Source organism: Elaeis guineensis, chromosome 5 (assembly GCF_000442705.2).
Source record: "Elaeis guineensis isolate ETL-2024a chromosome 5, EG11, whole genome shotgun sequence".
In the NCBI taxonomy this organism is placed as follows: domain Eukaryota; kingdom Viridiplantae; phylum Streptophyta; class Magnoliopsida; order Arecales; family Arecaceae; genus Elaeis; species Elaeis guineensis.
This window is the reverse complement of record NC_025997.2, coordinates 42,997,708-43,069,796: the sequence shown is the minus strand read 5'-3', so window position 1 is coordinate 43,069,796 and position 72,089 is coordinate 42,997,708. Positions and strand designations below refer to the sequence as shown.

The 72,089-nt window shown below is 36.0% G+C and overlaps 1 protein-coding gene across 3 annotated transcripts; it reads right to left on the bottom strand.

Annotated features, from left to right (window-relative positions):
- Window positions 1-12,474: 12,474 nt before the first annotated feature.
- Window positions 12,475-69,427, bottom strand: LOC105034387 (protein CHROMATIN REMODELING 5). 3 transcript variants are annotated; one of them, XM_010909529.4, is made up of 31 exons: window positions 69,036-69,427; window positions 67,575-68,261; window positions 67,376-67,443; window positions 62,173-62,607; window positions 60,980-61,204; window positions 60,742-60,825; window positions 58,633-58,692; window positions 58,424-58,527; window positions 55,942-55,993; window positions 51,714-51,777; window positions 49,980-50,073; window positions 49,777-49,864; window positions 49,554-49,688; window positions 44,524-44,715; window positions 44,331-44,398; window positions 32,655-32,748; window positions 32,428-32,552; window positions 32,275-32,338; window positions 30,891-31,103; window positions 29,214-29,456; window positions 28,898-29,008; window positions 28,722-28,811; window positions 28,420-28,602; window positions 28,221-28,301; window positions 27,337-27,576; window positions 19,456-19,611; window positions 19,160-19,337; window positions 18,873-19,054; window positions 15,634-15,984; window positions 15,452-15,542; window positions 12,475-13,194 (listed from the first exon to the last, which is right to left on the bottom strand). In XM_010909529.4, the coding sequence occupies exons 2-31, from the start codon at window positions 68,215-68,217 to the stop codon at window positions 12,686-12,688; spliced, it is 5,223 nt and encodes a 1,740-aa protein (XP_010907831.1). In that variant the 5' UTR covers window positions 68,218-68,261; window positions 69,036-69,427; the 3' UTR covers window positions 12,475-12,685. The 3 variants fall into 3 exon arrangements, with proteins under 3 accessions (XP_010907831.1, XP_019702545.1, XP_073114020.1); XM_019846986.3 differs by having other exon boundaries at window positions 60,980-61,213; window positions 67,575-68,203; XM_073257919.1 differs by lacking the exon at window positions 19,456-19,611 and having other exon boundaries at window positions 60,980-61,213.
- Window positions 69,428-72,089: the final 2,662 nt, after the last annotated feature.

Genomic DNA, 72,089 nt, shown 5'->3' with positions numbered 1-72,089 from the left:
ACCTATAAATAGGAGGTCCGAAAATAAGTCTTGGGAGCAGAAAAATTGAATGGAAAGTTAGAAAAAAAATAAAAAAAAATATTAGAGCTTTATAGACCCAAGGAGAAGAAGAAGAAAAATCGATTCGCTCTACGAAGTACGAAGGAAGAAGGAGAGGTCATCAACCATCTTTTCGACGAGGCTGAGCTAATCAATTTCAGATCCTTGTTATAATTTTTTTTTATTTTATTATTCTTTTTAAATTCTCTGTACTTGAATTTTCATTTCAATTAGTGCAAAATTTATTTTCTTGCACTTTAAATTCCTGTCTTTTATTTTTTATAATTAGATGCTAGGATCTAATTAGTAGATCTTAATACTAATTTATTTTATATTTTTTAAATTTTTATTATTTATTTTTATTACAAATAGATGCTAGGATCTAGTTAGTAGATCTTAGTACTGGATTTATTTTTTATACTTTTAATTTTTATTTTTTGACTTAAATTGCTTTCTTTAAAAAAAAAATTTTACAAAATCAAAGATTTCAAATCAAAATCTTACCTTCTCTATGGATTCGGCCCAACTCACTACTTTCTACATATTTTTAATTTTTATTGAAGTCTGAATTAGATTGATAATCACAGTGTCCTAACGACAACATCGCGAGCATATCAGTTGGAACTCGACATGGTTATCTGCAGAGAGAATAGTTTCTAGTTAGATGTTTGTACTTATAAAACTGTTTGTTCTAAAGATTTTAAAAATAAACAAAGGATCCCACTATTTCTTCGAATCTCTCACACTCAGGTGGAGAAATAGAAATCTATACGCGATTGGTTTCAAGTGGGCACTACGGTCCCATTAATCTATACACACCTCACCTAACAGTTATTGGTGAGTACAAACTAATGAGTAGACAATACTTTGTCTATTGCTTCACTAAGTAAGATGCAGTAAGCTTGATCTTTAAGTCCTGTGGCCTCACCTAACAATTATTGATACATTTCTTAGTTAAGTTAGACCCATCGTTCACCAGCGAGCGTAAAGCCGTCATTGAAATCCTCACCTAACAGTTATTGGGCCCAACCCCATCTCTACCCCAAGATATCAAATGTTAATAGATTATACCTTCCTGATGCAATCGAACCACTGTGACCAGTCAAGAACGATCAACACCAGGAAGGCATCTGCATCTCTACAACGATGAAAGACCTCTAGACTAAATATTTAGTAAGGATATTTAGATTTAGGTCTCTTCTAAACAATAGATTTGACATCCGACTAATTAAATTCAGGTCAGCACATCAACATGTCTAACTAGCTTAGTCGGCATGGATGAACTTGAGTCAATAAGTAACCTAGCATGAAACTGAATTTTCCAAGATGGCCAAGTAAGTTAAGATCAGTGGGGGTCCCCCGTTGTTTTTCTTAGACACTAATCAAAATTGATCAGGTCAAATAATGAAATTAATTAAATAACCATCATCTAAATACTTGCCTTAGACACCAAATTGGTCGATTAGAATTGATCAAGTTAACCTCTTGAAAGGAGCTCGAATCACTGAGCCAAATTCGATCTTGAGTCAATCAACTCATATCAAAATACGAATCGATGCAACCAACTACAACTAAACTCAATTTTGAGCTCTTTTGACCTAATCATAATCAACTATTGATTAGGTTCAATCAACTGTTCAAAATCGATAATAGGTTCTAGTATGATCTAATCAATTTGATCCTAATTATAGTTTGATCACTAGACCTAATTTGTTCAATACATACCCATATGTAATAACATAATTTCAGATCTAAAATTAATTTTTAGATTATATCTCATTACATGCATTAATGGCTTATGATCTTAAAACTGTTTCAAATCTAAACCTAATGTCATATACCATATATATGTAGTTTCATATCTAAATTAAAACATGTATCACATGTACATCAAATTTTAGATCTAAAACTAAAATTACACATTTCAAATACATATAAAATTATATATAAAGTAATGATTAAAATATTTTAAAAATATTTTTTTTAAAAATCGATTCACATCAAACTAGGACAATCTTTTCAATATAAGGGGTAAACCCTATATCAGGACAACCTTGTAGCAGTTTGATATGAACTTTTAATCATTCTAATTTCAGATCTAAATATGAAATAAGACATATCACATATACTAATTTTTAGATCTAAAAAATTAATTTAATTACTTTAAAAATAATTTTCAAAATCGATCAATCTTATGCTAGGACAACTTTTACAATATATGGGATAAACCCTATATCAGGATAACCTTATATCAGTACAAAATTAATTTTAAATCATCAAAACTTTTAGATCTAAGATAAAAATTAGATCATATGTGTCTTTAAAAACCAGTGGCTCTAATATCACTGTTAGAAAGTCGGGTAGGATATATGTGTAAATTTCAAAAATCTTTACAATCGTAGCGAAAAAATAATTGGGTTAAACTCTTTAACCCCACATGCATTAGATCTTATCTAATCCTACTAAAGCTCAGAAGTAAAGACATACATATAATCAAAAAATAAAATAAGTATGAGATCAAATCTCAATACCTTAACACGGATAAAAATTCACCACTACCGATGATCTCAGGTTCGAAGGTCCTCAAGCCGCACACGTATCCGACCTCTACAAGTATCCACCGAGATCAATCTCGAATCCTTCTTCTCGTGGTAGATCTTTCTTCTTCAAGTAGAATCTCAGCCCTTTAGAACCTTGACAACTCTTTGATCTTGACTATGGAATCAACTCTTTGATCTGCAGCCTTTTCTCTTCGTTCCTCACTGTAGAAGAACAACTCCTCAACTCCTGACGTGTAGAAAGGTAGGACGCCCAATCTTTGGGCTTGGGAAAGAGAAGAGAGAGAAGATATGGCATGGAGAAGGGAGAGAGGGAGAGAGATCTGGTTTTTAATCAATAAAAACTACTTCTAAAACCCTAGGACATCTTTTCTTTATATAGGCCCTTTCTTGATCCAAATCAGGAATCCAATTAACTTAAAAAGGCACATCTTATCTCATAAGGATTTCTATCTTTTTAATCTAATTTTTTTCATTAAAATCAAACTTAATTGGTTGGATATCAGCCTCTTTTGGTAAGCACATGGGATGCCTCAGTCAAATAAGGCAATCTGAGTGGGCGCCCATGCATTATAAGGTAGGTGGTTGGGGCGCTAACCCTTGGCGCCCCATTCTAAGGTTTTCATTCAAGAGAGGGGGTGTGGCCCCTCTCTCTCTCCTTCCATGCCATGCACACCCCCTCTCTCTCTCCTTCCATGCCATGCCACAAGAGGGGGCGGGCCCCTTTTGCATTATCCAGGGGTTGGCACCCCTTGATCCTGCCAAAAATGGAGGAAGGCGCCGCCCATCTTTCCAATAATTTTACACACATATTAGGAGATAATGAGAAGATAATGAAGAGATAATAAGGAGATAATTTAGCCAACTCATTTTTAATCTAATCCTCTTGGGCTTACAATTAGGTGCCCAATTAAACCCAAATAGATTTAAGTTAGGTTCAAGGCAATGGACTTGATCCAATCGAAGTTTCAAGAAGAATTAGGTTTAACCATGTGCTAGCATGGCTCTCTTAAACCCAATAGAATTTCAATAAATCCTAACCCAATTAGAACTTCATAAGTCTAATTAGCAAATTCAAGATTAAATCTCTTAATATATGACTCCATGGATTTCATTCTATCTGGTAGTAAGATATATTGTGATTTCTATCACAATATCATCGAAACTCTTTTCGATGGATTGAAATATTTTTAATTCTACTCTTCGAAGGTCATCAATCATCAAGACGATGCTCAATAAGTCTCACAATCTACTAATGATATCTAGCAATATGTAGTGACAATCCAGTAGAATGAAAGTATGAATTTCTAGGTACAGTTATCGTATGATTCGATCCTTCTATCGTGAGTCTCAACTTGATGGAGGTCATGGAGAACTCGTCAGACTCCATTATCAGTCATATACTAAATTGGCTCGACTCAAGTTCTTTTGTGAATCCTGTGAAAATTCTTTTCCAGTATTCACACTTGCCTTGGCCAAAGATTTTCTGAACTCAGTCTCGCGAATCGCATAGGACTTCTCCTTTTCTACCAAGGTCGATAGATTTCATCTAGATGTATTCTACTCCAAACAGCAAATCTGAACCTACTGAAGCCAACATACACAACAAGGATCCGAATGACTAGGGACCAAGAAAATATGCAGTCAAACTTAGTAGCCTCACTGTGAATAACCAATGACACCGCAGGTCAAAGGACCACTCACACCACTACAGCATCGAGAAGACCACTGACGAGTGAGTAGACATCCATATAGTTTCTCATGTTAGTCACGCGTAGTGCAAGTTATTCTCTAATAACCACCCACACTCTCACCTCAATGTCCTTATATTGTAGAACCGAGACTCATCTGTCCATAAGGGAGGTGAACTGTGCACGAATCTCGAATAGATTGATCACTGTCCTCCATGATGATCCTTTGATCGGAAGTATTTAGAAATTAACCACTAATTAATATATGTCTTAAATTCTCAATACTTTGAAAATATACAAAAAATCATCTTTGTTAATTTTTAGGACAAATCATGAACACATAAACATGATTGGAATGAAAAAATCCTTTATTGATAATAATAAGTTACAAGTACAAGTTTAATCCCTAAAATTATAAAATGCGTCAGCCAACAATTGACTTCGAGGGCACAAATCTAACATTGGATATGTCTTGCTAGCTCCACTAGTCTTAGGAGAAGCTCCATCATTTTTTAACCAATTGATCTTTTGAGGTAACAAATAAATAATATCCTGTATTTTATCTTAATTTGCAAATATCTTTCTGCATCTCTAATTGCTGTCCCATCGACTTTATATTTTTCAATATATTGCTATGTCTCCCACTGACCTTTCAATTTAGGACAAAACTCGCCGTCCATGCCTATATGACAAACTATTAGGAGTTAAATGACTCATGCAGATTTGTTAGATTATTTTAGAATGGGATGGAATGTGATGTAGATTCAAAAAAGTCTAATGATCAAAATATCGAACCCCTAATTTTAATCTCATTTCTTTCCCTAACCCTTCTCCTTAAGATAACCATACAATCCTCATTGGTAATCACTCGATGACCCTCTGGCCACCACTGCCGTAGCCCCCCTCCACCCAAGTCCTCCTCTCCTACTCTCTCTTCATCCTTTTTCCCTCTCTATTTTTTTCCTCCTCCCTCTCCTCTCTCTTTTCTCCCTCTTTTCAGAACTTGGGTGAAATTCTTCAAGTCACAAATATATAAGAAAAGTTGCTTGACACGAAATCTAGAAAACTTCTTGGAATTGCTTCCTTTTCATCACAAGCTGATGCATGATATATGGATGGTTGTGATGGCACCATATGGCTCTCCAATTCATTCTCGGAGCCAGTGAGGATCCAGATCTATAAAACCTATCATTTGTAACTTCCAAAAACCCAATTTTACCTAAGCACTAATATTACTATATTAGTCCTCTTCTAATTTTCCAAGTATCAAACTAACATTGGTCCTGAGTAGCGAAGTGATAATGTATATAGAAATCCCACAAGAAAAGTTGCATAATGATTATGGAATTTTCCAATCGAGTCATTAACTAAGTCATTTACAGTGCAAAATCTAGGAACTTGATATTACTTTAGCATTTTTCTTTCAATTTTTCATCCCATTTATTAAGCAAAACTAGAAATGCTTTCATGCCCATCACTTTTTTCTTTTCAATTTGTCATCCCAAATGACAACAGCACATATATCACGATCACTCAAAAAAAAGTTAACTATTTTGAATAAATTTATTATTTTAGCCTTATCATGCTACGGCCATGTTGACTGTGGAACAGAGTGGGGAAACGACTAGCGTCATAGTATTTCTGTTAGCCTTGAGGTCTACTCGTTTGCCTAAACATCATCCTATGTCGTATCTCCCATAGTAACTTCTTAATTCTTTCTCATGTATGCATACTAATTTTTGAGTTTGAATTCTTGTCAGATCCTAAAATAAATTGTAGTCCAATTCCCACTGATAAAAAAAACAGCAATATAGGGGAACTTCTAGAAAGAGAGGGAAAAGGGGAGAAGGCAGAGGGAGGAGGGGGAAAGATAGGGGAAGGGAAAAGAAGATGAAGAGAGAGGAAGACAAGCGTGGCTGGTTGCATTGTGGTGTTAAGGAGGAGGGTTGGGGAAGGAAATAGGGTTAATATTAAGGCTTAGGATATTTTAATCATTAGATTTTTTTGAGTTCATATCGTATTTCATTCTATATATATATAACAATATTCTGTGAATGAGCGTTGAAGTATTACCAACTCAGCTCCTCAAATGAATTTGATTGTGCCATCTGCACAAAAAAGTATTGAAAACCTTCACCGATTTAAGGAAGCCTCCTACGAAACGTTGCGACCTGAGCCTCCGCGGCTCCACACGAGCCCGGCGAACCCCAGCCACTATCCAAGCTTCCCTATTCGGCCGATCCAAGCTGACGATCGCGCGAGCACTAGTGACCGCCTGCGGCCAGGGCCGAAGAGGGGAGGTGACGGGGGTTGGTGGTGCCAAAGCCGGGAGAGAGGAGGGGAGGGGAGGGGAGGGGAGGAGGGTTGGTGGCGTCGGAGCCGGGGGAGGAGAAGGGCGGTCGTCGGGGCTCACGCGGAGCCACAGGGGCTCGGGTTCACTGGGGCCGGAGGAGGGAACAAGAGGGGACGGCAATGGGATGGGGCCACGGAGGGGAGGGGAGGGGGGTTGGTGGCATCGGAGCCAGGGGAGGGGAGGGGAGGGTGTTTGATGGTCATGCGGAGTCAGGTGCGGCACGGACGACGGTGGGATAGGGTCGGGTTGGTGGCACCGGAGCTTGAGGAGGGGAGGGGTAATTGCCGGTGCTCGTATAGAGCCGCAAGGGCTCGGGTTCACCTGGACCGAGGGAGGAAACAGGAGGGGACGGTGATGGGGCGGGGCCGCAGAGGGGAGAGGAGGGGGGTTGGTGGTGCCGGAGCCGAGGGACGCGGCGGGAGCCGGGGGGAGACGGCAGGAGAAAGGGAAGGAGAAAAAAAAAAAAAAAATATTTGAGGGGAGGAAAAGAGAAAAAATATTATTATTTTATTACTAATAATAATTTAAAATATTATTTTTCTAGGGTATTAATTTTAAAAAAAATATTTGGAGAGGGGGAGGAAAAAAGAAAAATGTAAAAAATATTATTATTTTATTATTAATAATAATTTGAAGCAGAAGAAAAATATTAATTTTAAAATAATAATAAAAATATTATTTTTTTAAATATTATTTTAAAAATACTATTAATAATAATACCATATTATTTTTAAAAAATTTATTTCAAAAAATTAATAATAAAATATTATTTAAAAAAATATTATTTTTTAAATAATAATAAATATATTATTTTTAAAATATTAATTTATTATTAATAATAATTTGAATAATAATAAGAACACAGCAATATCAAAAAAATTATTTTTATGAATCTGGCAAAGACGACGATGGGGCGGGGTCACGATGGGGGAGGCATGGATGGTCGTGACTCGAGTCTCATGCTTTGGGGGCGAAGGCAGCGGTAGGAAAGAAAAAGAAGAAAAAAAGAAAAAAAATATATATTTGGAGAGAGGGAGGAAAAAAGAAAAAAATATATTATTATTTTATTATTATTAATAATTTGAAGTAAAAATATTAATTTTAAAATAATAAAAAAATATTATTTTTTAAATATTATTTTAAAAAATAATATTTTTATTATTAATTTAAAAATACTATTTGTATAATAATATATTATTTTAAAAAATTAATGATAAAATATTATTTTAAAAAATATTATTTTTTAAAATATACTCTATGGAGGAGCATTGGGGTGTTGCCAACTTAGCTCCTCAAATGAATTTGGTTGTGCCACCTGGACAGAAAATTATTGAAAACCTCCATCAATTTAAAGAAGCCCCCTACGAAATGTCGTGATCCAAGCCCCCGCGGCTCTGCACGAGCACCGACGAACCCCCAGCCACTATCCAAGCTTCCCTATTCGGTCGCTTGCGACTGCACGAGCACTGACGACCACCCGTGGCCGGGGCTGGGGAGGGGAGGTGAGGGGGGTTGGTGGTGCCGGAGCCAGGGGAGGGGAGGGGGATTGGTGGCATTGAAGCCAAGGGAGGAGAGGGGCGGTCGTCGATGCTCGCGTTGAGCCACAGGGGCTCGAGTTCGTCAGGGCCGAGGGAGGGAACAGGAGGAAACAGTGACGGGGCGAAGCCGTAGAGGGGAGGGGAGGGGGGTTGGTGGCATTGGAGCTAAAGGAGGAGAGGGGAGGGAGTTTGGTGGTCGCACGGAGCCAGATGCGGTGCGGACGGTGGGTGCGATGCTGACGGTGGTGGGGTGGGGTCAAGTTGGTGGCACCGGAGCTAGGGAGAGGAGGGGCAGTTGTCGATGCTCGCACGGCTCGGATTCGTCGGGGTCGAGGGAGAAAACAGAGGGGACAGCAATAGGGCGGGGCTGCAAAGGGGACGGGAGGGGGTTGGTGGTGCCGAAGCCGAGGGATGCGGTGGGGCGAGGGGTTGGGGGTAGACAACAGGAGGAAGGGAAGGGAAGGGGGAAAAAGAAAAAAAAAAGAAAGAAAAAAAATATTTGAGGAGGAGGAAAAAAGAAAAAAATATTATTATTTTATTACTAATAATAATTTAAAATATTTTTTAGGGTATTAATTTTTAAAAAAATATATTTGGGGAGGGGAGGAAAAAAGAAAAAAATAAAAAATATATTATTATTTTATTATTAATAATAATTTAAACCATAAGAAAATATTAATTTTAAAATAATAATTTTTAAATATTATTTTAGAAATACTATTAATAATAATAACATATTATTTTTATAGAATTTATTTCAAAAAATTAATAATAAAATAATATTTTAAAAATATTTTTTTAAATAATAATAAATATATTATTTTTAAAATATTAATTTATTATTATTAATAATTTTAATAATAACAAGAACATGACAATATCAGAAAATTTATTTTTGTGTATCCGGTATAGATGGCAGTGTGGCGAGGCCGTGGCGGTGGCCTCACGGATAGCCATGACCTAGGTCTCACGCCATGGGGGCAAAGGCGACGGGAGGAAGGGAAAAGAAGAAAAAAAAGAAAAAAAAATATTTGGAGAGGAGGAGAAAAAAAAATATATTATTATTTTATTATTAATAATAATTTGAAGTAAGAAAAATTAATTTTAAAATAATTATAAAAATATTATTTTTTTCAAAATATTATTTTATAAATAATATTTTTATTATTAATTTAAAAATACTATTTGTATAATAACATATTATTTTTAAAAAATTAATTTTAAAAAATTAATAATAAAATATTTTTTAAAAAATATTATTTTTAAAATAATAATAAAAATATTTTTTAATTATTAATTTATTATTAATAATAATTTGAATAATAATAAGAACACAGCAATATCTAAAAAATAGGATAATAACATCTGAAAAATTATTTTCGTACATCCGACCTCATGCAACGCGCAGTTCTCCAGCTAGTTTTAAAATAATCTAATAAATCTATATCAGTTACCTAACTCAAAGTAGCTTGCCACTAAGCATTGAAGGCAAGCTCTACCCTAAATTAGAAGAATAGTGGGAGATATTAGAATAAATTAAAAATTGTAGAGTTGATATGACAATTGAAGATGTAAGAAGATATTTGTAAATCGGATAAAATATAGGATATTATTTACTTTTTATCCCAACAATTTTGCTAGTAGGAACACAGTGAAGTGAGACTAGTGAGGTAGAAAGCTGCAAGTCGATGATGCTGTTCATAAGCTTCCCTTGAGACAAGCAGTGGTTTATCGGAGTATCAGGAATAGAAAAAAATGCAAATAAGAAAGTTGCTTAAATGCACAATAATTTAAAGATTTTTATGAAACTGAAACAAATGGATAACTAATGAATTACCTAAAAGAGTCGGCACTCCTGTGCTCTTTTATTATCAGTTGGAGTTAACATTAATTATCCACAAGAGTTGCTTAACGCCCAAAGTGGAGTCATCATAGGATTTTTAGGTTCTATCGTGAACTAAAAACTTAGCATACCAATTGAACTGGGATCAGGAGTAAAAAGATTAGCGTATTGCCTGGAGTCTATAGCGTGTAGGGAAAAACAAGGAACTGAAAAACTACTTGACGTTGGTATCAGAAACTAACTACTTACCTCGGGAAGCTTAAGGTACAAGCGAAGAATCAACAATAGATATTGGATTTAACAGAATTTACATAAAATTAACAGTATACAGGAGGAAAACTCCTGAAACAGCTCCACATTTATAAATTAGTGTTAAAAATAAGGTACACTGAGATAAAACTTACAAAATTTAGCACTTGTTAAGTACCCACAAAACTAGAAACAGGAAGGAAAAAGTCGCAAACTCAATTCCAAAGCATAAGACTGCAAAGCTGAAAGCTTCTGCAAGACAGAAATTGGTTGAATCCAATGATCAAAAGCTTGTTCACATCCGCTACCCTTTTTTTATTTTTTTTGAAAAAAAGTGCATGCTCACATAGATTGTGACACCGACTCATTCAATCGCTAAGCTGCCAGCGACGTCAAACGAAATGCAGAATTTAGCTCCAGGATGTTGCTCAAAAAGATCCGATATCTAGCCAACATGGAAAAGTTCAGTGATTGCAGGGTGCTAATGAACTAAGGATACGTTTGGCTAGGAGGAGTTGGACTATAAAATAAAAAATAAAAATAAGCAACTCCCACTGCCATTTAGTCAGAGAGAGTCTTATTTTCATTCCCATTCCAATTCTAGGAAATGAGAATATTCTAATCCTCCAAAACTCAATTCCGGCTCCCCCTCAATGTTCAAAACCAAAGATTTACCTAAAACACTTATCTTCTAAATATACATCTCTGTATAATTGATTTTGTAAAAGATTAACTTGAACAATCATCCAATTCCGACCAGACCGATTCCGGTCACGAATCAAACACATCTAAAGAATATGGTCATTCTTCTTGCACCAAGCTCATTTAAGAACTAATCTGCACATGGTAAGGTAACAACAATGGTTTGAAATGCCACCCACGAGATAACACCTAGGCAGGTTCCCTGCATTATTGGCCAAAAGCTTTGTTGGTACAATTGTCTTCATCATCTCGTTTCCCGCAAAAAAAGAAAAAAAAAAAAAAAAAAAAAACGCTTCCAACGCAACTTGGAAAGAGTTTACAAGGTACAAGACTTCTCCTCACCTTCGAGGCATAGGTTAAGCCAAAGAGATAACAGCACATTTATACATTTATTATAGACAATTATTAAAATAGAATAGTTTAAATCAACCAAAGCCTGGCCTTCAACTTAATCTTGATCACACATATACAACTTCTGCCTTTAACTGATCTCCTTCTACGCTTGAAATTTTCTAGTTTGATATTATTAATTCTCTTTCCTCCCAAAAAAAAAAAAAGATTCTCCAAAATCCATACATCATCTCGTTCTTACTACATTCACAATGCAAAATTGCACAATGATGACATTCTCTGCCCTTTAGAAAAAAAAGGCTGAGCTTCAGACCAAGCCTGCACAGGATACTGCCTAAAATGATAGAAAACATGGTGGCGTCCTTCCTCCCCAGCCAACATAGCACCCCACCTGAAATTGAATGGAAAACATGATTAGACCTATGATCCAGGCAAGATCAAGCCACAGAATGATTCCTCTTAGCATCACATGTCATTCCAACGACTGTCATCCAAAATATAGAAAGAAAATGAAAGTAAGAAATATAACTCTTTCATGTTTGAGTATATGGTGACTTGGTGATTAAAACTTGATCTCCTTTGGCACGATATGCATTATTGGCTGAACCAAAGATTGGTATCAATTCTGTGACAGCAAGAAGTTCATGAGCTACTATAGTTCTTTGCAGAAAAACCATGCCACCGCTGCAGCATTCTAGAATTGAACAATGAAGTACAAGACGCACCTAGAATCTTTCCATGCAAGAATAAATGATAATTCAAAATGTGATTTCGTGGCATATCAGTTTGACGAACAGATCAGTCTCAATTCTCCAAAAATATGAACTTGTAAAACAAAAAGTCAAACAGCTATACAACTTTATCAAAGTATATCATTGCAGTGCCAACATTGGCATGAAGAACCAAGAATCAACTAAATTTTTAATTTATAGGATTTGTTCAGCATATTCCAATGTGAAAAGGGTTGGTACATGTATCGATGCAAATTTGTTCATGTGAAGCAACACTCTTGAATACTTCAACTAAAACCTTCTGCTGTTGTATAGATTACCGAACTCACCCTGCCAAAACTTTTGCAGATCCTTCCTCTTCAACTCTTGAAAGCGGATTTTGGCTTTAGCAAGAAGAACCTAGGCATGGATCTCTCATATGGTCACCATTTTGTGACACAAAACTTTCTCCACATGGAACAGCAGCTTCAGACCGGTCCTCAATATCATAAAATGGGATCGGCAAACCCTTATTTCCTCGAGAAAAAAATTTGAGTAAATTTAACTGCAGGGTAGCAGCCACCTGGTGAAAGCAGCTTCGCCTTCTCATACAACAAAATATCATCATCATGGTGATGGACTGTTAGAGAATTAGAGTTCTGACATGTGACCCTCTCCTGGAGGAAAGCGGCCAGGATGTGCTCTACTGGGTCTTGCATTGCCAAATCGCCTCATCTCTACTGGGCCCCAACCAAGAATCCCTGCAGAATTACTTGGTTCAGGTATGCGGTTCCCATTACTTATGATGGGCTGTTGATAAGGGGGCTGGGATTGGAACTGATTGTCGATGTCGATGTCTGTTCTTCTCCGACGTTTCCATGCTTCTGTCTTTCCTGAGGTGTGATTCCTATGAAATGCTTCTGAAGGTTGGGATGGAAACTGGTAAGGTCTCGGCCTTTTCCGCAAGTCATTGCTGAATGGAGGGCACTGATTTGTATCACTGTCTCTATCAGCAGGGCCTGGGACAGAACTGTTGAGATGGGAGGGTCCTACACCCACTTCAGCTTGCTCCTCTTTAAGTTTCGAATATATCTCATATAGCCTTTCACCAGTCAGATTTGAATAGGCGGACACATAATTCCACAATCTCATTGTCATTCCTGTAATGAAAATAATTATAAGATAAACATTTCCTTCTATATGGCTGAAAATATTAAGCAACATAAGATTGCTCAGAAAGGAACTCCTACATAGCTGAAAGAGAACTAGTATATTCTAATGAATACCATGTCATACAGGGGCATTGGAGCAAAGTCATTTAAAGTGCAAATATACATGATATGCATAAAAAATAACAACTTAGAATGTTATATAATGAAAATCTACTAAAGTAGGTAGCATATAAAGTTATAAACCACTAGTTATAGCAACAGCCAAAGATATAGGGCAGCTCAGTGCACTAGGCTCCCACCATTGCTAGGTTTGGAGAGGGTTAGATATATGCAGCCTTACCTGCCATGCAGAGAAACAGCCACAGATAACTATCTATATGAAAAATTGTGCTCTCATCCCAGTTAAAGCATGAAGCACGGAAGGTGAAATGATTTTCATATTATCCCAGAGGCATGCTTTGTCGCAAGGAAAATTAACTGGAAAACATTTTTTTTATTTGAAAATATACTTCTTCCATTTGTTTCATCAGAAAATTAACAGATTTGAAAAGCGTATAACAAGTCTGCTACAGAACTGTTCCTTTATCATGGAAAAGCCTCAATTTTCTTTTCTTTTTCCATGGATTTCCTTGCAATCAAACATACCCCAAGGAAATATTATCTTTCCAATTTGCAGTGAGCAAAACAATAAGCCTACCAAGACAGCCTAGCAGCTAGGGGTGGCAAAAGCTGAGACAACCCTCCAACCCACCAAAAACACACTTGAAATAAATAGGTTCATTCGGCAATTTTTAAATTTGGTTAGAAGTGAATCAACCTGAAATGAACCCATCTAGCAATGGGTGGTTTCAGGTTTAGCTTCCGAACCTAAGTCAAAATATATCAGAAAGATATCAGATTTTTGAAATGCAGCAAAGATAGCAATATATAGGGGTTGCTCCATCTGACCTAGGTGTCTGGTTTCAAAATATGGAAAAAGCCTTTCCACATAAAGGGTTAAAAATGCAAAAGCCTAACCCTCATGCACAAGGAAGCACATTTTAGCAAAGATAGCAACATCACTTGCATGAAAATACACTAGCCATGATAGCAACTAAGGAGGTATTGGCCAACAAAACAAGTTCATTCTTATGGCCTACTGAATTCTTATTATTACATTTCTATTAGTTCAAAGTTGATTAGCTTTTGATTGTAATATATCTTAAACTTCTAAACCTTTTAAGCTGATGATGATAACTTGCAAGTTAAATACAATATTTTCTTTTTTGTTTGTGATATTTGCATTCTATATTTTGCTTTCCCTTTTAGTTATATATAATTGATGGATGAAACTTTAAATGGGTTTTTTTGGGGGAAAGGGGGAGGGGTCTCGGTTTATACAAAAGAAATTGGTTGGGTATGAGTTCACAGTTTTTTGAAACCAAATATAAATGGGTTGGGTTCAGGTTGGGAGGTTTTTTGACCTGAACTAGCTTCGACCTAACCCAAACCAACCCATTGCCACCCCAACCAGCAGCATAATGGAATTGTTTAACATGTTAATTCATCAATGTCACATTTAATTGCATCTTGGAAGGGAAGTTCATCATATGTAACTATATTTTTTAAAGGTAGGAAGCATGCATGCATGCATACATACATACATACATATATGTATATTACATATATATATATATATATATGTATACACATACCTCTCTCTATAGACACACACACACACACACACACACATACATATATGTATGTATGTATACACATATCTCTCTCTATAGACACACACACACACACATATATATACACATATATAGATACACACACACACATATATATACACATATATATATATATACACATATATAGATACAGACACACACACACACACATATATATATATACATATATAGATACAGACACACACACCCACACACACATACACACACACACACATATACACACACACATATATATATATATATACATATATAGATACACACACACACACACACACACACACACACACACATACATACATATATATACACATATATATATATATACATATATAGATACATACATACACACACATACATACATACATATATATACACATATATATATATATACATATATAGATACATACATATATGCATACATACATAGATGAGCATGCATACGTATGTATGTATGTATGTATGTATTACTGCTTTATATAAAAGCCAACAAAGATTGAAAGGAAGAAACTTACGGGATTGTTTATATGATACTTCATGTTGTTGAACAATCTTGTCAATCTTTCTTCCAATAAGTTGGAGGTATTTTCTAATTCTAGCAAGAACCTGACGAAAGTACATAATGGAAACAATGATTAATAAGAGCAAGATAAAAGCCCTATTACAAAACATGACTAAACAAAATAATCGGACCAACCTTTTCCTTTGGAAGATCTAAACTGGTAGTCTGCAACCTTTGTAGACGTTTCAATGTTTGCTCTTCCTCGTCCATGACATCTGCACACCATTCCATCCACTTTTCCTCCTTAAACTGCTGATACCTTTCTTGCTCAGACTCTGATATTTCACCTTCTTCTTTGACCCGGGGTTCTGCTTTCTGACGTCTCTGAATATGGTCTTTGTTTGATCTAGGGTTCACTTTAGGCAATTTTGAGTTTGCATCTCTTGATCGACTATTAAATGTTCTTGATACATTTTCTACTTCAGCATTAGCAATCTTACGAGATCCCTTAACTTTAGAGCCCTTTCCATTAACACTAGCAAACTCCTAGAAAGAGAGGACATAATACTAAGTGAAGTCACAACCCACACAAGAAATAAGCACTCCGAACACATGGATACATTTTTATGAAACATGCAAAAGTAGATACACATGCGATACACACAAAGTGACTCAACAACTGACTGGAATTTATTATAGTATGTACGTGTAATACTAATTGAACACATTATTGCCCCCAAGATAACAGCTCATACATTTGACAGTCTCATTTTAATATGTAGGCATGTGGATTTTTCCATTGTGCTTTGACTTTTTATTTATCAATCAAGAAGTATGGACTGGTCTTCTAGCCACTCAGATGTAAGAACAGTATCAAAACAGATCAACAACCAAGAATGACAAGGCTCATGTCCATGAAATAGGCTGAAACATTTTTACTCGTGCAGTGATGTGCATACCTAATCTGTTCTGTCTGAAACTATGAGCCCATCACAGGCAGATATAGAATGGCAATGCGAGAATCTAAAACTGTGTGGAGATAAAAAACTACTGGAGCTGGATTAAGGAAAACAAGTTATCAAGATCAAGTTCCTAGGTTCGAGGATTCAAGGAAGCTCCTAGTCAAACCAACTCAGAGTAGTACAAGAATGTTATTACTTTTGTCACTTGAGTATGAACTTGGCTCTATAAATCCTTATTTGCTCAGCCGTCCTCAGAATTTCCATCTATGTTACAATTGGTTCCCCTCCTATATCCTTCGAGTAACCCTTTCTTACCATACCCCCTCAGATCTTTATCTATATATGCCCATACCATCTCAATCAATTATCCACAACTTACAACTCCTGTAATGGAGTTCTTACTCCACGCTTTCTAGCATTACCATGATCATCCCAACATTCTCATTTCTACTATGATCACTTGTTTCCTAAACCTTCATTATCGTCCAATATTCTAAGCATGCAATACTACAGGCCTTATTGGCATTACATAAAATTTTCCATTATGTTGCTACAATATGCATCAAATAACCAGCTCTAATTCTATTGGTGTCTCCTATGTTTTAGATCCAAAAAATATCAAAATTGATTACAGCATGTCTTGACCATCAATCTAGACTCACCTCATTCTTCTACCATGTTCACTAAAACTGCAATCTCCATATTCTCTTTTAACACAATGCCTAATGAAATTCAAAGAATGAACCAATGTTACAAATTGTAGCAGACCAAAATGTCTTGGCTTTGGCCTAGGCCGACCAAAAACTAAATATTGACCTGGCAATTGCAGCCATTCTTGATTAATTAATTATGGCTGGCTCCGGCAAATTCCAAGGCTCTAGAATATCTGCAACTAGCTGAAACTGGCCAATGGGGTCAAATTTGATGCACAATTTATTTTTACTAGATTTTCTGGATAAATTTTCTTCCTTCTAAATAACTTTGGTGATAAATATGGTTGGTAAAATGCAATTTCCCAAAACTCAACTCTCACTGTATTGTTCTTAAGAAGATCTGTAAACATACTGGTTTGGGGATTTCTATTTTTCAATAGCAAATTTTTAACCATTTTATATCTTGCTCATGCCTATAGAATTTATGAATCAGAGAAAAGTTTGAAAAAGCAAACTGGGACTATCCTTCTTTTCATGAAAATAGAATAAAAAAACATGGGTTTTTTGCACATTTTTTTAACATGTATCAAAGCAAATATCTTGTTACATTTCATACAAAATTTGAGAATCAAATCAATGCACAAAATTGGAAAGCCATATTTGCATGTTTACTAATGAAAAATGTAGCAAATATTATGATCCCTTAAATTTGAGAAAGGATACATAGAAATATATATATATACATGCAAGGTTCTCACCTTCTAATATATTGTACTCAAACAATACAAAAATCAAGTTGAACAAGAACTCTTGAAATTAATAAAAAAAAAAAAACTCTTTTTCTTAATAAAAGTACTTTTGTAACACTTAAAAGAAAGAAAAGTATTTCTTGAAAACATTAGTTCTTTGGTGATATCATTTAAAAAGTGCTTTGATCAGAAGTCAAAAAAGTGCTTTTAGGAAAAGCTGGAAAAACTAACTTCTAGCTTCTTCTGTGAGATGCTCCTTCCAAACAAGGTAAGCCCATGCATAAAGGTAGTTTTGCAAATATATCAAACACTACTTTTTATTTAAAAAGACAAATGAACTGATCTAGCTTTTTGAAAAGCCCTTAATGCATCTAATCCAGACACTAGTTAAAGGTCCACAAACATAGTATATGAATGGTCAAGTTCCCACCAAATTTTTACTAAGCCATTTCACATTTTCCTCTCCAACTTTCAACCTACTTGGATATGTTCTGGGCCATGTAACAAGCAATTATTATGCTTTGAATAGTTAGCAAACCACTATTGACAGATGAACTAGGGGCCTAATGGTTATTTCCAACTTAAGGAAATCTGAGACTAAGCAAACAAAATTACTCATAACAAATCTGTGCATTATCTGCAATTTATTAGTTTATAATATTATCGGACAACAATTATGGAAACTTGAAACAAGATGGAAGATGTTCAACAGTTCATCAGCAAAAATGCAGTAAATTATGTCATAACAACTTATGTTGGTGACATTTCAGAATTATAGAAAGCCATCAAATCATCCCTTTTGATAGGTCATACGATCATATAAGCAAATAATTGTACAACCCCTACAAGTAACATGCATGATATATAACTGCATCATCATGATACAGATAAAAAGTTATGCAGAGACATTTCTACCAATGAAACTCATAATATGACGAATCAAGCAAACAACTAGCACAATTATCTAAAGGTGAATAAAGAATAAATGAAGAATATACAGCACCATTGCTTAAATGCTGGGCATGTCCATATAAAAGATTATAGTCAAGCTAGAGTTAAGAAAGGCATACCTTTGCTAGAAGAGCACTAGCACGATTATCTAAGTTAGGAGCACGGGGTAAAAAAGTTTCCCGTTCCCCAAGAGTTACGGGAGCAATTTTCCTTGTAAGACCCAACCTAGGGTCCAACCTTATCTTTTCCCAATTTCCATATCCATGATAGTGTATTCCAAGAAGCAACCTTGCATCATCAACTGATGAAATTTTGAACAGAAACATAACAGTTAATCAGTACAAGATGAATAACAATCAGGATCTTACCTGAATAACAAAGCATATAATTGGGAGTCGAGATTTACCTGAATTCCAACCACAGCTTTTAGACCACTGTGGGCTTTTATGTTGTGTTATCAAACGAAATTGAGAAACCGGATCCTGGTATCGTCCGATGCGTTTTGCTAGAAGCTGAAGCTCTTCCACACGATCTAATACTTCGTATGCCTTTACAGGTACGCCAAAAAAATCCAACAGAGTTCCCTACATATAACACCAGACAAGCAAAGTAAATAAACTGGAAATGCAACCAATTATTTATCTCATTTTCACATTAGAGAAAAAAATCATCATCACATCATTGACATATCATGAGATAAACCTTCACATCCATATTTCCTCCTCTAACTGCTTCTTGACAACCACCAATCAACAATTCAAATAGCTCAATCTGTGCCTCAGGAGGAGCTGTTTCAATTATACCACCAACCTCAGCCACGATTAAGTCAATTTGGCTTGAGTTTCCAAACCTCTTGACCTATAAGAAAAGAACTTAAGAATAAGGAAGTCAAAACTAAAAAAAACCCTATATACATTAAAAGAAAATGAAGACATGGTCACTATGCATTCTCTAATCACCAAAACAGTTAGATGCTGGGAGATATTGGTTGGTTTAAATACCAAATCAGATGGGGCATCAGTTGAATGGTTCAACTTAGAAGTTGCTCAAAGCATCAACAATGACCTTATACTCTAGCTTATTTGCCTCACAACCAAATCATGGAACATAAACTAATAAAAATGTGAATATTTTCATAAAAATATACAACAAAAGCTGCAGTGGAAAAATCACAGTTGAAAATATGCATTCAAAAGAGTAGCAAAGTGATTAGAGAGGATTGTTAACCAAATAAAATTTGGCATATGTAAGACCATAATCATACTGTATTTTGCAGAAACTTACCTAGGTGATGGACATAATCAGATCAAATAGTAATAGCAATAGGAGGAAATAAATCAGGAACAAATGAATCACATAGAATCAAGAGATAATACAAGTTTAATAAGGTAGATGAAGCATCCATGAAACTCATGGTTGTCCAAACATTGACACTAACAGCAAGCATCCCTTAATATTAAGAAATTAATGGGTGTTTGGTATGGGGTGATCCACCCAAAATCAAGGACGATATAGGTGAAGGTGATGAAATCACCACGTTTGATTGTACCATGACAATCCTATGTGGCAGTGATTTCAAATCACCTCCACTCCTCAAATCACTCCCCAACCCAATGATAGAATATCCATTCTCGAGGTCGGAAATCCAAAACCACCCCCAAGCAGTGATCTTGGGCTGAAATATAAGGACAAAAATATCCCTTAATCTAGTAAAAAAATTGTATATCAATATACCGCTAATATATTATATCAATATTCTATATATGATATTATATTATATTGGATATGATATATTATATTTATGACATATATTACATTATAATACATTATTAATCATATTATGATTCAATGATAATTGAAAATTAGAGTAAAAATATCTTATTGTATTTTATATTTATATAAAAAATATTTAATATATTACTTCTATTTGCCTTATTTTTCTAATCAAAATAAGTATTCGAATTAATAACTAACTAGCTTATAACCCCCATGCGATGCATGGGATGAAATTTTTTTAAAATAATATTTGATTTTATTTATCTATTTTATTTTATCTATTTAGATATATATTTTAAAAATATCATCTAATTCTTGCACGTCAAGAAGGATATATATTTTCTTAAAAAAATTAAAGTAAAATAATTTTGTATATCTTCTTCTAATAATTGATAACTAAATCTTTTTTTGCAGATTGAAGCAAAGGAAAAACGGATACATGCGTCCAACCCACGGCTCGCAACAGATAAATGTATTAAATAGAAGCTCTACCAACGCAGAAGCCTCCATATACATATATATATATATATATATATATATATATAGACACACACACATATGTGTGTGTATATATATATATACATATGTGTATACACACACACACACACATATACATATATACATTCATATGTATGTATATATGTATATATGTATAGATGTATACATATATATATATGTATGTATATATACAAATACGTACATACATACATATGTATGTATGTACGTATATGTATATATACATACACACACATATATGTATATATGTACATATATACACACATATACATAGATACATATATATGTATGTATATATACATATACATACATATATATGTATATATGTATATGTATATATACATATCTACATACATATATATGTATATATGTATATGTATATATGCATGTATGTATGTATGTATATATGCATATGTAGATATGTATGTATGTGTGTGTGTGTATGTATATGTAGATATGTATGTACACGTATGTAGATATGTATTATCTATCTATCTATCTATCTATATATATACGTATGTAGATATGTATGTATGTATCTATCTATCTATCTATATATATATGTAGATATGTATGTACGTGTATGTATGTATGTATATGTAGATATGTATGTACACGTATGTATCTATCTATCTATCTATCTATCTATATATATATATATATATATATTAAATATCATAATACATATCAGATTGCCTGTAAACAATTATTTGATCTAATCCAATGTGATGTTTGATATAATTCACATATAGTCAATCACTGAATCAAGCTCAAATTGATCTTGAATAAAGCTTGAACCAAATCCAATTCAAGATTTGATAAAAACTCCATTGATTACTAAAGCCAAACAAAACAGAATCTGAATTTAACCAATTTGAATTTAATTTTTTACTTTGCCTCTAACCAGATAGCAAAAATAAAGCCCTTGTAAAATCTTTAATGATATACCAAAAAGTAAAATCCAACAATATTTTGTAGAAATATTTTTCTTAATAATCTAGAATATTTCTGTCCTGATGCTATTGGATGACCCTATGGTGTGTAATATAACATGTCCATTTTATCAAAGAAAAAAGGATGACTCTCCATGTACTTACAAGCATTTCGGATGCTCACACCTTCTGGGCAGTTCTTTGCAAATATGCGACTTGACTTGTAATACTTAAGCTCAGTTCGATCTTTGTTAAGATAAACCCAATCCGGAAGTTCCTTCCTTGCATATGTTTCACTGCGCCTTGATGCATGTGAAGCTCTTGTTTCTCCAAAATCTGTATCTTTTCCCTGGCATTCTGATCAAACAAAGCACCAGAACTTTCTCCCAAAAAAAAACAAAGCAATAGAACTCAATGTCTCCTTCGATGATGCGGAGGGTATTAATTTCCTGGCAGCAATTCCAACACACTTGCTTCCCCTGAGAAGTAAACTCTTGTAGGTTATGAACGGCGGTGAGAGTGACAGGGAGAAGGGGAGAGCGCTTCAAGCTTGGACCTTGAGATAGGAGTGAGACCTGGACGTTCTTCGACGGATGGTTCTCGGTGAAACACAAGTCTTTGGCAAAGCTCAAGACAAGGAGAGAGATCAAGAACGCCACGGAAACCGTAGATCGGCAACGGAGCTCCATGGCCAGATGAATATTGGAAAAAAATGCTTCAACTCTCACATGGAGAAATCCGATCCTAGCTTCGATTTAAGATATATCTCATCGAGGTTTCTTCGCAAGAAAACAATTGAAATCTAGGGTTAGAGATTTTTATATCCTTTCGTCTCCTCCAAGTCGGAGGAGAGAGCATCCAACACTCTAGCCCAGCTCCTTCACCATCCTCAGGTACTCTCCTTCCCCATGGAAATCGAACGATCCAGTTCCTTGAGGCGGAGGTCGCCAGAGACGATGAAGACAACGTAGGTTCGAGCCTAGAAAAAAGAGAGGCAAGGGGTGAAGGAGGCGAGGGCGTGATCTGGGAAGGTGAACGGTATCGGAGGAGCAGTCGCGGTAGGGGGGAGGTGAGTGGCCCTCTCTCTCTCCATCGCTCCAGGAGAAGCGCGAAAGCAAGACCAGAGCTTTTTTTTTTAATTTCTCCATGTAGCTCTCCCTTTTTCTAAATCTCAACGTGTCACACGAAGGCTTCTCTACTGAGAGGCCTCCATTTTAATATATATATATATATTAAATATATAAGAATAAATAAAAATATTAATTCTATAATAATAATTAATATATTTTTATAGGATTAATATAAGACTAATAAAAATATTTTTGCATAATCTATTAATTATTAATATATTAATAAATATAGTACTATTTTATTTATAATATATTATATATGATTAATAAATATATTTTTATGAAATATATTATGGATAGTTTTGGTATTATATAATCAGTGATCTTGGATTTTTATAGAATACCAAACAAATTACTTATGGATATCCGAGGATCTTTAATCATTGGACCATGGCCTACCAAATGCAATGATCTTAGATCACTGATGATCAAATCACTACAGGATTCAGATCATCAATGACCTTAGATCATCGAGGTAGTTAAGGATGGCAATCAAGTCAGATCGGGTATAATCGGATCAGGTCAGATACGAATTGAGTCAAAAAAACTCTGAACTAGAATCTGGCCTGTTTATTAAATAAATCAGGTTTTAAAATCCGAACCTGACCTATTTAATAAACAAGCTACCTGATCCGACCTGTTTACAATCCGTTTATAAACCAGTTAAAAAAAAGAGAGCCCAACCCATTTATGACCTCTTTTCTAAAAAAAAGCAAAGAGAAAAAAATTAAAAAACCTCTCCGATCTCTGCCCTCGCCGCATCTCCGTCTGACCAACCTCTCTACCCTCGCTGCACTCTCAGCCACCTCTTCACCAACCCCTGCTCTCGCTGCCTCCAGCTCCATCTGACTAGAGCTCTCGACCACCTCTAGTTCCACCCTTGACTGCACTCTCGACCATCTCCGCCCCATCGAGATCTCTCAGTCGCCTCCGGCTCCGCCCTTGATCAAGCTCTCGAGAGTGGAGTTTGAGCCTTGAGGGCGATAAGAGAAGAGGAGAGGACTCTGGACCTCCATCGCCCCTAGGCTCTAGACCTCCGATCAATGCCCACCGCCTCCTTTGCCTCCGAATTGTGAGGGTAGACGATCTCCATTGCCTCCAGACTGCGAGGGCTCAAACGATCTCTATCACCCAGCCCTATGGTCAAGCTTCATTGCCTCGACATTGTCTCCAGAACAGCAACGACACAAAGAAGGAAAAGGAGGGGAAGAGAAAACCCTAACCACAGTCCATGATGGGATATGGGATGGGTGGGACCGAGGGAATTGGGAAAAAAGTGCGGTGCGCGACATAGGCCGAGTGGGAGCGAGGAGTTTTAATCAGCCCATTACTCAATCTATTTAAACAGCCCTAGCATACTAGCTAATCTGGTCCAAACCAAAAAATATACGAGTTAGACGGATTAAGTGGGTTGGACACCTGAAATTTGAACGCGACCCAAATAATAAATAGATTAAATAGATCGACCTGTTTACAACCTGAACCTATTTAGCCCAAATCCAAATATGTTTATGGTGGATCGAGTTGGATTGGCAGGTCAGGTCATATTTTGCCACCCCTAGTGGTGATCTCATTTGGATCACTAAATACTACCTTAGGGACGTATAGCAACACAGTCAGACTCTTGGTGAAACAACAGACAAAAGCCTTAAGGCATTAAACCAAAACTTCATGACTTCCACTAGTATTGAAAGAAATTGTTATATTTGGGACAACTGTAGGAAAGAATATATAATATGAAGATATTATTGCTGCATCTAGACTCAATATCTGCATCCTAATTCCATAAGGATTTAAATTTACATATATAATTAAAATTGTCATGAAGCTAACAATGACTAATAATAACTTCTTGCAAGATAGTACATAACACCTAACAGCAATAACTGTAACAATCCTAACAAATTAACATTGTCAGCAATATTTGCAGCCAAGGTTTGCCCTAGTAGCATCCAATCTCCCCATAACCCAATCTAGCCACCAACTAAATCTGTGCCACACCTATGCAGATGCAGTTGGATAATGCTAAGCAGGCAATCTATTCAACCCATATACAACCTGGCCCAATATACAGCCGTGCATAGAAAGTGTAGTGTGGCCAGAGGACCACATCCGCATATATGACTGCATCCACTGCTATTCAAAACACTGAAACAGTTAGCAATCATTCGTATGGTTTCAAACCCTAGTGGGACATCTCATAGGATACAAGACAGTACCAACCAAAGTACCATGACAGGACCGTCTTGCCATCATTCCACTGTAACAATCGGTGCATCATGGGATATCCCGAGTCCCAAGTGTCGAGAGGGGATGAGATGATAGCACATCCTGTTCCACGGGAAAATTGGGACAGCCCTATTCTATAGAATTTAAAACCCTGATCATTGCTAATATGAATTCACCAAAAACAATGATCTCCTAGTACAATATTATATAGAAATAAACCATGTAAACAAATTCACACTGTCAACCAAAACTGAATGGAAACAAATGATATTGCCTAGATACTGGTTATCAGTGATTTATGATGTTGGTGTTGAAGACTGGAACAAGGTGTTCGGTTATCCAAAACTACACCAAAAAAAAAAAAAAAAGAATCCATAGACATCTACAAGCTTTTGTCCCCTGCACATATCATCCAAAGTTTGACTTACCACATATTTGCTTCATTAAATGTACAAATTGCAAGCATGCATCAAAAAATCTGACATGAATTTCTTATAGTCATGCCTCTCAAAATTCACCAGCCATATCTGAATGTTAGAATTGCCATTTCACTTATACCCCATCCAAAAATCTCCAATGTCATGTTGTGCCAAAGAGGTATGCAAATTCTTAGGTCAATGGAGGGGCAATTTTGCACTTTCCCAACTCAGAATAGACTTTAGCCTTGCTAAGTTCTGTCAAGAGAGAAGCAATAAATAGAACATGATGGTAGGGCTATCTAGTATATGCAAAACAGATTAAAAAACGGAATATATTTAAATTTTGTAACTTTAGGAGGGCAAGTATGCAATAAGCCCAAGGATTCAAGAGTTGTTACTAGCTTCCATCTTGGTCCAGTCCCAAGTCACCACGGTACCGCGATGCATCCCAACACTCAAGACAAGCTGGCATCCCAACAAACAGCTTTTTTTTATTTTATATTATTTAATTTTTTGTTGGTTTCAAAGAATTTTAAGATCTTTGTAGACTCTTAAATATTATTTTTGAGCCTCTGATATAGGCAGGCTAATCCCAACCGTACAACAAATCATAATTTCATGCCAAACAGGAAAATATTGGCATGATTTTCCCTTGTTTTCTAGAATTTTAGCTAAATAAGTGGAGAAAAGCGAAAGGGTGACAGCATCAGCAGATGCATGATAATACTAATATAGAGGAGGCCAGATCTATCATATCCTCTCATTTTCTCTCATCTCTATTCCTCTCTCCCTTTTCCTCTCTAAGCTCTCTTCCATGACAGAACACACAAGAAAAGAAAACCAACAACAGCTCTCTTTTCTGCAAGGGACCTGGCAGTCCCAGGTGCTACCGGGTGACCCAGCTAGCGAACCAGCCAGTCTCAACCAATGCCAAGCAAGACAGCCAGGACGACCCACTTCTTGAGCAAACAGGTGTCCTGCAGGCATACCAAAAAAAGTTCTCTGGGGAATGATGTGACACTAACAGAACAAATGGGTATTGCCAGGACAAAAATCCTTGAGCAAACCTCAAACTGGTGTGTAGGCATATTTCTGAGTGTGTGAGTAGGGGGAAGGGAGTTGCAAAAGAGAGAGGAGAGGGATGGAGTGGAAGACAATGGCAATGAAGAAAAGATGGGAGTTTAAATCAGTGAAAGAAGAGTGCAGATCACCAAGGATAAATGTCAGAACACTAAAGGACCACTGAGCAGACGGGATGATTGAGTAGAGATCAAGAGATGAGGGGACTGGGAAGCAGGGTAGTGGTGCAATGGAAGATGAGGGAATTGGGAAGGGTGAATTATGAATAGAAGCGAAGTACTTAATATCTTAATGTATATGTCAAGATACATACATGTAAAAATATCGACATTATGTCAGACATAATTGCAGTGTACGTTACCACATACAGAACATAGATATCAAAAACTCACTGCAAATATTCATAGTGACATTATTTGAAATGATCTAGCAAGTTCTAATCTGAGTATAAAAGATTTTCAGAGAAAAATTAAAGATTTCTAAAAGAAAGTGATACTTTACCACTCGGACAAAATGCGAAGCATCTTTCTTCGATAAATTTCCAAAGGACCACTCCCTTGCTAGAGCTGTTGCCCCCTCAATCATTGGCAATGAATAGACTGAAGCATCTGCAGCTTTGGTTGAACGTTTCTGAGCTTTTTCTCGAGGCTCAAGGGCCCTCTTTTTTCGCTTTGTTTTCTCAGCTTGGTCATTTTCAGCATAGCTCCTCGTATTCCTTGCAGCACGTGGTGCTAATCCTTCCTGCAACATACACAACATAAAAATGATACGAATAAGTTCAATTCCTCCTAGAGCATAGGAAGCAAAAGAAATAGTTTAACAATGATCACCCCAAGATCAGTTTACTAACTAATCAATTCAAAGTAAACCAAGGTTTTACATCCTGATGAGAAAGGGGGCATCCCAGCCATCCCGCCCCACTCCCACAAGAAAATGGGACCAGGACAAGGTCAGAACTCTACAACACATCCATGCAACGAGAGAAGAAGAAAGAGGAAAGAAAGAAAGATGAAGAAAAGGAAAAAGTGATAGTAAAGAAGAGGAAAAATGAAACAAAGTAAGAGAAGAAAAGGAAAGGAAGAAAAGAAAGAGAAAGAGAAAGAAGAAGAAAAAGAAAAAAAGAAAGAAATGAAGGGACAAAAAAGAAAGAGGAAAGGAAGGTAGGAAAAAAAGAAAAAAAGAAACAAAGGAAAGAAGAAAAGAAGATAGATCGAGGATATCTACCGGGAAGTATGATCGAGACCGCTGTGAAGACAGAATAGGATGAGACATCAAGGCATCCCATTTCATAGAGAGACCGGGACACCTCAATCCCACCGGATTTAAAACTTTGATGTAAACAACTACTAGATATACAATATGTAAGTTAAGACACAAGTCCATACATCAGCTTGTTCCACAGCTTCTGGTTGTATCAACCGACTCCAAAATGTTGCATCATCTTCAGCACTGCAGAAATTGGCAACCTGTAAAGCAACAAACAAGCCAAAAATAGAATATAAGCAAATAATTGTGTCATGTTTAACGATAGGCTTGAAAAAGAAGAAGTTTTGAAAGCTCTAAATTTTCATATTAACTTCTTGCCTTGAAAGCACTGAGCAATTCATTTCCTGACTCCCCATCAGCCCCCTTAGATTCAACTTTCTCAGCTCTCTCAAGAATTTCATCAATATCCATACTTTCAAGTCGTTTTTTGCTCTCTTCATCATTTTTGTCTTCCTTAAACAATTCCTCTGCTCCAAACCTCAATATTGCAGAAAGTTCATTCTACAACAAACAAAGTGCATGGACAAAAATTTTGATCAATTCCCAATTAATACATTTGTATGCGTGCATATCCAAGATCTGTCAAACTATTTAAGTGCACAGACATTATTGCAACTCACCTTGTCAAACATAGAACTGCCTTTCTTCGTCTCTTTCTTCTCAAGTCTGCCCTCTGCATTTAGCTTCTGAATAACCAGGTGATCTAAAACCTGAAATGAAAAGAACAAATTAAGAAGCTCACATACATCATTTTGTGCAAACTTACTACTGAAAAAAAATAATAAAACAATATTACCATCTTTTTCTTAGCACGCTCCAAGATATCCTCCTCCACGCTTTTGCTAGTAACAAATCGGTAGATGTTGACCACTTCTTGTTGTCCTATCCTATGCGCTCTACTCATTGCCTACAAACAACCAATCAAAAATCAACTAAAAGGACTACATTGTGTCAATATGCTGCATACATATCTCAAGAACATCATCAAACTAGTAGTTAATTGGCTGGGTAAAAATCTGCCTATGTGAAATCAATAAAAATGTTAATAACCGGGAGCGGGGGGAAGGGAATGTATTCAACTAAACAAATAGTAACACTACCAAACTTCAAACCTGCAAATCATTTTGAGGATTCCAGTCTGAGTCAAATATTATAACAGTATCTGCAGTAGCAAGGTTAATGCCCAGCCCACCAGCACGTGTTGAAAGAAGGAAACAGAAATCATCACTTCCAGGTGCATTAAAATGCTCCATGGCCTGCTGGCGCAGATCAGCCCTTGTACTGCCATCAAGCCTCTGAAATTGGAATCCTCTAAGGGATAAATACTCTGCAAGTATGTCCAACATCCTAACCATCTGCATGCCAGGCAGGACAAATATAATTACATACATTTTTTAACTCTTCAAAAATAGAAATATACCTATTATGCATCAAATGCATTATAGTTGACTACAAGAAAATGCTATCATGCTAAATTCTGGTCGTATTTCTATGCTAGGCAAGCAGCCTCCTAACTTAACAAAGAGCCTCACAGGAATGTTATCCAATTTGTTTTTATAATGTTCATGACAAGAGTCAGTGCAATGACAATATTCTGACAACTTTGTAAGTTTGTTCTTCATACTTCTGTAATGTGGCAAAAAGTACTAAAATACAACAATATAAATCAGAGGACAAAATGAACTTAATGGTATTTAGATTGATCTTTCCATTTTCATATCAAAATCACAAACATTCTGACAAGTATTACTTGAAAGAAGTGACTTCCCATAATATCCTACATTCTTTTAGCTTTATATCCAATATAGTGCAATATAAGCTTACGGGCCATTACCTTCTAAATAAACTTCTTAATGTGTACAGATCAAAGCAGTGAGAGGGTTATGAAGTGTGCAATGCAGAATCATCCAAATTTTCCCATTCCCAGAAAGACAACTTATCCAGGAGGAAACAAGAGGAAAATAATGCATACAACCCACAAAATGCTCTAACCACCTGAAAAGGCCCCCTTGATCTTCACCAAACTCCAGACATGGCACCATTTAGGTGCATTGTTCAATATTCCCTCTCTTTCTCTCTCTCTCTCTCGGCAACTCCAAACTTGCTATAACTAGAAGATCAAACTACACAACTTCGACTATCTTTCCTCAAGGCTCTCAACATCAACAATAAGTAGCATGTTTTACTCAAAAAAAAAAAAAAAAACTGCATACTCAAATTTTTCAGGTACATTTTTGAAGCATCCATAGAATGCTAGGACTCGCATCAAAGTTACTGATGAAATTATGTATGGCCATTTATTTTATTGCCAAAAGTTTAATAATGGGCAGTCTTTACAACTATGCAAAACTTTGTGTACCCAATTCAATCCTTGGACAATACACAACCACCAGGGCATCACCAATAGAGAGCCCAAACAATAATGAACTTGGACTTTCTAAGTACTTATCATCAGATTTGTAGAAGGATACAGTAGTAATGAATCAAAGCGCAGGTGCAATTATTGCAAAATTATTTGAAACTAGTGAGTGCCATCAGGATCGAGGCAGCCCCATAATGGCTACAACACGCTTTGGATTCCTTTGGTGGATAATAATTGTAAAATCAGCCTTCCAGCACCAATGTTGCAGAAAATACTAAACACAAGTTAATATGTAAGGCAAATTTGTTTTAACAGACAAATTAGAATAAAGAAAAGCATATAATTCCCTGAGTCCTTGGCACATTTACAAAACAAGTTGCATGAATACAAAATGCTCTTGAACACATAGTACAGGCAACAGACCAACCTGAGAGAAAATTAAAACACGGTGATTTGTCTCCCGCAGCCTAATAAGTAGTTTGTCAAGGATTACTAGCTTTCCGCTGCTCAAAACTATGCGCTCAATTTTATTACTATCACTAGTGCTGTTGTCACCACCATATCCATAATCCGCACTTTCAAACAAGAAAGGATGATTGCAGCATTTCTTCAACTCAACAACAATATTCAAGAGTGAAACCTGCATGATTTGAAAAAATGGAAGTACCAAATCAACATTTTACCTATTATAACATTAAATACACGCTACATGTTACAGTTAGTTATACATGACAGATATATATATATACACTACTGAAAGATTTGGTAAGCTAGAAAAAGTAGAAATACTAGATTCATTTACATGCACTCATTATTGTTTTTGCTCTATTACCTACAAAGGTGTCCATGCCTATCAGAGCCAAACACATGCTTGCACCCAATAAAGAAGCTTCCAGATTTTTTTTTTTCTTTTTTTGAGGTTCTCATAATTTTTAAATCTTAATTTTAAAGCAAAGAATACTTGAATTCTGCTCAACAATAATCAAAGTATCTGATTCCCTCCTAGATGTTTAGTGATTAACCCACCAGTTCAGTTATAACAAGTTTAAGAAACATAAAACATGCTTAGGGAATGTTAGGACCCAGTCAAAGAGTAGACAACATTAACGGCTGATGCAACCATCCTGTTGATAAAACATACTTTAAACTGTAAGCTTTTCCTCAATCAGTGAGATATCTCTCAGATTATATATGATCTATCTCAGGACAATTATCTGTAAAAGAATTCTTAGCGCTCAATAGTCAAAATAGACCAAAGAAAACATAAAGTACACCTATTACCATAATAATCGATTTGAGGTTTGAAATTATTTAATAAGAATTTGAGCATATGACAGATTGAAAAGTGAACAAACAGAGAATCAGATTGAAAACTTACGAGAAGGTTATAAAATATATATATATATATATCCTCTAAAGCATTTGCAAAAAATCATGACTTGCTCGAGCACCAGAAATTCATAGAAATGTGCCATTTTCATCAGTAAAAAATTGGAAAAAGTATTTGATAGAAAGAGTTCAGAATATTTGAAGAACTTTCTACTAGGCAGATGACTTTGTTTCAATGTGTATGGCATGTTAAAATTAATAATAGCATTGCACCCTGCTATTTCAAATTTGTAGAATGTAAGTATTCAATACCAATATCCACAGTCATCCCAGCATCTTACCAGCATGCAAGCAAAATATGTTTCAGTTGTCAAAATGTATCAATCTTGCATCTAAGTTGAAGAAAATACTCAATCATATAAACAACAGACATCTGGCTTCAGCACTCCAAAATAAACATCTCAGTATATGAAATCACATACCTGATTCCCACGAACCCCTTTATTCAAATTGTGGAAATTACGCTCCAAAATCCACTTGTAATACCTGGGACAATATGAACACAAACATAAGTTTACACACCCAGAGATGACAATGAAATTTACAACAAATCATAATTTGAAGAAAGGGCTTACTGTCTCTGAAGAGGAGACATTTCTACCCTAAGAATGCGCTCAATTTTTGGGGGCAAGGACTTCTCAACATCTTTTATGATTCTTCGGAGAATGTGTGGCCTCAATTCCTTATGAAGATTAGCAAGCTAAAAGCAACAAAAATGAAACTTCAGCATGTGAAGTCCTGCTCCATTCACATAAACATAAATCACAACTGAAAATGCAAGGTGACTAATCAAATGATGTACCTCAATTTCATTGAAAGAACTTAAATTCTTGTATTTCTCAACAAAATCATCCTTATTATTAAACTTTACAGGATCAAGAAAATGTAGGAGGGCCCTGTCACCAATAAGAACAAAAACTAAATTAACAATTTTAAGGTGCAAATGAAAAATGAATGATAATGCTCCAAAAGATAAGATAGGACAAACGGAAAACCAACAAAACGACGTTATAAAGCATAAAAACAATGACCTAATATTATACAACTTTCAATTCTAAAAAAAATAATCAAGATACCATCCCTCTGACCATCTTAATATATACTCAAAAAATCACAAAATAATCTCTATTGCTTAGTGAAATCCATAAAGGTTTTCCCAAGGTTCGCCGACCAGCGGTACGGATCGGTACGGTTCCGTACCAGATCAGACCGGAGCGAATCGACACAAAGGAAGCGAACGGGGAGGAGGAAAAGAGAGAGAAATAAAGAGAGAGGGTGAAAAGAAAGGAGGGAGGGGAATCCGTCGGAGACGCTGTTGGACAACCTTCGACTGACCGTCTTGGCCGCCAGAAGCGCACTCTACACGTGCGACACCGCAGGTCCCTGTTTCATGGCTTTTTTTTAAAAAAAAAGCCCGAAATACTTGAAGCCAGCAAACCATTTGCCGACTTCATTGTTTTGGCCTTTTTTTTAAAAAAAATCAAAAGTGAAGCCAACAAACCGATTCATCGTCGTTTTTAAAAAAAATGATGAACAGGAGCTGCCGCCCCTGCTCCGCGGCCCGGCTCCGCCTGTGCAGTTTTCGCCGCCTGGTGGCCATGACAACCACCCGATAAACATTGACGGCCCCTCCACCTGCTGCACATGCTCCAATACGTCGCTCCCCCCTGAGCTCTCTCTCTCTCTCTCGCTCGCTCGCTCTTGTAAAAGCCCTATCAGGCAATAATTGGGCCGCGGAACCCTCAGACAGCCGCAGTGGACCACCGCCAGCCTCCGACGGCTAGGGCTTTCTCTCCCTCTCCTCCTCCTCTCTCTCTTCCTCTCTTTCCCTCTCCCTCCTCCGATACACCAGTTTCGCTAGCCAAACATCGCGGGTCCCCGCCAGTCCGGCTCGATATGAGATGTACCGACTAATTCAGACCAGTACAGAATTCCTGGGATTTTCCTATCATGTGAGTATCAAAGCATATGTAAATATTATTTGCAAAAAAAAACCTTGGCATACATGCCATGGGTCATTTTTTGAGAATACATGGCACGGATCTTTTGAGCGCATGGATCTTTTTTTTGCATTTGAACATCTTAGTCATTCATCTCATCTACAAGACATTTCTTTTGCAACTACTGAGTTTGAGTATTCATTGAAGGTGGCAAAAGCTAAATGATCTGCCTCCAACCAAACTCAAAATCTTCAGACTGCAGGCCATATCCAAGATTCGAGAACATTCTAAGCTCTCAACATAACAATAACGCTCCATTAAGTCATGTCACTTCCCTAGTCTGAGGAACTACTGAATTGATTAAAAAGAATGCCCAGGATCACTACAGGTAAAGACATTCATCTTAAGGTCACATCATAAGACAACCAGCAACCACACTCAAATTAGCAAAAGCGGTTAATTTGAAAGCATTGCATGGTGTGGACAATTCATCACATATGATGTTGTTATAGATCATCTGATGATCACAAAAATTGTTTTCAAAGGAAACATCTTACGCAACATAATCAAGATGTTGAATCTTCATTTACGTGAACCTTCCTAGTATAAATATGGTTAGATATATTTGAAATTATGGACAAGACATGGTTGCATATATTTGCAATTACAAAAAAGATATCATTACACATATTTGCGATTACGTACAAGAACTTCAAGCACCGCAGGATGATTCAGAATACATTAGCTGTTTTTTATCACGGTGGACATATATCGTATAAATATGGCTACATATATCTGAAATTTAGAATCTCAAGGGCACCTTGAATAAAAGATGATGCACTTAGAATTTTCAAGGAATTTTACCAAAATAGATTTCCCAGGGGTTCAAGTTCCACCTTTACTGTAATAATCCTTGAACAATGTTTTCGGTCTAGATATCCATTCAGGGTAATTAGGTTGTTGAATGGAATCTATAAATATTTGGAGCAAGCCGACATCTTATAACAGGAAATCAAAGAAACTGTATCAAAGAAACGACATATAACTCAGAATTAACTCGCAATCCAAGTGCATCGACACTCGATGCAAAAAATGAAAAGCATAGAATAGGGCAATAAAGTGAATGTGGAAAAACAACCATGAAAATATCAACATGATAATATAAAAAATATGGGGTTAGCACAATAACATATAACATGTTATCTAGGGCAATAAAGTGAATGTGGAAAAACAACCATGAAAATATCAACATGATAATATAAAAAACATGGGGTTAGCACAATAACATATAACATGAAAGATAACTACGTAATGACACCTCAATTTTCAACATGTACCATCAGTCCTTGCAAGTTATGTCAGGTCTAGAAAAGGTCTGGCAAAATCTATTTCCATGCTTCTTTTCATCCAAACACGGACTTGAAGCCTAGAAGAAGGCTCCCTACTAGATGTGTGCATATGAAGTTCTTGGCAAGCACATTATCTGTCATCTGCAATGCCCTTGTGAAACTGTCCGGTCAGTCATACATTTTTTATGCCATGCCCAACATAGAATGGCCCAAGCACAAAATTGCAAATGGAAATACAAGCAACAAACAAACTCAAAAAATAAAGGGGAAATGAGCCATATCATCCATCTATGAACACGGCCGCATCTGTCCTCCACTCCCTGCTGGAGCAACAATCTTCTTGTAGGTCACTAGAGAGGAGGATGAGGCAGTGGGCTTGATCAATGCCAAGACTATCCTCAACAAGCATGAAATGGAGGCCTGACGGAGCATAGTTTAGCAATGAGTTGGTGGGATGTGGAGGACAATCAAAGTGCAGACCCTTATTTTCATTTTAACCAGGTTTTCGGTAAAGGATATGTTTGTCATTCTGTCAAGGAGTGCCCATGGAAAAGAAAAATCCAGCTAGCATCTCATTACATGACAATGGGGAAATAGTGAAAGAATAATGCCCGACAAACCAATCGCATATGGGATGCGATAGGGTGTTTATTGTAATTTATCTTCCAGACTCGTGTAATTGACATTTATATTTTTAATAAATAGGCATTTTTGATTCATTATATGCTGCATCTTGTTGTTCTTAAGATTATAATGAACCTCATAGGTCTGGGCAATGGTTTTAGGACCGTGATGAGATCACGCCAGACATAAATCCTTGATAGCCCTAACCTAAAACATTCTTAGTCGTTGGTACATTGAGTCGGAGATCAATGATACACATAAGACTGACATGTCCTATGTATGCTCAGAAATGAGGGTGGTTGATCTCACAACCACTTGTGTGGTGACACTAATACAAGAATATAGGTGCTCATTAGAGAATGAGTTTACTGAATTAATCTACAAGAGAATATCAGATGGAGTCTTATTTACATGTCAACTGATGATTCTCTAGTGGGAGTTGTGTAAGAAATCTTTAGACCTGAGGTCATCATGGTACCTTATGTACATACATCCATGTTTTGGTTCACTACCTAACTTGATTCTCTGATCCTTACGTGGGATGTTCTGGATATGCTGAAGTGTGCATGGAGGTTGTGAGTGATCAATAAGGGATCAGTCACTCCTAATAAGGGGAGCAAACATCCTATATGATCTTATAGGACGGTGATTCTGGAAGTCTCTGGTCAAAGCAAGATGATAATTAGAAAAAAATTTCTAATGTATCATCAACTGAATTATCGCATTCAGATCGAGATACATAAAGATAAGTGATTGGGTTTGACATATTTCCATGCCCACAGCTCATCTGGGATGTTGTTTGACTGAAATATTGAAGTACATGGTAACTTGCCACTGAAGGGTATTTTGACAATTTTTCATCAAAATTTCAAATCTTCCGGATAGTCATAACATGTTGCCAGACGTCAATCTTGACTTGTGGATTCGACAGAATTAAAAAAGTTTAATTCTGGAATCAATTTGGAAGAGTCCAAGTTGATTAGGACTCTTCGGATGACCTAATCTCATCGGATTAGGGTTACGTCGAAAGCCTTGATTCATGCTGGCTAGATTTGGAACCCAATGGGTCACACACTTTAAGATTTGGCCTTGGTCTGATTTAATTAGAGTTTAATGTAAATTCTACGGGTTAATTTGATATGCTAGCACATTGTATTAACCCAAATTCCTAAATTGGTTTGGTTCAGTGTTTGAGCTAACCTAAATTGGTTGCCTTTGATCCAATGGGATTGGATCAATTTAAATTGGATCTTTATCCAACTTGAACCAGTTTCAAATGGAGGACTCCTCTGCACCCACCAGAAGTCACGCAAAAAATAAATGCCGCCCCATCTCAAATTAGCATGTGAAATGAAAAGTCCTTCTTAAAGAAGGCTCTTAATTAAACGCGTTATCTTAAAAGATAAACTAGAACTCCTATGATTTAACGCCAAAATTGATTGGATTTTTTATGTCATGCAGAAGAGGGAGAGTCCTTCTGCTGCAAGTATCTGATACGCCAAAAATTCACACGGTGAATTTATTCACCGCGTGAGAAGTTGGAGCGCCAAAGGTTGACGTCCCTTCATCCCATGTGACGTCCCTTGGTCCCCTATTTATATGGGACGCCCCACTTGATTTCTTGCTGCTATTTTGGGTTGAAACCAGAGAGGAGGGGCATGGAAATCATAAAAAAAATTCTGAAAAAAATCTAAAAAAAAGGCAAGAAAAAATTGAGTGGCAAAAATTGCAAGAAGGGTGGTGAGTTTTTTAGCAAGTGTTGCTAGTGTGCCCTAGGGTTTGATTTTTCCATATGTTGGAACAAAAAATCAAATCCTAAATTATATGACATCTGAGAGTGTCTTCTTGGTGTCGTTCTGGTGGCAAGATCGAAAACAACTAGGCTTTGGCGCGATTGTAACGCAAGTTCGAAGCAGGCAGTGTTCTTGAGAAGACAAGGCTGCGGCAACGACCGATTGGGAAGGACCTTGGCCAACTTCCGTGTAGATCACCGTTGGAGGACTTCTACTTTGGAGTCTCATGGAGAACACCAACGTACCACTTCTTCATTTTGGTGAAAATATAAAATTCTAACTCTTTGCATGCTTAATTTTGTTTTGATCGATATCGGCAAGGTGATTCTAAAGTTTGGATTCCAGCTCGATAGTTTTATTTAATAAAGCTATTGATTTGTTTGTTTTAAATTTTTAAAAATTATTTTCTGCTGCATGACCGAAACCAACAGTGGTAGCAGAGCCACCCTTATCTGATTCGATCAAACAAGTGCAAAGTTGTTGCAAAGAATCGTTCTTGTGCATTTCCTGCCAAAATTTTGTATTGATTTTTTAGCATCATTCCTTTAAACTCAAAAATTGTTTTTGACTTTATATATACCATGATGTTAAATTTCAGTTATTAAATTATGAATTTATGATAATTTTGAAATTTATATTATCATAGTAGTATGATGTTTAAATTGATGCATTGTTAAGGGTGTTATGCATGCCTAATGTGATTAGGGTTTGTTATATTTCTTCGATATGCTTGTCATATGTTTTGATCTCAATTGCACCCTTATATGATTTTTGGCATGATTATATGATTGCTATTAGGAATAGTTGAAGCATGTCAAATTGCATAATTTGTAGTGCACATTTTATGTAGTTGTAATTAGGATATGTCGAGACTAGTTTAAAGTCCCTCGTAAAAATTATATTAAGTTGTAATGTCGGGATTCACTTTTAAATCAAAAGTCGAATTCTTAAGATCAATTGGTGTCGAGAAAAATGTGAAAGGTGATTTTCTAATTAGGTCCGTATGCTGGCCTGGCCAACTCTATTGGTGTCTAAAAAAGCTACAGGGTGCCTCCCACCTACTTATCTGACCAATTTGGTCTTGTTGAATTTCGAACTTAAATTGATTAGTGATGGAGACACTATAAGGACCTTCCTTCAAACTTGATCGATAAAGTATGTCAAAATCTTAGTGAGCTTGTTGTGTATCTACAAGACTTACTAGAGAAATTGACATGATGTTGATCAAGTGCATATTGATGCTTATGGCATATTTGAATAGTGTTGCTTTATTGTACCATCTACAAGGGCAGCATTGTTTGAATATGACCATATAGGATTGAATGGCCAATTTAACTAGAACACTATAGTTTGTTGTGCTATCCACAAGGCTATATATGATCTAGAAGCCAGAGAGAAAGATGTTGAAGATTGTAGAGGTACAATTGGTAAAGAGTTACCTATTCTTGAACTCATGAATACTTGTTGTGCTATCCACAAAATATTTGTGAGAAATAGGGATCTCAACCCCACTAAGAGACATTAGTATGTTTCTCGATTTTCATATTTGAGGGATACGAAGTTCGATAAAATAGTGGGAGACACAATTAGATAAAAGTCCTAGTCTAGTTGTGATTGTCATCAAGAGTCATCCGCTTATATTATGTTCTTGTTATCGTAGATTAACTACACACATGGCATCCTCACTTTCACTTAAAGGTATCCTAGATGCAAACAAGTTGACCGGACCTAACTATGTCAACTAGTTAAGGAACCTGAGAATTGTTTTCACTCAGGAGAAAGTCTCCTACATTCTGAATACACCTGCTCCAAATTCTTTTGGGGAAGATGCTTCCAAAGAGGATAGGGCCGCATATAAGAGGTGGAAAGATGACAGTGTGACTGTCAAATGCATCATGCTTGATTCTATAAAGTAGAACATGGATGTTCCCTCAATTCTCTTTAATCTTAAGGAGCTATATGGGGAATAAAGTAGAACTGCTCGATATGAGATATCAAAGCAGTTGTTCTGTGCCCGCATGACTGAAGGCACCTCCGTGCAAACGTATATCCTAAAGATGATTGATTTGATCACTCATCTGGGACAGCTGGACTTTGTCATGGATGGTGAACTGAGCCAAGATTTGATCCTGCGGTCCTTTTCTGACTCCTTTTCTCAGTTTGTTATAAATTATCACATGAACAAACTGAATATCAACCTACCAGAACTGCTGAACATGTTGAAAACAGCAGAGAGCCATTTCAAAGGTGAAAAAACTCAAGTTCTTTATGTTGATAAGATCAGCAAGAAGAAGGCAAAGAAGGATTCTAAGAAAAAACTGAATCCTAAGGTTGGCATCTCCAAGAAGAAGGCGAAGGTCTCCGCCAAAGGTACTTGCTATCACTGTGGCAAGGAGGGCCACTGGAAGAGAAATTGCAAGGAGTACCTTGCAACTGTGAAACCGACAAACGTTGCTAAAAATTTGTATGTGATACAAACTAATTTATCATTAAGTACTTCAATGTCAGATTCTTGAGTATTTGATACCCCCTGTGGTTCACACCTTTGCAAATCGTTGCAGGATCTACAGAAAATAAAAAATCTGAATAAAGGTGACTTCGAACTATTCGGTGCTAATGGAGAATCCATTCAGACCGAAGCCGTAGAAACCAGGATTTTGAAGTTGCCTTCAGGCAAAATTTTGAAACTGAAGACCTGTTATTATATTCCTGATATTGTTAGAAATTATTTCTGTACCATTGTTATTGGAACAAGGTTTTGAAATAATTGCAAAGAACAATGGTTGTTCTATTTACTTTTCTAACGAATATTATGGAAGTGCTTTTATTGATAATGGTCTTATGTTTCTTTCACTTAATAATAATGTGCTTCATGTTGAAAATATGAAAAAAAGAAAGAAAGAAGATGTGAATGTCACATATCTCTGGCACTGCCGATTTGACCATATAAATGAGTCAAGGATTAACAAGTTATACAAAGATAATTTCTTTAATCCTTATAATTATGAATCATATGGAACCTGTGAATCTTACCTCATGAGAAAAATGACCAAGACTCCATTTACTGGACATGGAGAAAAGATGAGTGACATTTTGGACCTTATACATACTGATGTATGTGGTCCGATGTCGACTCAAGCCAAAGATGGATACTCTTACTTCATCACATTTACTGATGATAGGTCTAGGTTTGGATGTGTATTTAATGAAATACAAATTCGAAGCCTTTGATAAATTTAAAGAGTATCATAGAATGGTCGAGAAACAAACTGGTAAAAGTATTAAAGCTCTTCGATCTGATCGAGGAGGAGAATACTTATCTAGTGAATTTCTCAATTATTTAAAACACAATAGAATACTCTCTCAATGGACACCTCCTTATACTCCACAATTAAATGAAATTGCGGAAAGGAAGAATCGCATCTTATTAGATATGGTGCGGTCCATGATGTATTTCACGGATCTTTCGATATCCTTTTGGAGATATGCTCTCGAAGCCACAATGTATATTTTAAATAAAGTGCTTTCTAAATCTGTATCTAGCACGCCATATGAAATATGAAAAGAGAAAAGACTCAATCTTAAGCATATTCAAGTACTTGAGAAGGACGAGATATTTTTCTGATATATGGTGGTTCTGATTTAAAACTAGAAGGTTATACTGATTCTAATTTTCTATCCGATCTGGATGATAGCAAATCTATATCTAGGTATGTGTTCACCTTGTATGATGGTGCAGTAAGTTGGAAAAATTTCAAACAGCAAACTGTTGCTGACTCGATCACTGAGGCTGAGTATATTGCTGCAAGTGAGGCTGCTAAGGAAGCCATCTGGATGAAGAAATTCATCACTGAGTTGGGTATGATTCTGAAGATTGAACAACCAATACCCCTTTATTGTGATAATACTAGAACAGTTGCTCAAGCTAAAGAATCAAGATCTCATCATAAATTCAAGCACATCCTAAGATGGTTCCACCTCGTTCAGAAGATAGTCGAAAGACGCGATGTGATCGTAGAGCAAGTTGACACCAAGAATAATATAGCGGATCCGTTCACTAAGGCCTTGTCAATGCAGTAGTTTGACCGCCACCTTGATAGCATGGGTATCAAGTATAGGGGCGATTGGCTTTAAGTGCAAGTGGGAGATTAAAAAAATAATTTTCTACAAGCCAATCGCATATAGGATGCGATAGGGTGTTTATTGTAATTTATCTTCCAGATTCATATAATTGACATTTATATTTTTAATAAATAGGCATTTTTTATTCATTATATGCTGCATATTGTTGTTCTTAAGATTATAATAAATCCCATAGATCTGGGCAATGGTTTTAGGGTCGTGATGAGATCATACCAGTGAGATCTAAATCCTTGATAGTCCTAACCTAAAACATTCCTAGTCGTTGGTACATTGAGTCGGAGATCAATGATACCGGTAAAACTGGCATGTCCTATGTATACTCAGAAATGAGGGTGGTTGATCTCACAACCACTTGTGTGGTGACACTAATACAAAGATATAGGTGCTCATTAGAGAATGAGTTCACTGAACTGACCTACGAGAGAATATCAGATGAAGTCTTATTTACATGTCAACTGATGATTCTCTACTGAAAGTTGTGTAAATGATCCTTAGACCTGAGGTCACCATGGTACCTTGTATACATGGATCCATGTTTTGTTTCACTACTTAACTTGATTCTTTGATCCTTGTGTGGGGTGTTCTAGATATGATGAAGTGTGCATGAAAGTTGTGAGTGATCAATAAGGGATCAGTCACTCCTAATAAGGAGAGCGAACATCTTATGTGATCTCATAGGATGGTGATTCTGGAAGTTTTTGACCAAAGCAGGATGATAATTAGAAAAAAATTTCTACTGTATCATCAACTGAATCATCGCCTTCAGATCGAGATACATAAAGATAAGTGATTGAGTTTGATATATTTTCATACCCACAGCTCATCTGGGATATTGTTTAACTGAAGGATTGAATTACACGATAACTTACCACTGAAGGATATTTTGATAATTTTTCACAAAAATTTCAAATCTTTCGGATAGTCATGACACATTGCTAGACGTCAATCTTGACTTATGGATTCGACAGAATTAAAAGAGTTTAATTTTGAAATCATTTTGGAAGAGTCCAAGTTGACTGGGACTCTTCGGATGATCTAATCTCATCGGATTAGGATTACGTCGAAAGTCTTGATCCACTGCTGGCTAGATTTGGAACCCAATGGGTCACACACTTTGGAATTTGGCCTTGGTTTGATTTAATTAGAGTTTAATGTAAATTCTATGGGTTAATTTGATATGCTAGCACATTGTATTAACCCAAGTTTCTAAATTGATTTGGTTCAAAGTGTTTGAGCTAACCTAGACCAGTTGCCTTTGATCCAATGGGATTGGGTCAATTTAAATTGGATCCTTATCCAACTTGAACCAGTTTCAAGTGGACTCCTCTGCACCCACCAGAAGTCACGCAAAAAATAAATGCCGCCCCATCTCAAATTAGCGTGTGAAATGAAGTCTTTCTTAAAGAAGGTCCTTAATTAAACGCGTTGCCTTAAAAGATAAACCAGAACTCCTATGATTTAATGCCAAAATTGATTGGATTTTTTATGGCATGTAGAAGAGGGAGAATCCTTCTACTACAAGTATCTGATATGCCAAAAATTCACACGGTGAATTTATTCACCGCGTAAGAAGTTGGAGCACCAAAGGTTGGCGCCCCTTTATCTCATGTGACGTCCCTTGGTCCCCTATTTATATGGGACGCCCCACTTGGTTTCTTGCTACTATTTTGGGTTGAAACCAGAGAGGAGGGATATGGAAATCATAGAAAAAATTTTGAAAAAAATTTGAAAAAAAGGCAAGAAAAAATTGAGTGGCAAAAGTTGCAAGGGTGGTGAGTTTTTTAACAAGTGTTGCTAGTGTGCCCTAGGGTTTGGTTTTTCTGTGTTAAAACCAAAAATCAAATCCTAGATTGTGTGACATCTGAAGAATGTCTTCTTGGTGTCGTTTTGGTGGCAAAAACGAAAGCAACTGGGCTTTGATGCAATCATAACGCAAGTTCGAAGCCGACGGTGTTCTTGAGAAGATAAGGCTACAGCAACGCACCAGTTGGGAAGAATCTTGGCCAACTTCCGTGTGGATCACCATTGGAGGACTTCTACCTTGGAGTCTTGTGGAGAACACCAACGTGCCACTTCTTCATTTTGGTGAAAGTATAAAATTCTAACCCTTTACATTCTTAATTTTGTTTTGATCGATATCGGCAAGGTGATTCTAGGGTTTGAATTCCGGCTCGATAGTTTTATTTGATAAAGCTATGGATTTGTTTGTTTTAAATTTTTAAAAATCACTTTTTCCGCTGCGTGGCCGGAACCCAACAAATAGACCCACCAAAGTAAAGCAGTCTAATCATTTGCAAAATTGAGCTTTCCTAATAATCTACGAAAGTATAGGGACTTCACAGAAGGAAAAAAAAAAGCCTTACACAAAAGGAGAATGGAGAGAATCAACCCACTAGATTAATAATGAAAGAATCCAAGACCATATAAGCAACATGATAGAATGTGAAAGTACGACAAAAAAAGGCCATCACATTGCAAAGCCATTAGTAATAACAAACTTAAAAAGTGGCTACCATGTTTTGTAAGCAAAACAAAACAACAACAACAAAAAAAAAAAACTTACTGAAAAGCCTACATCTGCATTTGTAACTATATTATAAATAAGAACTTCAAAAGAGAGAAAAATCACCATAGCTCCTCAACACTGTTCTGAAGTGGGGTACCAGTGATAAGAAGCTTGTTTTTGGTGCTGAATTCCTGTGCCAAAATAAAGCTAATTCAATTTATATAAAAGCAACTTTGAAATAGATTTCTTAACATTAAAATAGCATGCAAAGTGCGACCAAGGTAATTCATCAAGACATAAAGGACCAGCAACGTACCAAAAGAGTTGTATACAATGATGCTTCACTATTCTTCAATCTATGTGCCTCATCAACCATCAGGTAGTTCCACTTAATCTTAGATAACACAGCTTTATCCTTTAATATCACTTCATATGTGGTTAACAATGTATTGAATTTTATATGTCTGCCACTCTTCTTGTTTGTGAAGAATTCATATTGTTGACAAATCTGCTTTCAGAAAAGAAGATAAATCAATACACAAGTCCCAGGCAATCCAATGAATGTGACCCCACATTTATAAACATGAAGCTTTAAGATTGATAGGGAACATTGGTACAAAAAACACATGCCAAAATGTTCTTACCGCACATGGGCAGCACTCTATGATTAATAATTTGACATAGAAAGTACATAAGACCCCTTCTGACATGCATAAACCAGACATATATCTCATATTGACACATGACAAAGCTACCGACATGCCTCTCCACCAAAATGACAGATGGGCTTCACTGCTTACTATAATTTCTTGGCCAACAGCCCATATGTCAGGGTTGAGTGAAGCGCCAAGAAAGCCAAAAGTTAGCCAACTTACAATAGCTTAGGCCAACATGACATGAATAGGATAAAAATGAGTTTTGTCTAACAAATGTCAGGGCCTTTAGCGGACTTTTGTGGCTCATTAGCCATTACCATATTAAAAAAGCATGAAGATATCCCACTTGTAGAAGGTTCCCTTACCTCTCATCAAAATTCCATAGATATATCTTTCATCGAATATCTGCTGCACACAGGTGCAAACAGAGATGTGCAACAGACAAAGATGCATCCGTCTGCCAACACACTTTTGGATGGTTCTCGTCTCTCATTAAAAACTCTATAGTATATCTTTCATCGAATATTTGCTGCACACAAATGCAAAGAGAGACATGCATACTAATGCACGTGCACGCACACACGCATGCACACAGATGGAAAGTATCCAAAACATGCCTATGAGCATGGATTAAAGTTTTGTTTCCTGTCAAAGAATTGCAGCTCCCCTTCAGCTGGTGCAGCAGTCTGAATATATAGTAGCATACAATCAGATGTACTTTAACCACAATAAAAAGTTTGAATGTTGAAACACAAAAAATGGGCAAAAGACCATTGCTTAAGTTACAGTTGCCAAACACAAGTTGAAGAATAAACTACAGTTACACTTTGCAATTGGAGTTGTAGTAATAGATGCTTGTTGTTGTTCTAACTCCATGCAAATATATTTATTCAGCACTTCAATACAAGCAACCAAACAGGCCCTTCATAACATTCAAGTGCATATCAACTACACTTACCTAAAATTTAGTTTGTAAAATCATCATCAAACTTAACATCCAGTTGTGACCTAATTGGTCAACTATACTATAAGCTGTTTCTGTCATGTAAAAACAATAGTCGGCCAAACAGGAGGAACTATTAAATATGTGAGGTCTTTCTGAGCTTGCTGTTTAAGAACAAAAACCAAGGCAGATTGTACAAATATATGGAGAAAAGAGGAGAATAATTAATTCTCCAAGGGTTTCCAGGTTTAGGATCCAATCTTAGGACCTTTTAACTGGGGTTCACGGACAACAGAGATGATTTTTAAAGACTTTCCCATCCTTTCATAATTATAAATGGAATCAGATTTTAGGACTTTCTGTCAATCTTAAGGAATTTATCAAGGACAAGATATTGAGAGAGGGAGAGGGGAAAAAGAATCTTATGTTTTCCATGTATTATGAGAAAAAGGGGTCTATAATACATTTTATTTATTCTTTTGGGAGGAATACATGTCATGTTTTAAGTAAGAACCTAATCAAACTGGTCAACAGCTGATTTGCAAAGAAAAGAAACCATAGGAAAAAGAAAATAGAACAAGAGGATCGAAGACTTAAAAAAGGAAACAAAAAAAGAAGACCAGTTAATACGCCCACCATCATATCTAAAACTTTAGACAGAGAAAAAAGCAAAGAAAGAAATTATGATATATAGGTGATTGTCCCCATAAGATCCTACAACCTGTTATTCTCTTTAAAGATGAGCACTGTGGGACAGAACAACATGCTACCATTAGCCTTTGGAAGAGTACATAGGCCCATTCTGAGTCTTTGAGATGCCCTTAATCATTTTCTGAAATATAAAATCATAGAAGGTTTTCTTTTATTCAAGTTTCCAACTTGAATAGAAAATAATAAATATAATGAACATCACAATTTCTGCGAACCACATCTGGAATTTACAGATCAAGGTTATATATCATACAATGCAGAACTTGCCAGTAAGGTGCATGATACGTGTTACCTATCCACTATTTTTGAGTACCATCCTGTGTCCCTTGATGAAAGAGTCCATGCTGGTGGTCAGAGGGATGCAACTGGGTCAAGCCAGTTGTCCTAGGCCCAGCCATACTTTCAGCATTGTTGGTTTGTCCGATTCAGCATTGTAAGCCTGAACCAGTTTCAGGCCAGGTACGGATCAATCTTGACCAGTCCCGACCTCAGCCCAGCCTGTGTATTTATATATAGTACATATGAAACATATACAGTATACATATACATATTCATATAAAGTATGCATACTAACCACATAACTATTTGTTATATATAGTATTTGTTTGAATTTGAATTAGATCAAAAGTCAAATAATTCTTGTAAGAGACAATCATCTGTGTTAAGCTAAAAACAAGTTGGCCAAGAAAGTAAACCTCTTTTGGTATAACAAAAAATGAAACCTTAATCTCATAGAGCCAGCTTGGGTGGGGCGGGGTTGGGCTGGGCTACAATGCAATTTAACCTTTCCTGACCAAACCGCGCTTGGGGCTGCATATCTCTTGTTAAAATTGGATCAGTCAAGGTTCAAGCCCAGTCTAATTTATCCATAGGTCGGGTTGAGTTGACCTTGAACCAGCCCATTTGCATCCCTAGGTGGACAACATAAAATAGATGTGCCAGTACAGCCCAACATGGACCGATATGGCTACCACGGACCCATTTTGTTCGCCATCTGCTCTGCAAAATGGTTAACCAAGTGATCAGCTCAACATAAAATCATACGTATTGTGCCAACTGCTAACCAATGGTCATCACATGCACAACGTGTGGTACTTCAATCCTAGGCTAGAAAAAAGAAATCCACTGAAGGCAAATGACTAACTGACCATAAGTGAGCATCCTTATTCCATTGGATTGGCTTCAAACACTATAAACACATTTGTGCCTAAAGAAGCAAATCCTTAGCAATCATTGGCTTTGCTTTGTCCTTCACATACTCTTAACCATCTTTCTTTAGGCCTCACCTGATCCTTTGTAAGCCTTACGCTTGCAATGCATCTATATTCCACCCTTGTTCTTCATAAAGTTTCAATGTCAACACAGTGGTTTCTGCTGGTCAAGATATGCGCTGCAAAGTCATTACCAGCAAAGGAGCTTGGGTGCACTATGACTTACATTTCAGCACATGGCATGATATGGCACATGCCTCACCAGCCGCTAACCAACATGCCTCATACAAGAAGCACCTTAGTTCCTCAGTTCTTCATACCCTATAGCCATAATCGTCAAGCTTTGACACAACCATGAGGTGTCCACACACCCTCATCCTAGCCTTTTCTATCAAGGTTATCCAAGATTCACCATACCGATGCATACTGACTCGTGCTTGGCATATTGTACCATTCCGATACTGAAATAATACCATGGGGAGTACACCATGTGTTGGTATGTGAACTGATGGATACCGACACTACACCGACATGGTACCAATATGGGTACCAAAAACTGGCATTGCAAAGCTTTAGGCTACATATGGTGTTATTGAAAGCTTTTCCAAGTCTTTTTTCTTGGCTTCTACATATGTGTTTCAGGTATTTCCTCCTCCAAATTCCTTCAGCATAGAACATCCTCAATCATGCATGCCAATGAAACCTACAAAAGTTATTCATGATACCTCCTCTCCAGTTATATACTTCATGCCTTTTGCCATTAATCGACCTCAAATCATTATACAAAACGACTCATATAGCAATCTAACATTCAAAACCATAAGGTTAGTTGCACCCTATAACCATACAATATCTTTATCTTATCAAGTTGTATTAGGTAACATAGCACCACAGACATAAGCATAGAGCACATTGATTATATTTTAAATTAACTTGATATCCGAGACCTAGATCCTCCAAAACTTCTCCAAAATTCAAATTAGCACTCACCCTTATGTTGCCATGCAAATTGTACACAAATAATAGATCAAGGACAACTATTAATTGAACCAACAACAGCTAGGAATATAGTGGCCAATACACAATTGCCTTATGTGCTTGTCATCCTTTAGACATTGATGGTTGACTTTCATGGATATATTACAAATTAGTTCTCAAATATCATTGTTTGTCTAGTCTTCGTTCAACACCCCCCTTCCTCAAAAAAAAAAAAAAAAACCTATGATATATTATCTAATGCATAACTCCCAGATATTTGGCACAGCATGTAAATCACTATAATCAACATCAATTAATGTCAAAATAAATCTCCCAATCTTTTGACATTTTCTCAAATTTTGGATAATTCCAAGAGTAGATTGTTAGCGTAAAACAATATGGTTTCTCCTGTATTTGTGATACTTTAGTCAGTATTCTATCTGATCCTAATGTTTTACCCTCAGACATCTCTTTGAATGTAATCTTGCTTTCACCATCCAAAAGTAACCAATGGATAACATATACACGCATCCACCAATTAACATTTAGTGCAAGCCACCATTTTAATGTTGACCATGAAAAAGTTGTTCATCAAAGCAAATTAAAAATAAAGGAATTGATGAATTCATAACTTATGTTATAGACTAATATATATCCTGCTGCATAAAGTGACAAACTAATGATCAATTTTCAAAGGAATGAACAAGTTCAAGCAGAAACATTTCACTTGAATTTACTACTATTTTAATAAAATTCAACTATTAGCTATGAGATATCTACTCTTCCATGATTTTCCCTTTCTACCGTACATGGACCTTAAAAAATGCAATATACAAACAGGACTTGCCTCTCTGCTAGCACGATTTCCAACATACACCACTATATTCATTTCAGGAAGCCACTTTCTGAATTCTCTCGCCCAGTTTGACAACGTCGAGAGTGGTACAACAACAAGAAAAGGACCATGAATTTGCTGAGTATTCTGCAACAAGAACAGGCAGACTACATCAAAGAAAACAAAAAGTGGGATTACAGAAGACAACATATTTGTAAGATAACAAATAACATACCTGAAGAAAGCCTAACATCGAAACTGACTGAACAGTTTTACCAAGACCCATTTCATCAGCTAAGATGACATTTGTATCATTTCTCCAGCTGTGCTAGAATATAGCCATGTCTAAGCATTCTAGGAGGAGGCTAACTACTGGTAGAACATTGGAAGTGACTGGTCTGCAATAGAATATTCTAACAGAAAGAAGTGATAGCATACCTGTTAACGAGAAAATTCAAGCCCTCCAGTTGATAATCACGAAGTTTACCTCCTTTCAGCCATTCAGGTTGCTCATCAAGCTTTCGCAAACTAGCTGAAGACAAAAAATAAATAAATAAATAAATCAAAGTTACAACTTTATACAGTTATTTGTAAAATGAGGTAGAAGTTGAGAAATTGCAAAAAAGCTTGCCAAAAGAAGCTACAGGAAACCCACGAGATGTACATCAAATAACTTCATCATAGACAAGGAAAAAGAGGACATGGTAACAGATGGAAAGAATAATTACAATAAACTTTAAATGATCAGGAATTAGATAGGAGTTTTCTAAACAGGAATTTCTTTAATGCAATGCAGATTCATGACTGAAGGGCAATGCATTAAGCCTTTTTCTTTTTTGCTTGACAAGATACTTGTAATGACAAGGAAGAACCTAGACATGAAGTCTACTGATATGAGAAAACAGTTGTATAAAATACCAAAAGTTTATTTAGTGTGTAACGACAATTTGATGCATTACTCGCATTAGAAACACAGATTTCAGAATAGAAGCATACAAAATACTAATAGAGAGACTCACAATTTTCTGTTGGCAATAAGTCAACAGAAAGAATCATATCTAAACCTTTACTAGTTATAAATTCATTAACTAACAACATGCATGAATATATCCCTTAAATGATGATGTTTATAAATTCAACCATGTCAGTTTGAGACTGAAAAGGACTTCAGTATAGAAATCACAGAGTTGTGGAAAAGTAAACTCATCAAACAAACAATTCTACAAAAAAAATGGAAGCAATAAATAATCTCGAGTATGATTGAGCAAGCAAGAGAAAATATTATGTGGAAATATGCTCTTAGCAAGACATGCAAAACATACCTTAATATGAAAGCACATTTGTTGCGGGGACCAGATTATTTGAACAGTTAAAAATTCACAAAACATACCACAAGCTTAGCCAATAAAACCAGATTGCCAAGGAATTTAAAAGTGCAAATTTTAGAATTTGTCAATGAACAATGACAGACATACAAAATGGAACCAAGATCTCAAATACTGGCACAAAATCCTGTACCATTTTCCTATGAGAACCGGTATGGATTGTATGATATCATCGGTATGCACCAGCATAGACTGGTACAGCCGTTACGTAACAGTACCACTATTTCATCATCCTGGCACCCATACCAATGCCAGTATCATGCCAAAAAGGAACAGTGCTGGTCGCACCTTCGCATTTCAGCCATTTTTGAAGCCATGAGTAGAACAAATAATATGCACAGCATGTTTGCTGGAAGCAAATATGTAAAGGCACAAAGAGATACTAAAGAAGATGATCCTGTCGGTAAAATAACTAAGGATCCTCTTTTATGAAGTTCCAAGACATCTACTAAAATCTAGCACAAAAGCCATTTTGAAGACAGCAGGCCTTCTCAACAAATGCAGCCCATTCTGATGATGATCATGACCCATTATTTTCTAATTTATCGGACAAGATGATATAAATGATCACTACTAAAGGAAAGATGCAAAATTTCATAATTGTTAAACAAAAAAGGTTAAAAATTATACACAAACTAGCAACCATACATTATTATGTTCCAATTTTAAGATCTTGACAGTGGTTTCAGTAGCAATATAATCAAAGAAAAACACAAACAGTTATATTCCACATTCAGCTTATATTGAGGACTAAGAACAAAACATAAAGAACATAAGAACACAAGACCTTTGCTTTTCTTCCTCTGGAAGTCAACCATCTTTCCTTGCACAGCCATGGCAGCCTCACGAGCCTGTTAAGATATAATATATTAGAAGTCACATATGCACAACAATTACAGTTCACAATGCGCAAAGACTGAATGCTAAAGTGGCATTTCTCTATCATAAAACCTCTAATCATCATGCTGATACGTTAGATCAGAAGAAGAAATCATATTATCTAACTATAAGACCGCAAACCTGGGCCCAGCAGCCTACACGACTGTGGTGTCGGGCCAAATTTTTATACATTCAGGTCAGGCCAGAGCCTAAAACACATGGTCTAGATGGATTTCCAGCTGGGTTTCGGAAACCTCTAGCCCAGCCCAAGTCTCTGGCCAGAAGCCCCAAATAATATGAATAGTTTTATTCATATATAATGAAAAAATATTAGACATATTAGATATACAGGTTTATTTGGTAATCTTGGCAATCCACTGAATGGATTCAACATTAACCAATTCTTCTCTCCACAAACCATTTCCACCACCATATTCCCTACCACCTTTGATCTCTATTATCCTCCCCCTACCACTACCTCCTATGCCTGGCCTCCAGCCCTATTCTCCTTCCATACTTGCTACCTTCCCTTTCATGCCCTAGACAACCCTCATGATTTGTTCTATCATAGCTACCACCTTTAGTGGTAATCCTGGCAGCTATCTTGTGTCCTCGGCTGTGGACTAATTGCCTGTCCTAGGTGGTAGTTATGCAAAGATACCTCCCCATGAGAATGAGGCAGCATATCAATGGCCCGACTATGCCCTTATCATCCATGTCCTAACATCTTCACTGATACCTCCATTGGCTCCAACACTTCATCTCCCATATTCCTAAGGCCATATTTGGTTGTCAGGGAATAGAAAATTGAGGAATTGCTTGTCAATTTCTAAGAATTTCATTCTTGGGAATCATTGGATAATGACTGACTTTGAATCCTGCGTTATGACAAGTATAGGTAATCTTGAGAGAATGATGCACATCTTATAGGACAAAAAGATTTGTCATACCATACCGAACCAAATGGTACAATTACAAGGTATACCTTACCCTACCGGTTGAATACCAGTATGCGTTACAGAGTTAGTACACCGAACTGGCCCCGTACCGACATTATAGCAGGTTGGCACTGATACAAGATCCGAAACCAAGACGGCAAACCTTGCACAATTTAGTATATTTTAATATATTAATATTGTACTAATATTTTAATATTACCTTACTAAAGTTATGTTTATGATATGCATATTACTAATATTAGTAATACTGCAATTAAATTACATGATTATATAAAATAATGATAAAGATTATGAACACTTTATCATGTATAAATAATATAATGTAACACATAATATTCTTATAAAAATTATAATACTACAAAATTATAACAATATAAACTATTGATCTTCTATTGTAATATTATATTAGTTCATATTATTAATATAAATACTAATAGTAGTAATACCATAATGCTCATAAAAACAATGCAAAGACACCATAAGCATCCAGCCTTTTCCCAATTGTTTGGGCTTGGAACAGAAGTAATACAACTATAAATAATGTAATATGATTTATAATAATATATTCATCCTTACACTAATTAAGATTATTTATTATAAAAATAACAAAGCATTATTATAAGAACATATAATATCATATATCATTATTAATATCATTATCTTAAAAACATTAATATTAATAATATCTTAAGAAATGCCATGAAAATAATCTAATATTAGTAATACAATGTAAACATTATTTAATGCATAAAATCAATATAATATCATATAAAATAAAATTATAATATCATCAATATGAATAGAATGATAAACATTATCATAATCAAAACATATATTGTAAAGGTGTAATAGTCATAATATAATTATTGTAATTATTATTACAATAAATAATAACAATCTAATATATATAATATAATATATTATGATATGATGATATCATTAATAAAAATAAATATTACAGTATTAATAATACATTAATAATAATATTAATACAATACATAGTATAGAATAGAATAATATATCACCTAATTAATACACAAATACGTTTTAAATATTTTAATATATAATTAATAATAAATATGATATGTAAGAAAATCTTTTTAATATTAAATATGATATAGCTTCTCTCAGATTACATGAATTCAATTTCTATGGGAGCCAGCATTCCTATGTCCAAAAAACTTACAAAACATGGGAATGGACTGGATGAGAAAAAGAAACCCATTCCCAGCTCCCAATTCAAGTGAAGCAATGTGGCCTCCAAGAAATTTTGATTTTTGAGCTTGAAAGGTCAGGGTAAACATTAACCAAAAGAAAAGGTCACCAACAATTGTTAGAGCTAAGGTTTAAGAGGATAAAAGCGATGGTGAAGGAAAAGAAGTGATGGCTAAGTTTGGGGATTGAACTTGGGCTCAATCTAAGCTCAGGCATGACCTTCCTAAAAATGGTCAGGCTAACGTTTGGCTGAGGGCCCAAACAAATTACTCCAGGTTGTGCTCATGCAAAGGGTGGCTGAACCAAAGTCTGGACTATTTCCAGCCCTATCCATATATGGCTCAACAGAGTCCCAAGTTATGTCCATATTGGTCACCATCCATCTTTGCTTGAATTGATAAAATAAGCTGACTGCGGTCACCATCCCCTTTCACAGGATGCATTCTATTTTATGTTATGTCTCCACAAATAGTCTGGACAGAGACAATTTACAGAAAGCACATATATACTAGAAAAAGAGTGTACAAGCCCTCGAAGGATATCGTTAACCTTATGATCCATAGAGGTACTTTTAACCCTTCATTACCAAAGCATCACATCATTTCCATATACAAATTATTCTTCAGAAATTCATGTTCCATCAGCAACTGTTCCAGCAACTGTTTAATATTAAAAAAAAAATCTACTCATCTTTCATGAATTTCAATTTTGTTTATCTGATCTTAAACAAATATTTATCCCAGAAAAAATAAAATAAAAGTCTACCGCATAAACAACATTACCTAACGCATAAATATCCACATGAACTTTAGGAATGCAGATACAACTAGGTAAAGCACAAAGCATGGATGGCAATAGAGTACATCAAGTTAACATAGAATATATACAAATTAACAACTCCCAATAGTTTTAACCAAGTTCAAATAACATTCAGGAAACATTAGGAAAAAAAACAATGGCCTACAAAGGGATTTTTGCATATATACCCATGCAATTCAAAATGTCCATCTCTGTCTTGTCCTTCAAGTAGTTAATGAGAAACACGATACCCATGACTGACAAGTTAGAATAAACTGCAAGAAGAGGCTCCTCTAAAGGCATATCAAAATTAATTGTTTATCAAGAAATTCTATATATACGTAGGAAGTATATAAAATGACGACTTCTAGGAACTTGATCCATGAATTAAGTAGAAAAGATCAAACCTGAAAATAATTTATGTAAGAAAATAGCCGGGACATCATGGCATAAGAAAAATTATAGAAGTATAAAACTTGGAAAGACTAAAAAAATATCAAGAAATAAAAACATAAGAAAAAAAATTGAATTGGAGTCCATAACAACTGAAAATTTGAAAAACTCAAACATACAATACAGAAGAAGAGCAAAAGGAAATTTTATGGGATCTTAATTGTTAGATAGCAAACATGACCGAGAAAGGACTGGATTCTATAAACAAAAATAAGAAGTAAACATAAAACAGGGAAGGAAATGATTTTTACATCCATCAAGATTGTACTTCTTAAAAACGGTGATAATTTTTTTTAACACAAACTCTGAGAAAAGGCACCTCAGCACCTCAGCTACCATTACAAGATATGAAGCCCAAGTGTCATAACTTGTAATGAATAAACAACCAGAGAATATATCCATGCCATGCATATACATGAAATATCCATGCAATAGCTTTGGAAGGATGTCTAGACCTACTAAAATATCTAAAAGAAACCATATAATAGACACAAACATTTTGCAGGAACACATCATAGTTCTACAATTTCCCATTTAACTATAATATATTTATACAATAAAATGCTAACAATCATGCTTCTCAATATCAAGACATAAATATGCTCTACCCAGGAGATGCATCAAAGTTTGTATCTTTTAATCAACAGAAAAAAAGAAATAAAGAGAGAAAACTACGTGTAACACAAAGTCCACAATAAAGAATTGTATTACCTTGTATTCATCTATTGCATCTTGAGCAAATGCAATATCAGTGTCCTTTTCCCTGCAACAAAATACAGCAACATCAATTGATTATCAGCAAAATACAATGATGAAGGATGGCATGAACTGGAATAAAGTATTACTAATAAAACTAAAGAACAGGCTAGCATGTAAGATAATAATATTCCTAGACAAAAATTTATCCCTGCCTTCTATAGCTTATGACTCACATGGTACTGGTACCGATTATTATACTGGTACCTACCTTACCATATGCTACAATATGTCCAATATGATACAACTCCCGTACTGACACAACAATGGAGGAGCCTTTTCTCACATCCCAATATATTGCCTGAAACCAGGTTATATGGGTTGGTTGGTACCAATGTTTGCCATACCACTCCATATCATCCAATACGGAACATACTATACCATATCATACCGACACCATCATACTAGTCCGTATCGCATACTGACACTATAAAAAGATAGTACCAATATGGGGTTCAATATCGAGACAGCGAACATTAGTACAACATGAAACCAACTAGACTTAGTTAGTTCAACCCAACATAGAATAATTCAACCCCTGCACTATACTGAACCTGATAGTTACACCATACTGATATGGTATAGTATGCCCCATACAAGGCAAAATGGGTCCGTACAATGAACTATAAACTCAACAAACCCAATGTATGCGTTTAAAAAACACCCACAAGCAAAGTTCGCAGTTTCGATACCAGACCCCGTACCAATACCATCCTATTAGAGTGTTGATATGGAGTACAGTACAGTAAGAAATGGCAAGACGTATCGAGTATCGGTACGTTATGAGACTGCATATCGGTTCAGTGTCAGTACGGTACGGTATCAGCCGATATGGCAAACCTTGCCCACAAGCATATTCACAAAATACATTATAAGTTTACCTAATTAATTACATCGACTAAATCGTCAATAGAATAACCTTTCATGATTATAACCACCCAACCTTTTACTAATAATAGCATTTGCTGTCTCGGTACCAGATCCCATACCTGTACCACATCCTATTACAATATCGATACGTGGTTTAGTATGATACATCAATATCAATAAGGTATCAGTACAATACAGTATGCCCCATATCCCAGTACGGGGCAATACAGCAAACCATGACTAACATACTCAAATATTTTATGTTATTAACATTAAATAACCAACCAAGCAAGGTTTAAAATGCCAATATCGAGCTCCATACTAATATTTTCCTAAAATCGTATGCTATCGAGAATGTACCATCCTAATTCTTCGAACAGTCTTGCATCTTCATATTGTAGCAGGATTTTTTGCTCGTCCATCTTCTAAATATTTTTCTTCTCTTTCTTGCTCCCCCCTTCCCTCCCTCTCCCTCTTTTGTTGTTTATGCCCAAACACCCCACATCCATGACTAAAGAAATGAGAAAAGAGAACATGGTCCCCATTCCCACAACTCTACTATTTTTTTTATGAAAACCAGGCAACCGGTTAGTCGCACGTTGGTACCAGCTGAACTAGCCTTAGCACCAACCAGGCTCGACTTGTCTCAACCAGGTGAGCAGGATGTCCCATCCAGTTAAGGGAGGTTTTTGAACAGAACTGTAGGTATCAATGGTAGTGAACTAACTTGCCAGTACCTAAATCCTTGCCAACAAGGATTTTGGAGTGCATTACAATCTCCTGTAATCCCTTAAGATCTCAACCAAGCTAACCAATTGATATCTTATAGGATAACATGTATCTTATTCCATGCCAGTTCACTTCATGCAATAATCTATCCCACAAGGCGATTATTCTCCCGCTACTTTGTCATTCAACTCACTAGGCTTCTAAATCACAACACCCCAATAAATATCATATTTAATGTTTAAAAAGGCAAAGGTGTCTAAAGTCTTAACAAGACAAGGCTTAAACCATAAGTAGTTTGGCAATTGGCATAAGCCACATTGATTTCTTCCAAGAGGCACAAAAACATAACCATATAATTTGACAATAAGAGAAGTAAAAGATGCGGGTGTTCATTGAAATTTGATATTTATCATGCATCCCATACATCAAATGAGCACAAAAAATATCAATCGTTAATGTCTACTTCAGTCCAGACAACTCATCATGAAAAAATGAATATAAATAGATGAGAAATACTTATTTCCTCCTGTATGCTTGTAGGACTTATCAAGATCTAAATTATATGCCTCCATTTGGCATAATTTATGAGGATAATTTATGCACCTCACATGAACCACCAGATGTGCTACCTATCTTACATGCTGCGATGTCATGCGAGTGAGCAGACTAATACAAGTAACACAGCTGAAAAGATTGATGAATACTACCAGACAGAAGTAGCAAAATAGCATTAACATGACAAATGATGAATTTGGCTTAAAACATTGTGAATCAATCTTAAGTTTTTCATGACAATACTTAACAGACTAACTACAGTGAAATTTGGCACAAAATATACCAGGTTGCTTCAGCATAAGAAAGCCCTTGCCACTTGACTAAATACTCAGGCACCACCTCGTCACCATCAACTCTACTGATTCTATCTGCAAATATCCTTTCTACCTGATTATGGTACATATGAAGACCAGTTAAAGCACTGACAAAGGAGAACATAGATGAGAAATAAATAAATTATAAATCAATGATGCAAATCAGATAAAATAAAACCTGGCTGTACTGTTTAAGTAGGTCTAACTCCATTTCCTTGCTTACATCGTGAACCTCAGCCTGTTACAGGAAATCCAAATTTATTTTAAATTGGCAATTTGTAAAAAAAAAAAGGATCATATAAGAAAGCAACATTTTCAATATCAGAGAAAACTAATTATTTGAGGGGCGGAATCTTGAGACCTGCGTGTCAAATAAGATACATGTTTTCCTTACAAGATGCATAATGAAAATAAAACAATAAAAAAAAATAAAAAGGAAAACAAGGAATACCATCCGGCAGAACAATGCTGTGAAAAACCACTAAAAGAAAGAGTAACATGGTGTATAGTCTCACCAAGGTAATATCATTACTTTTAGCACACAAAGTACCGGAATATCTGAATTTTCAGGAATGAAAATGAAAGGGCTAAACTAAAATTTGACATAAAATAGACACTTATTATAAGCATTCAAATTCTCATTCTCTTGCAAATAAGTCAAAACATATTTCCTACTCATTCCACAAGAATGCTTTCATGAAATTTTCTTAAATCTACTGAAGCAATCTTCCATATACTTTGTCACTCTATCATGCACATAAATGTATCCACCAACAGAAATTTAGTAAAAAGCTAATTGCTCATGCCAAAACAAGTCCTTTTATAGGTTGAACTCCAAGAACCATAAAGTATTTGAATCTACAGTTTCTCAATTTGTTGCATCATGTTCTTTAACAGACAGAGACGTCATTATGTTGGAAAAACTATATTTTAGTCAGCCAATTTGTCCCCATTGTTCTCTTTTCCAATGTTCATGTTTTGAATTCTGACGTTCCATCAAGATTTCCAAGCAGTTTATAGAAAATCTTCACAGTTGCACTCTATTCCATGCGGAGAATTTGAAGATATTTTCCTATACAGAACATAACTAAGTCTCTAGTGTAGATGGATCAATTATATTCCCAAGAAAGCTATGCCTCCGATGAAGGATGTTCATCCAGCATAATTTTAATAGACTCTAAAGCCTAAACCTTTGTGTCAAAAATACTTACAATCAAGATTTTAAATCCCGTGGCATGGAGGTATCCCAGTAACTCCATGGAACGAGATGCCCCGCTATCCTGTCCCGTTCTGTCCCGTCCCAACAGCCGTCCCGATCATGCATCCCGATAGATATCCTCCATCTCTCTCCCCTTATTTTCTCCTTTCTTTCATTTTTTTTCTTTTCCTTCTTTTTTTTCTTTTTTCTACCTTCCTTTCTTTCCTTTTTTTCCTTTCTTTTCATCATCCCTTTCTTTTTTTCCTTTTTCTTCTTCCTTCTCTTTCCTTTCATCCTTCTTTCCTTCCTTTCTTTTTCTTCTCCCTTCCTTTCTTTCTTTCGTTTTTCTTCTTCTTCTTTCCCTTCACTTTTCTTATTTTTCCATCTTCCATTCTTTCTTTCCTCCTTCTTCTTCTTTCCCTACATGGATGGATTTCGGAGTCCCGACCCCATCCCAATCCCATTTTCTCAGAGGAACAAGATGGGATAGCCGAGATGCCCCCTGTCCCACCGAGACGTAAAACCTTGCTTACAATCATGTTGACCCAAATGGAACATAAGCATACCCTTCCTTATCAACCAATTTGTTGAATTTGTTTCATATAATTTATAAAAAAAAAATTAAGTTCCATAAAAATCATCATCTCGCTTTAACATGTCAAACAATATCCAATTTCAATATCTCACCAGACAAGCAGCCATGCAACATGAAACAACTCTCAGAAAACTAAGGCGATCCCAGGCCAGATGGCCATTATAGCGTCAACTCTTAACAAGGACATTGCCATTTTATTTATTATTTTATTTTATTTTGGCCAATTAGAGGTGATTAAAGCAAACAGACCTATTAGTACTCGAGTGCCATCAGATAAGGTCGGTATAGTTCCTCTAGAAATATTGTGCAACTTCACTAGTTCCAATATCACAGGCAATTTGACATGCAGCATTTTTTTTCCAAATCAATTGATCAACCTACGGTTGAAAGATATCTCACTTTCAAAATTTATGCATCAAACCAAAAGGCAACATATTAGCCCGACTCATGTCAGTCATTAAATAAAAAGGAAGGATACAGCCAGGTAGTATTACCTCCTCACGTGACAAGGCCTTTTTGTATTTTCTTTCTTCAGACACTTTTTTCATGTAGTTCAGAACCTTTTTAAATCCAGTAAGCTGCCATTCACAATGTAGAGTTAAAAAGATATAAGCCTCAGAAAGCAAGATGCTGATATGGTTAACACTGAAAATGTAAGAGAAAAAAGGAACTATTTGCACAGTTACTTAAAATAATCACTAATATGACCCCGAATGTGATATGAAGGCTCACATTTTGAAGATCGGAGACTGGTTTCCATTGGCAGTGTAAATATGATTGTCCTTTCCATTTTATATAAAATTCCACTTCATCCCAATCAGGTTTGGAGTCTGACATTGTGCTGAGCACAAGAGGGAGAGTTGATTGGTTGTTCCTCATAGCTTCTTCAGCCCTGCCTTTTGGCTGGTGCCAGAGTACCTTTTCAATTGAATCTCCATCATCTTCTTCAGCATCCTCCTGCAAAACCTAGACAGAAAAGGCAAATGAAAATTTCAAAGGTGTAACATGATTAACAACATGCATGGCCTACCACATAATTCAGATTAGGAAGTCACTTGTAAAGGAATATTGGGTTCAATCAATGATTGCCATCTCATCTCGAAAACCCCAATTCAGGGTGCATCGACTAAAACCAGGATGGAATGGGACAAGATGGAGTTTGGCTCAATACAAGCCCCAGAGCAGTCCAAACACACCCGTGCCAGTCTCCATACTGGTCTGAACCGAGCAGTACCACTCCATACCAAGGTGCAAGGTGCATACTATACACATACCAACCTATAACACCCAAGTTCGGATAGGTACCAATGATAAAAAGTGGGGAAAAGGGATCGGGAGATGTCTCGGTATGGAGTGCATACTGTACCGACCTCACCGTACTAGACTGGTAACATGCTGGCATGATACTTGGAAACAAGATGGCAGACCTTGGGTTCAATAAAACAATGAGTTTATAAGATACTAGCTCTATATTGATCAAATTAAATTGTACCAAACCAAAATGTATCCAAAAAATAAACCACCTTATGAGGCTTCTATCTACCAAAACAGATTATCGAGTGGACAAATAACCTGATTATTTCCAAGCATGTGCTTCTTTAAAAAAAAAAAAAAGGAATTTTCAACAAGTAAACCAGCTTCTAGCATCTTGATGGCTGAAGGGGTGCTATCAAACCCTCAGCATGGCCTTTACAAGTTAAAAACATGCCACTGAGACAGGTTGAAACCAATAACCCAGCTTGTGATATCATTATCTCCAAGAACCTTACTGAAATCTTTGCAAGTTGCTCGCAAAATACATTTCATCTAACCTTCCAGAAAACCAAGGTAGGAACTTGAATGGACCAAGTAAAAGAACCACCAAGGAAATATACGGATTTTGATCCAGCTATGAAGAAATAAAGTTTTCAGATAAGGATCCACACCTTTTGGATCTTATTTGATCTTTCCTCATCATCACCTTCACTTTCCTCACTTTCAGCATACGAAATTTTTTTCACTGACCTACCAGATGTGCGAAGCTCGCGAATATGAGAATTCACATTTGCGGACACGGTTGATCGACCTCCAACTTTTTTAAGTAATTGTGATGATCTCCTTGTTTTATGGTCAAAGTCTTCATCAGTATCATCTTCTGAATCTTTTCCTGATGAATATTCATCATCCGAGAAAGTCTTCCCTCTTTTTCGTCGACTGTGTACAGAAGATTTCATTTCTTTGGACTTCATATTGCATCCAGCTTTACGGCGCACCTTTCGTCGTGGGCTTTCAATAAAATCATCTTCATCAGAAAGATCAAGGTCCTCATCATCATCATCATCGTTGTCGTCATCAAAATCATCGCTCTCTGATAATTTTGCCTGTTATCAAGTAAGAGATAAGTACAAATCTAAAACAAAAAAATATATTTAATTTAGCTTCCAACATGGCTACCTGATCAATATATGACCAAAAGAATGAAGATTATTTACAGCAATGAAGATGTAAAAAAATGTAGTGGAAGATTTTCTTAACTTCACATGGAAACAAAAATATCCTCAGCAAGATGCAGCATGCAATATTTTAATAAACTATCAGATATATGTTGCAGTTTCTCATTGTCCAGCAAACAATAAATGTAATTACATGCACATAATTGACATGAGCATTGATCCTCTTAAATCAATGAATCTGCTCTAACTACAATAAGACAGCCTACTTATTTTGAAGGTTAAGACTTAAGACAACAACCTAAGCAGGGTCTCCATTCCAATCAGAGGCTCATCCTAAACATAATATTACAAGCAAGAAAAAATAATCATCCCTCAAGTCCTCTAACATGAGTGAGATCATAACTGCCTGAGATAAAAACAATGCACTAAACCCATTACTAGAAAAGACAAACATTTTATTTAAACTAGCACATTAACCAAGCAATGATACATATAGTTACAAGACAATCAAACAGTAAACAATAGATATAAAATGAAAAGCAAAGTTAAAATAAAAAAGAGAAAGTTGATTATTCATACCCCTCTTCAAATAACATTTCTCTATAAACCATATTACCATACAAAAACTGACTTGCTTATTCAAATTTAGTAAAAATATCGGCACAAAATTGGAGAAGGAAAACAAATACAGAGAAGAGGGAGGTAGGAGGTGCAGCAATGTTAGATACCAGACCATTTCATCAACCACAAAATTGTGATGAAAGGATTCAGCAACATGCAAGAAGAAAAAACAACATTATTAAAAAAATACCTAGATAATTTCAAAAACTAATTTCAGCCAGACCAAATAAATTCTACTTTCGGCAGTTTAAACAGTTCTGACAGCTCTGTTCTAGTTTGGAAGTTTCAGTTTGTAAAAAAAAAAAAGATTTTAAAATGTTGATCAAAGTGAACAAATAAAATAACAGATCAAAATAAAAAAGTCAAGAACCATAAATTTCATAATTTAAGAATATATTTATTGTTTGGACCTTTTGATGTATTCTTTTGGTGGTTTCCCATTAAGTAAAAGTTAGTTTTCTGGAAAAATAAAAGATGCAAAAAGATAAAATTTGTGAGCACTAATTACCTGCTTGTAACTTACAATATTATAAATGTCTAAGTTTGGAACAACATAGTGTTGAGTGGGTTTAAAACTTCAATATTATGAATACTTACGAAATTCAAGTTGAGTCTAGACAAAGTGCTTCCAAATATTTGAAGAATGAAGAAATGCAAGTCATTAGAATAAAAACCTATATAGAAATTAAATTTGGCCCCATAAGTTAGTTTTGGGTGAAGCTCAGAAATTTACCCTTAATATTAGATTAGATTTAAGCTAAAATCAAAACCTTTAGTTTCAATATCTTCCGAACAAAACTTCAGACAATAGCAACATATATGTCACTATCATAACAAATAATTCACCTCTTTAGGGTTTTAATATTAGACAGAAAGTTGATTTTCTCCATACTCCTTCAACATACGTGATTTTCATCTAGGAGATACTCCCATTCCTTTGACCCCATAATTTCCACTAGAGTGCATATGGCACAACTAATCCTATTCTTGATGTATACATATTGATTCTTCAGCAGAATCCAATCAAACAGCCAAGATTCCACACCTCAGGCCAATGCCTTTTGGCTCCTACCTAAACCTTAAAGAATCGACCAACAGAGATGATCTACGGAAGTCATAATGGGGGGTAGATGTGCAAGGCTTTCAGCCTCCTAGCACAAAGTGCACAGGCATGTCTGGTACTTTTAAAGCAAAAAAGCACTCCCAGAAAAAAAAAAGTTTGATAGCATCCTCTAAAAAGTGTCAAAAAACGTTAAAAAAGCACTATTAAAAGAAGCTAGAAAACCTAGCTTCTCCTTCTCTTTTTCTCAAGCAGAAGCAACATCAAACACATCCCATGTGTTGTCAACCTTTGCTTCTTCATAACACGACTATAAATTACAGAAAGGAAAAAAAAGTATCTACTACAAAAATAGTAGTCTATTTCTGATCTAAAGCTAACAAAATTCACCCCTCGTTCTTCAAACTCAAAGAATTTTTTACTTAGAAGTCCGTAATAATAATAAAAACCAACAATAACAAAAATAATAATGAAAATGATTGCACCATTGCACCCTGTAGAATTTAGAGAATCCTATTCACTAAGGGCAGAAGGTGGCTGGCTTCAGAATTTCCACATCCTTGATATGTCATTCCAGAATAATTGACCCATACTTCCCAACCATCTCACTTTGATATTCCCAAATGAAAGTATATTGACTAGGGGAATATTGTCAAGCTAGGAGACCTAGACACTCTTCCCATGCCAAATGTCTTAATAGTTATCCCACCATTCCCATTCTAAAATTTTCCCTTATGAAGCAATCAAGCTGCCTATCATATTTCTCGGCCCCTTCTCCCTTTAATAGATATTCCAGTAATCAACTTCTTAACAACCCTTTTCCTCATTTCCAAATGTACAGTTCTTTTGGCCAAGCAAGTTATATTCCTGCCTTAAAAAATCCATCTGTCCAAATTCCCCCAACTTTTCTTTCCATTCAAGCCTTTCCCCACCCCAGAAGATGAATTTTCTCATCAGCATCCCAACTTCTTGAGCACAACAAATCATTTGGTATTTTTTTAAGCATATGCGTCACCAAAGCAAGTGCTTTGAACACAAACGTCAAACAGATAGCAAGTTTAACTTTTCCTCCTATGGCAAACTGTAAGTATTCAATCTAACTTGCTTCCGAGGGAACTTTCAAAGTTGTGGAAATGAGATCCCAAAATAACTACCTCAAACTCTTAATTAAGTATATTTATACTCAAAAATTACTCGAGTTGAGAGAAAAAAAGGAACTCAAAATTAGCAAGTTTTTATTAACAAAAAGCTCAGAAAAAATAATGTCATCATATAGGAGATGACTAATTCAACTCGTTGCACATCTTGACACACTTACTTATTCTTGCCATCCCAATTATAAAATAAGGTACTAAAATATTTAACAAAAATTAGAAGTTTGTCTTACTTAGAACCCTTACAAAAATAGAATTGGAAAAAAAAAAAGGAATGGCATGTGGACCTCCAAATAAGTAGAGCCCACAATGCAACCCAGTTACCCTCACTCCAATCAGATTTTTCAGAATGTTAGATGGCTTCAGCTTTAAAATTCAGTTAAGTCAGGCTCATGCCATTTTATTCCCAACCAGAGCAATATTCAAGTCTAACATGGGTCAGCTCTTAATTGGTCCAATGCAGCCCACCTTGACCTGACTTGATCCAAAAGGGATAAAATATAAGTAATAAGCATAAACCTTGCTTTCCCTGTACCTATTTATCTCATATCAATTATGCACTCCCTGACATTGCCCTCAAACACAGGTGTCCATGCATGAACATGCGCGCAATCAAACATGCACACCTCCCCCCCTGGTCTCTGCCACATGATTTCTGATTGTATGGACACTCAAAAGGCAGATCTGTGGAACTAAATTTTGGTTAGAAAACAAAAATTGAAGGACAAGAGTGCCATCTAATCTTAAATGACCAAAAAACATATAATTATTGGCAGATTGGTTGCTAAAATTACTGGGATTAAGCATTTTAATACACGAGGACTCATACAGATTGGCAACACGAATGTAGAAAACCCTTGCACTTTCAGTTTGAAAACTCATATGGGTATCGAAAATATAACCACTGAATATTTCACTCTTAATTTTTTTGTCTTTGATATATTCATCAACATCTAGAAAACCTACATGTAACAGCAAACGTAACTCAGGAGAGGACCTTGTGACCATCAACATGCCAATGAATAATAATAGGGTGACATGAACCTTAAAATTGCAATTTAATGCTATTTTTATAACTGTTCATATAAAACAACTTAAAATTGTGTTCGAGGTGATAATGGAAAGTCATGGCTGGCAGCTAGAACGAGACAAGAGTTGAGAAAATACACCAATACGCTGGTGCAGGATCAAAAACATATAATTCAGTAATATCCTCTCAACTTGCACAAGTGTTATGACCCTTTGAAATAGTGTTAAAAAAAAAAACATTTTTATTGTGCATTGAAGGATGTTGCTGGATGATAGAAAAGTTATGTAAATCACAATGGGCATAGAGAGGCAGAATAAACATATGGGTGTCAAGTAACAAATATAAAGATATATAAAAATATAACAAAGGTTGTCATCTAAGCTGCCAAGATGCAAACAAAAGGGAGAAGAGTCCAGTGTAGCCAAAGGCCCAAGAGAGAACTAAATCCTAGATTTACACCATCCTAATTTACATCAACAATATTCCTTTGAAGTAAGGGTCATTGATTGGTGCCATGGTAAAGGGCTTGAGCTGACAAGTACAATGGCGCGGATCCTAGGGCAGCCACTTCGTGCAAAAAAAAAAGGATAAAGGTTAGATCTGTCCCCAGTCCACCCTTCCAGGATCCTAGACTGCTGGGACCAAAACTAGGTAATGGCCTAGTAGTCCTTTAAAGCCATAGAACAAACTAACCGCATCTGAACACTTCCCTAAAGAAGGTTATGTCTAAATGCTACAACTGGAGAGAGAGAGAGAGAGAGAGAGAGAGAGAGAGAGAGAGAGTTAAGAAAATTCTAATAATGGTAAAGTATAAGAAGATCAAAGAGCAACCTTGTCCTTTGTGCCCCTTCCTATTTCGCTAAAATCTGGCTCAAAATCAACATCATCTGGATCATCTTCTGAAAGCAAACAAACAGGAGGCTACATTAATACTTAATAAAAAAATAAAGTGTGTAGCTTGCAATTTTCTCAAAGGACTCCAAACTGCTTCTTAAAAATGCATTTTAAGAAAAAAGACAAAATAATTCACCTTCTTCTTCATCTTCTTCCTCATAGTCCTCATCATCATCGTATTCATCATACTTTGCAGACTTTGTACGCTTTGACTTGCTCTTGTTACTGGAAGCTGGCTTCAGTGGCAATCTTGAATCAGAGTTGCTAGGATGGCTTGGTCCTTTGTAATGCAATGAGTCACTCTGCTCCTCGCCATCCTGCTCATAATAATCATCAGACAGCATCTCATCTGCAGGTACATCAACCTGCCCTCTATGAGGCCTTCCATCATCTCCCTGTCCATCTGATTCTTCAAAAGATTTAACATCAGATTCTTCCTCACCTTTATTACCATCATACTCTGCATCTTTAGACTCCCACATTGGTTGGCAGTCCTTCCAGAAATTCGAGCCCCATTGACCAGGAGTTGTTCTTCTTCCAGGTTTAGAAGTGGCATTCCAACCAGACGTATCACTCTGCTGTCTAACAGTATCAAGTAGCTCCTCTTCGCTCTGGTAAGTGTCTTCTGCCTTTATATCAATGTCCTTATCACTAATACTCACATCCCCATCTCTATTGCCTGCAGAGGCATATGCATCCTCAGTTCCACTGTCCCATGCCTTCACATTCAAGTCATGCCCAGATTCCATCTTGTTCCCATAGCTCCTAAAGAAAGCCATTGCAATGTTACATAGAAGTGTCCAACGTCCACCTCACACTCTTACTGCAATAAAAAGGGCTCTTTTAATTCCATTCTATCTTAATTCCTGCACTGTAATCAGTAAACCAACAGCCATCTTTGATCTAAAAGCTGTTAAGTTGCTAAGATGGGAAGTAAAAACTTACACTCCAACTCAATTCCATAAAAGTTATGCCCTGCAGCCCATGAAAATTAATTTCCAAATCCATATTGCACCCATAAACCCTAAACTCCAATTCCAGAAACAAAAGCTCATAAATTTTAAAAACCGCATGCGATTAAAACGAAGCCACATGCATATCCATATCCACAATCAGCAATCTTTGCATTCAAAACAATCCATTTATAGAAAAAGGAACCCAAATCTAACACATTAGAACGACAATCTAAACAACGCGATCAAAGAACAAAAACTCTCAGCCAAAAAAGAAGAAAAAATAAATAACTATTATCAAACAAACAAGCAGCAGCGAACACTCTACCAAATTGGAAACAGAGAATCTAAAGTCAAACCGAATCCAATCAGAAAAAAGCCCCAGAAAGATCAGCCCATGGGATTCCACCCCGATCGACCCCGGAAACGATCGAAGCCAACTAAAAGCCAGGCGGATCAGACAACAAACACCCTGGAAAAGATCAAACCGATTGCCAAAACTCTCATCAAAAGCATAGAAACGGAGGGCAGATTGAAAGAAAACCCGGAATCGGAACGAAAGGGCTCGCGCCCGCAACGAAACCGTGTGAGCGGGAAACGCTGAGGACGGAAACAAGAGCAGATTCGGTGGAGAAGAGACGTACCTCGGAGAATCGATGAGAAGAGAGGGGAAGGGGCGGTCTAAATAGGAGGCGGCGGCGTGCAGGTTCGCCAGCGTGCGCCAGGGAAGAGGCGGTGGTGGAGAGTGGGAAGGGGACAGGGGAGAGAAAATATTCGATTTTTTTTAAAATTTTTAATTCTTTTTCCCAAATTTTTTTTTTTTTCTTCTGAGGGCGAATCGGCAGAGGAGAGGGCAAGGAAGGGGGTAATCGGTAGCAGGTTTCGGCGATTTATCGGCCGATTTCGGGCGGCGGGAGAGGGGGGTTTCGGATTCGCGGGTCGACGCCTCCCCGAGGGAGAGGGGAAGAGAGAGGAGGGGCTGTCAAATAAGGGGAAAAGAAAGGGTGAGATTACAGGCGGAGGGTTTTTTTTTTTCCTTCCAGGGAGATACGTGTTTATAGAGAGGGCTCTCTATATCTCTCATTCTCTCTCTTATTTCTCTCTCTAGGACTCGTATTGGGGCACTCTAATTTCCTAGTTCGAGTGGCGTGGAAGGGTCCAATAAAAGCGTGCCACGTAGGGGAATATTCAAGTGAAGATGTGCTCCTTAGAGGTCGTTACGCTCTTGAGCGGGGATTTCTCTGGACTTCAAGGAACGCCCTGCCCTGGGCTTGGGGTTTGGAACGCCCGTTGGTCCGTAGGACCCTTTTAGGAATACTGTGGTCTGGCTACCTGGCGAGGGGCGAGATGGAGTGGCTAGCGATTGGCTGGAACTCGTGCCTCGCGTGTGGTATTCCGCAGGAGTACGATAGGTAGGGATGTGCCGCTTACAGGGCGGCAGGATGATCGAAGGAATTGGGCTGTGGTTTGTCTTCCAATGGTAAATAGCAGTGTAACTTTCTCTCTTCCTTCTTACTTAAAAAAAAATCTCCCTTTTTTTTTCCAAATATTTTAAAATATAATATAAACTAAAATAATAAAATAGATAAAAAAATAGAACTAAAAATGATAAATATAAGACTGTATATATATATATATATATATATATATATATATATATATATATATATATATATATATATATATATATATGTGTGTGTGTGTGTGTGAGCACACACATCCATTGTTGGAGGGAGGGGGAGCAGGGCCACCATGATTGCGATAATTACTGCGATCTCGATCGCATCCATGGCCACAACTATGACCTCACTCACATTTAAAATTGTTAAATGATGTCACATTCACTTTAGGGAATGGAGCTGAACCAATTAGGCGGGCTTTATGATTTCTCATTAATAGCTCATTATTTTGTTTAGCCACAAGAAGATATGTAATTAGTTCAAAGTATTTCGTAAAATTCTTTTCACGATATTACTACTGCAAGAGCATATTTGCAGCATGAAAAGTAGAGAATGTTTTCTCTAACATATCCTCATCAATAATGTTTTCTTTATATAATTTCAATTATGAATTGATTCTAAATATTACTGAATTATATTCACTTACAATTTTAAAATCCTATAATCGTAAATATATCCGATTATAATGAGCTTTTGGAAGAATCACTATTTTCTGGTAGTCATATTTTTCCTTTAAATTTTTTCAAAGATTAAGTGAATCTTTTACCGTAAGATACTTAGATTTTAATCCTTCATGGAGATGGTAACGAAGAAAAATCATCGCTTTGGCCTTATCTTGAATGGATGCTTTATTTGCTTCTTTAATTGTGTCTTTAAGACCCATAGCATCGAGATAAATTTCAGCATCTAGTATCTGTGATAAATAATTCTTACCCGTAATATCAAGAGCCACAAATTCAAGCTTTGCCAGATTTGGCATGATAAAAACTATCATAAAATATAGCAAAAAAATTAGAAAAATAAACATTCAATATAATAATGATTTAATAATTATGAAACTATTAATCAACCTATAACAAAAAAATGAATGAAAATATTAACAAATTAATAGATAATGCATTCAATCTACTACTATAATAAGATCAAAACAAGAAATTTAATGGGATCAAAATTACCTATGGCAATCAAAATTACCTATGGCAATCAAAATTACCTACTAAACATGCCTTTAGACTTGTCGTACTCTCTTCTCTTGATTTATATGGCAACCAGTGCATAATCCTAACTGATAGGATATCAAAGTACCAACATTTAACTTTCATTGTCGAGATTCAAAATATAGTTAGGCTATGAGTCAAAATCCATCTTAGATCAAACACAAATTCACATTCTAATTTAAAAAATCACAAACTAGACGACATTGAAATCAAATGATTAATCGATATCAAAATTAATACGATCCATCACAAATCATTTGATATATCAGAAAAAAGGCATATTCAGTAATCTAAAATATAATACATTAAATTTATAAATCAAGAATAATTCAATATAAAAAATATTTTATAATTTACTGATAAATTTTTTAAAAAAAATGAAGTATTACTTACCTCATACATACTCCAATAAATTCATATGATTCCAGAAATTTCTCTTTCAAAACTTAAAATTGAAAATTATATTTGTATCAAATTTTAATCATAATTATTTTCAAAATAAAAATCCATAGGACTGGCTGACTATGCGGTAGCATTTGACATCCAGTCGGTCTAATCTAGGATATCAAATCGATCCACTACGAATCAAAGATTAAGGTAGGATGCTATGATATAATCGATGATAAGATCTCATGATGCTCGACCCGATCAAGATGGAGACTGACAATTATCCAACAGTCAACGATCAAGATCTATTCATTAGGATATTAAGACTAGAGAGTCTTTCTAAGGTCCAAAAAATCTTAGAAGAGACATAATCCAAAAAGAGACACTTTTAAAGAAAAAAATTTAGAGAGAGAAAGTGATATTTTTTTAAAGAGAGAAATTAGAGAGAATAAAAAGAGAGAGGAAGGAGACAGAAAGCAGGGATTCGAACTCAAAGTAGGGAGAGAGAGAATTTTTCTCTCTCTTTATTTTTTTCTTTTTCTTTTTCTTATTTTTATTTTTCTTTGTTTTTAATGAAACAGAGGACCCGCATGTCCTCTTCTTTTTTCCTTTTTCTTAATGGAACAGGAGACTC

Coding starts and splice junctions, on each gene's coding strand:
- LOC105034387 (XM_010909529.4), bottom strand. CDS start 68,217: ATGGCTTTCTTTAGGAGCTATGGGAACAAGATGGAATCTGGGCATGAC. Junction 62,608..67,375: donor GAAGGGGCACAAAGGACAAG/GTTGCTCTTTGA, acceptor ACTTGATAACAG/GCAAAATTATCAGAGAGCGA. Junction 15,985..18,872: donor CTAGTGCTCTTCTAGCAAAG/GTATGCCTTTCT, acceptor CTCTCTTTCTAG/GAGTTTGCTAGTGTTAATGG.